Here is a 70540-nt window from a genome sequence, read left to right on the forward strand (position 1 = left end):
GCCTTGCACGCGGCACTGTAGCACGCAGAAATCACTGTAGCGCGAAGTCAAGCCAGTGAGTCTTGCACGGTGCGCATCACGCAGGAATTACTGTTCATCCGCAGAAAGTACTGTTCACCCGTAGAAAACACTGTTCACCCGAGCCTCACGTCATGAACCAGGAGGGCTTTATTACCTTTAAGCAAGCTAGTTAGCCGCTAACCTTACGATGCGTCGCTGTCGCGCCTTCGCGTCTCCTGTCTTTAAAAAGGATACGCCGAGCTGCCGAGCCGTTCCGCTCCGCTGTTCACTTGTTTCTCTCAACTCCAGTTCGTCTGTTCTTGTCCGAGAAAGCCGCGTCTATCGTTTTCTCCGCAAGCTGAAATCGACCGAGGTAGCTAGCCTCCAAGAATTCCTTCATTCTCCTTCTCCATTATTTTTGACCCAACGGTGCAGTGTTTGAAAGGAGACCAAGCGAACATTAATTTGTGCATGGCAGCCAGGCATACAGGCTTGACTGACTGAGCTACTTGTCTTGCCCCAAAATTTTGATGGCAGCGACTTGTCTTGGCCGAAACTTTTGACGAGAGGGCCAACAGAGAGTTAATACGAGAGATAAATGACGCAAGCATCCGTGCTAGTGCATTCAGCAGCCATGCAGAGGGAGAGGACAGTGGCATATGCAAATTGCTTCCTGTCGTGCACGGTGGAGTGCCCCGGTACTATGCGAAGGAGAGGAGACCAATTAGTCTTGGGTTCGTACATGAAAGCCAGCGCACTAGCAGCATTTTTATAGCACCAGCAGCCAAGCAACGCAAGCTGCATTAGGCCATTTCTTCTTCGTCTCCAACCACGCCCTGCACCACAGCACGTCGTGCTACTGCCACTGCACGCCGGCGCAACCACGCTCCGGTTGCCTCCGCACGCCCGCGGCATAGCGACGTCCACACGTGACTCCGTCTCTGCCGACCTGTTGCCCTGGCTAAGCTCCAACTTATCTCTTTCGTCTTTTAAATATCTTGTTTATGCATGTTTTCCTTAGACAAGCATATTGCAAAGATGTATACCATTTAGGAGCGATGGTGGATTAACTGGAATAACCAAAAGAAGGCATGATGGTGACCACACATCGACGGAGGAACGATGAGGGATCGTGGGATCAACTGGAGTAGCTGAAAGATGATGCTATGGTGATCATATCACGAAGATGGAATGCTAACTTTTGGTTATATTTTACCAAGGCAAGCCCCGGTGCATAACCCCTACTTTCTGCAGTTTAAATTATATTTGTGCATTAAGTTTCAAGGAGTTGAATGAAACCCACTTGCATATATATCTTTATTCCTATGAGTTTTACTAGTATGATAGGATCGTGTAGATTGCTATGCTACAGGACTCCGGTAGAAGTCGAGTGATTGTTTGTCACTCGCGAGAGATAGGAAATATATTACCAAATTATTATCACTTGGAAAATATAAAATGGTGGAAAGGAAAAATGGTGACCGGGCAGGGATATGGTTTGGGTATTGGTGGGTGTAAGAAGTTGTGTCGCCGCGGAGGCGGGTCATAGCTTGGTTACACCGTTTTTCCCTGTCTGGTCGGTTAAGGACCGATCGTTGCATATGACTCTAGGCAGGTCACAGACTTATTATCCCGAGCACATACTTGTGTATGGGCGCTTGGAAGACTTGTTGCTCTCTTGTCGCGGATCCGGCTCTTTCCGGACCGACTGTTAGGGTTTTATTTTGGTGGAGGAGGTCCTTGCACCGCACTGAGTCCGGGACTCAGGGGCGGGGGCTTGGAGTCCCAGTTTGGACGGGGACCTGGACACCCGGGACAGGAGAGTGATGGGTTGGTCCTGCTTGTGCCTTGGGTACAAGCGGGGCGTGTGTTTTCGGGGTACCCAGCTGGGGGCATTGATTCGCGAATCGCCGGGCTATCCGGTACGGCTTGTCTGCGGTTTAGCATCGTAGTAAGAACTGAAGATGAAAGATGAAAGATGGAAAAGGAAATCTGATTGCTTACCACCTGCTTGAAAATAGCACAGGTGCTTACATAGAATGGTTAGTTAATGAACCAATGCGGCTATTAATAAAAATCAAATATAAGGACGCACGCTTAGTAATGCTTCATGCAAATGCAATAAACCCACAAGCCAGATAGCCTTGCATATCCTTGGAGTCTTTTCTTTTTCCCCTGTCGGGTAAGTCTTGCTGAGTACAATTGAGTACTCAGGGTTTATTCCCCCTGTTGCAGGTGACAGGTGGATGTTTGAGCTGACTCTTGTGTGTGGATTCCTCCTGATGGGCTCAGCGAGGATTCCTTTACGCTGCGATAGTAGTCTTTATTTACAACTCTCACCAAATGCTTTTAGAAATGAAAGTTTCATAATATGTTGTCATAGTTTATATATCAATACTTTATCATATCGTGATTAGCTATTTATTTCCGCTGTAATTCTGATCACATGTTTATATTCCGCTGTTATATTAAATTGTTCATAACTCTGATAAGATAATTACATTCCGCTGTTATAATAATAAATGTTATACTTTGATGTACATGTAAAGTGATGTAAGAAATGGTTAAGAATGATGTAAGCTTTATTCTCTCATTTGTGATCCTGGTGGCAAAAATGTGGATTTTCAGGTTCTCCCTTGAGGTGTATCCGACGGAACCGAGTAATTTGGTGTTCTCCCTTGGGTGCTTAGTGTCTAATGGAAGACGAGCACTCCTGTGAGGCATTAGATTAGGCAGTTCTGCCACATCGAAGGTCGCCATCCACTCACCGAAGGCGCCTGTGGAAGGTGCAGGCTGCTGCGCAGGCAAGGGCGCCACAGTGGCTGTGGCGGTGGTGAACACAGGGCGGAGCTGCGGAGGATAGGGCCAGCGTAGCCCAAGGATGTGTGCCGAGCGGTGTGGAGATGGGCACGGCGGCGTAGGATCCAGCCGGCGGCGCTGCGGAGAACAGGGCCAGCGCAACCCAGGGATGTGCGCCGAGCGGTGTGGAGAAGGGCACGGCGGCGTAGGATCCGTCCGATGGCGCTGCGGAGAACAGGGCCGGCGCAAGCCTAGGGATGTGCGCCGAGCGGTGTGGAGAAGGACACAGCGGCGTAGGATCCAGCCATGGTCTCTGATACCAGATGTTATGTGGCTGTTAGGATTGAGAGGAGAGAGCCGAGGGTCGCGACGACGGCTGGCGCACTACAGTACCCGAGGCGCTACAGTACTATGGTTACTGTTCACGACGGCGGCGGCTAGGGCTACAAGGGCGCTGGGGGAGGCCGGCCGCGGGGCTTCTCCCACGGCCGGCAAGAGAGAAGGGATTTCCTTCTAATCTCTTGCTTGATTAGATTGATATATCTCCTCTCATTATATAGAGAGGTTTGACTTGGCCCCTAAGCAAGCGACTAATTAACCCTAATGGGCTAGGGCCCAAAAGGCCCTTGACTCCTCTAACACCCTTGACTCCTCTAACAGTCATAGAGAGATATAGAATTTTCCATATGCATAGATTTTTTGGTGGTTGTAGTAGAACCCAACCACACTAGTTAGTTTTTGCACCTTTGGTGGTTTTTTCCTATATAAGCATTTGTAGGGGTTCAATTTTCATTTTGATTTAATTTAGGCTTCCAATTTACTTTGGTTCTCATGTCTTTTTATTCACCATAATTGGGAGGAGAGGAGGGTGTGCTGATTAGAAACTATGCTGAAGTATAGTTGGTGAACAATTCTAGAGAGTTTAGATGCTTCACGCACATACTAGTGAAGATGGACAAGATCTCCATTATATTTTCATGTACTTGCTGTGATGAAATGTAGTATATTGACGCTATCCTATCATCTTCTCTCATCATAGGATTGAGAGAATTGATTTGTTTCTAAACTCTGAAGAACAATGTGTTGGCAAAACTAATTTAGTTATATGTTCATTATAAAAATGTTGAAATTGGAATATGAAGCTTCATATGTAAAAACACCTAGGCTCACACAAGTTATCACTGTCGCGGTGCATATGTAATGCACTGTAGGCATGTAGTTTTTATGTAAACATGCTAAATAGCTATCGAAGATCAGAAGTGATAATTAGTTTTGTGATATTGCGGCAGTGATATGCTAGGTCTATACGATGTTCAGAGAAAGCAGCTATTTGTGGTTGTAATATACTCCTACCTTGATAAGGTGAGTATCTTGGTTTTAAATGTGTGCCTAAATAGATGGAAATAGAGACAAAGAGATAACAAATAGGAACTAAACTCATGAGAGGCCAAACAAGGTCCTCCATGTAGTTTTGGGATTAATCAGCAAACTGAAGCATAAATGGTAACAAATAAGAGTTATAATGTTTTGTGCGTGCACCTAGTGAAGAAGAACAAGACGATCATTGTAGTTTCATACAGCCACACTGATGAAAGGTTGTAGCCTATCGTCTTCTCATCAAGTGATTGAACATATTGATTTCTTTCTGGTGCACTTTAACTATTCTGGTCTATGTGTTATGTTTTTATTTCAGAACTCTGATTAATTATAACACATCTTTTATAAAGCTAACAAAACACGGCCTTAACAGTCTAACTAAGAATGACTTCTATTTATAAAAAAAGTGCTGAATTATTTGCCTGGCCAGAGAAGCTATATGTGGTAAAACTGAATTGCCAAGTCTATATGGATGGATCCCACCCCATGTTGGGTTCCTCCCCTCTGCATTAAGCAAATCATTGAGCAGCTGAGCGTCCTGTCGGCACAGCGGGAGCAGTGGCAGTCTGACACTGCGAAACTGACGCAGGCCACGTTTAGATTGAAAGTTTTTTCAACACAGCGGGAGCAGTGGCAGTCTGACACTGCGAAACTGACGCAGGCCACGTTTAGATTGAAAGTTTTTTCAACATGATAAATAGTACCATTTTCGTCTTATTTGATAAATATTGTTCAATCATGGACCAATTAGGCTCAAAAGATTCATCTCGTGATTTTCAACTAAACTGTGTAATTAGTTATTTTTTTACCTACATTTAATACTCCATGCAAGCGGCTAAAAATTGATGTGATGGAGAGAGAGTGAAAAAACTTGGAATTTTGAAGGGAACTAAACAAGGCCGCAGTATGTGACCACCCACAAATTACCTGGCCACTGTTATGAAATCATTAAATGTGGGCAAATTATGATTAGCCAAAGGGAGAAGCACACACATGTGTGCATGCACATGGGGAGCAACCAAGAAAGTCAGCAAAGGAGGCTTGAAGGGTTCTCACCTCCCTGCCTCCCGTCTATAAAAGGGGACCCGAGGGAGAGCCCTTGGCCGCTGATATGACAATTGTACTCATACACGAGAATAATAAAGAGCTCCCAACCTTCTCCTATCTCTCTGTGTCCAGTCTTGTGCTTGTGTGCTTAATCGATAGAACGATTTCTTAACAGCCACAACCAACAATTGTCATGAGTGAGGGGTCACCTTACTACGCCCCTGTGTTTGTGATTTGTGAACGGCAAAGGCCGGCCTGATCTTGAACAAAAACATCGTGCTGTGGAAGTGTGGTTCTCTTCTCGTTGCCTGGGCATGCAACAGTTGACTGACTGATCAGACATTCAGACAACGAGGATCAAGTCAAGTCTAACCCAAACTAACCGAACTCTTTTAGCATCAGAGAAAATAGCGCCCGTGGTCTGTTGGTCCTAGATTATGGAAGGTTCTACTTGCATGGAAATTCTTGTTGGCTCTATCTACCTGATGAAAAGCCTCCATATCAAGCATCGAACTGTACTCTATACATGCGTATGCAGAGAAACTCGGCAGAACTCATTCTAGCAAGCCATTCGATGAACTTGCACTGAAACTCACCCGTAGCGGCCCATGCTCCGAAAAGAGCTTTGAGGCCCTGTTTGGGTCTCTTGAGAAAAATGAGAATAAGATAAGAAAATTAAAAATGAGATTGACACACTTGTATTTTAGATCTCATTTTATAATCCAACTATCTACTCAAACCTTGATATTTAAAAATTCTCACTGTAAAGGGCAGACCCAGTGCCGGACGCTCCCACATGAGTGGGGTCTGGGGAAGAGAAAAACCGAGGCAAAGAGGTGTTTAGATTCAGGATTATTCTTTGCACTATGCAAAGAATAATTCTGAATCTAAACACCTCTTTACTTCTGCTAGCTAAAGACTAGTAGACAGGTTGTGAGTTGTGAGTTGTGACTGCAACAGGCAGACCATGCAAAGTAACATCACCTGATGGGTGGTCAGGTGTACTGAACAAGAAAAGGCACAATCTTTGAATGAATGAACCACTATCTTTCTTTGTTCAGCAATCAGTACCAAACTAGCATCTCGTTCAACATACAAGCAGTACAAAGTGGGGAGTAATTTTGTCAAACAGGGAGAACACATATGTTTGATTACAGGAAGTCTGACAAAAGTGGCATTCGATCAACTGGTTGTCCCTGAACCGAAGGATTTCACGATGGTGCTTACTCTTGCACCAAAGCTTCTTGAAGCGATCTTCTTCCCTGGGACATGGAACGGGTTTGAGACGGCATCTACATATGCAGCATGGAACTTCCTGAAAAACTGAGAAAACAGAAATGAGCATTAACTGGTATTCTTTTGCACACATAGAAGATCAAGCATGAGCATCAAACCTCATGTAAAATAAAAATAGTTACACAATTTTGTTTCAGTGCATCCTCAGAAAGAAGAAACGGTTTGTCTAGAACTTCTCAGGGAACACTTGATTTAAATCTATATCTATATCTATATATCTTATAATCCAAAACCCCACTAGCCATTCTATCTCGACATGCAAGCAGTCCACCTCAGCAATCCACTATCACATGCATTTAATTGTCTTCTTTAGTATGCCACGCCATCCACTACCATTAATTTATAAGTATATTCTTTCATATAAGAAATTTAGTTTGATTTCATTTTAATTCATCCGCAATTCCCGCAGCAACGTGCGGGTATGCTTCTAGTATAATATATGTTGTATACATGTTCGATACATATATTAACATGTTTCATTAAAAAATGGTACAGTTAAACCACTGAGGAGCTTACATTTCGGGCATCTGCATCTTTGACTTCAAGATCAGTTGTGACCATGATAAATTTGACCTTTGTGTTTGTCAAATAGCCGTACCTGCACACAATATATCATAATAATTAATCGATTTTCTAGCAATTGGCAGACAGATCAGGAATGTCAGTGCTATCAGCAGGAATATTTAGTTGGCGACAAGGGAACACATATAAATATTTAGTTGATATTCATTATTTTAACTTCTTTGTGAATAATCCAAGTATAAGAATTTATGAAAACAGAAACAATAGATTTTTTAAACTTCAGTAACTAATGGAGGCAGATGCCATCAGGCAAATTAAGCAAATAACTAAAACCTGGAATAAACTTACACTTTGTAGTTCTCAGTTGGGTACAGAAGACCCAAAAATGTCTCGTTCAACGTAGGCGCACTCCTTTTAGGATTGTTAACTGTCAACAGAACGAATGTCAAGGCAAATAAGAAAACAACATAATGCGTCTCAAACAAAATACGATAGCCGAACAGCACTGAGAAAAAGGAGATTGATATTTCTATACGCAAGGAATCACTGAGTTAAAACTAGTCTGATAAGATGGAATCAACCATTGCATTTGTCCATTACAATCATCTAGAACCACTAAGCTTCTATGCATGTCCAAGTCCTCACAAAGCAGGTCTGCAAAATGGTAAGTGCATGCTTTTGTCCGCATATGCCACATGATTTAAGTTTGCCCCTCTTTTGTACAAGTTGGATCGATTGTCAAGTTCTAATGCTCACTCCGGTAACTAAGGGCCAGTTTGGTTGGAGGCCTTGCAGGCAAATGGCAGGCCCTAAATAACTGGAAGAGTAGATTTTTATTCCTCTAACCTGAAACTGGTGATGCCACTTCTAATTTCAGTTTTGAATTAGTAACTCCAGAGCAACAAGCACGCGATTTAATGAACATGATCTTCTCCACAAATGACTACAATCTACAGCATGCAACAAACACACTGAAAATTTCAACAGATAGAAACTAACTAGAACTCCCAGCTATTCACAGCCCGCTAAAAAGAAGGCCATCTAGATCTGGATCACGTGCCTCGACGGGGGGCGCACGCGGGTGAGAGACGCTTAGCTACCTCGCTCGTCGATGACGTCGAGGGAGCAGTGGACGATGTGATGGAGCTTGAGGGCGTCGTCCGCCTCCGTGAAGCTCTGCAGGTACAGCGGATTGTTCTGCAGCACCGACGGAAACGCAAAGGCGAAGTTCTTAATCAATAATTTCAGCAGCGCGCAGGACGAGATCGCATCAGGCCAGATCTGCACGATCGGACGCGAGGGTCGAGTGGGGCGGTGAAGGTCCTGACCTGGTGGCCGACGACGGCGACGCAGACGATCATGATTCCTCCGGGAAGAGGACTCGAGCCAGTCGCCGGAGAGGAACGGAGGAAACGGCCGCCAGCCGGTTGCCGCCTGCCGGTAGCGAGACCTCCGGTCCCGAGGACTCAGGCCGCGAAGTAACTCTGGGCTCTGGCTGGGCTCCCGGCCCACTCGTGTGGGCGAATGGGCGATGACGGCTTTACGTCAACAGGCACCATATGCCAAAGGACCGATCGGACGGTCAGGAGAAGTGGAGAACCCTTTCTCCGCGCACGAACCTTGATTCATGACCGGATCGAAAAAAGACTTCACGCGTGCATAATTAATCTACTAACGGTAATTCATGGAGTAAGACGTCCCGCCCCGGACGCCGCCGCTGGTGGGCCACGGTCAGCCCAAATGACGTCCTCTTATCTGCTCACCGTAGTTTCTAAAAACAAAAAAAAAAATCCGCATACAACCACGCTCCATCCATGCAGCTAGCGGCGGCGGCCGATCGGGGCGGAGCCGCGCGTGCTCATCCCGAGCTCGCCGCTGCTGTCCACGCACATCTCGGTGAGGACGGAGGCTTCCCAGCTTGTCGCAGGCGGCGTGTAGCTCACGGCAGCCCGAGCGGAGTCCCGTCCGTGCGCATCTCGCACTTCGCCTGCTTAGTTCGCCGTGGCGGGGGCGGAACTCGCCCGCAGCGCAGCTTCGTGACAGCGGAATGGAACTAGCCCACGTACCTGCACAATGTGGAGACATGCCGTGGCCTTCTCCACCAGAGTGACAAGCTCCGTGTTATCGGTGAACTTCACACGCCGATAAGTCTTCATTCTCTCAAGCAGCGAGGAGATGTTGCGTTGAAATCACATGTTACAAGCGTATATTTAAGTGTTTCAGATATTTCAAAGGTACGTTGTAAGAGTTTCGTATGGATGTTACAAAAGTAGATCGAGATGTTACACATGTTTCAACGATTGTACACATATGTTACAAGCGTATGTTCTGAATGTTTCATCTGTTTTTCGTACATATGTTAGAAGTGAGTTTATTTGGATGTTTTATATGTTTCACACTTATCTTGCAAGTGTTTTATTATTTCAATGTTGCATATGTTTTGTAATAGTTTTTTCCAAGTGTTTTCATATGTTTTTTGCAAATGTTTTAGACACGTGTTTCAAGCGTTTCATCTATCTCTAGACGCATGTTGCAAATGTTTCATCTCGATGTTTTAAAAATAGATTGGGTGTTACTGCTGGGGACCCGCTTACTATGACTACTGGGGCGCCGCCGCCCGGGCACAGACATCAGGGCACGGGAGGCGGATGGCACGCAAGCAGTCACTGCATGGGGTCAGGCGGCGTGGTCTTCGGGCGACGCAGGTCCCACGTGGGCACGCGAAACAGGGTACAGACATGAGCATCCGGGCGCTAGCACTACCGATAGTCAGCCTGTTTGGTTGGCTGGTTCGTATCGTTGCTGGTTCGTGAAGAAATACTACTGGCTAATTTGTGTGGGAGAAAAATACTGTTCCGGTTGAAAATTTACGATCGTTTACGACAAGCCACAGCCAAACAAACAGGCTGAGTCTAACGTCTGGAGGACAAAGATTATATTCAGCTCTTTGAGAATGTGTTATGATTTATAAATTCATTCATTCAGAAGTAAGAATAGTACATAGATTTCACAAAGATAAACAGGCCGCAAGTTCAGACAAACAGACAAAGTCACATAAAGCAAATGTAGACGTAGCTCTTGTGTCAATCGCAGTGCTTATTTTCCTCAACCATTGTGCTCATGTTACAAACTCAGCATGGAGTTCTGCCATGAGTTCACAGAATAACTGATGAATAAGGGGGGGTTCCACATGGGACTTTGTTCCAGGGCTTTCATCCGTGACCACAAATAACAAACGCACCTGTAGTGCGAAACGGCAATAAGAGTACTTCACAGAATTTTCGGTCTTCGACCCAAAGCAGGATTTCCTGGAAGATGGATCCTGGATGTGGATGCACCTACCTCCCAGAGCAGTTGTGATGAAAAAGAACACCTGAAGATCATGTACAGAAGTGAGGTTAGTATTGTAAGGAGCTTTCTATATCCTGTGGACATTGGTATTCAAGCTGAATAATCATATCAAAGAAATTTATAATCTGTAATTTAATGATTAACATGACATAGGTAAATGAAATTAGAGTTCTGGATCTGCTACTGCACTTGATAAGATATGCTAAGCAGCATATTAATTGACCAAAATATAGAGATCATATATGTACGCATAGTATTGCCATTTAAGTATGCCCAAAAAATTAATAGGGCAACAAAATTCATTGTTCAATTTTCTGCACACATAGTTTTCACAAGAAGTTTCACTCTTAAATAGTATTGCATGGTAATAGCAGCAACCCTATGTCCCACTAGAAAACTAAGAGCCTCTTTGGGAGGGCTCCTGCAGGGGCTTCAGCTCCGGCTCCTGCAGGAGCTGTGCCAAACGCCTGTTTTGGAAAGGGCTCCGCATGGGGAGCCGGTCAAGAGCCGGAGCCATTTTTTGCCTACGTAGGAGAAGCCTAAAAAACGAGCTTCGCGCGGCTCTTTGCTGTGGGTTCACGTCGTCTGGTGCGAAGGAGCCGTTTTGCCAAACGTTTTCCAGAACGACTTCAGCTCCTCCAGAGGAGCTGCTCCTTCAGAGGAGCCAGCCGGAGCCATTTTCAGAGGAGCCAGAGCCCTGCCAAACAGGCTCTAAGTTGTTGTATAGCAACAAGATTAAAGAAAGCTCAAACAACGACATGGATAAACAGGTTACAATCACTAACCCTATGGCCAATACAGAACTTGTTAACCCCACAACTTCAGCACGTTGGTCACTGGTCACACTTTGTGAAAAACTGATTTAGCCTCTGCATCCATAGAAGGGACAAAATTGGCTAGTAGAATGGTTTGTGAAAAAGGATATCAGCTAAATAGTTCCGAGATACTAAAAGTAAAATGAACAAAGAAACAACATCTAGACGTATGGAGCACATTGCTATCACCCAAAGATAATTGCAACTGGAATAAACTCAAATCTGGTGAATTTCAAGGGACTACAAATGATATGATTGCTAAAAGACCAAAACAACTGATTTTTCCTCTCCAATTTCATGATTCTCAGAGCGAATCCAGCTTCACATCTCATACATGATACACTGCAAAATTACAATGTCACACCATTTATTCAACAAAACTTCTCATAAATTATAAATAGACCCACATCATTCTACAGCAGATTGAAGTTGAAGGTTGCAACAAAGTTTGACTCTGATCCTAAATTTGCAGAGGGCAATCCGAAGCGGTGGACGGACTCACAAATCAGCTCTTGACGAGCCTCCAGCGGCTGAGGGCCCTGGCGACGGGCGGCGTGAGCGCGATGGTGATGGGGACCCTCACGGGGAACAGTGCCTTGTTGCAGAGGAGCGCGAGCCCGAGCGCGCCCCCACTCGACGCCACGAGCTCCATCGTCCTGTTGCGGGGCTGCCGCTCCCGCTCCGTCTCTTCTTGCAGGACCTCGCTGGGCCTGGGCGGCAGGGGGCCGTCGCGGGAGGCAGGGGCGGGCGAGGCCTCGCCGTCAACGGTGACGCCAGGGGACATGCCGAACCTCCGGAAGACGGCTTCGACGTCGACGTTGTTGTTGATGGCGACGTAGAGGCCGGCGATGGAGGCGCAGGAGACGGATAGGTGGACGCCCACGGCCACCTTGCCGTACTTCCTCACGAGCTCCTTGATCCTGCCGGAGAACGCCATGGCCGCCGGCGAGCTGGAGGTTTATGATTCGGGGGCGGCGCTGTGACGGCTAGGGTTTTGGTCTTTTGTGGCGGGTCGGTTGCGGGCTCACGGCTGAAGCGAAGGCGCAGGATGGATCCGCGTCGCGGCTACCCGCCCCACGTTCCTTTTCTTGCCCTTTTGTTTCTGGAAAAAAAGGGGTCTTTCCTTGCTTGGAAAATCAGGCAACCGGTCCACACCTCCACGGCAGTCGGCACAGAATTAGAGGTAACATGCTGTAAATGCTGAGGCAGAGAGGACAAGAAAGAGAGGAGAAACGGCTACAACCTTAGTTTAGATACAAAAATAAAAAAGAAATTGTGAGAGAACATATAGTCCATGTATTAATAGGGAAGAGCTAACTATTATATAGGTAGACTAAGAGAAAGCTGTAAAGAAACCTTACAGTCGATCGCTTGGCTGTATTATTAGTTTTACTCTTATGCTCCTATACTCCGACTCCATTTCACTCCTCAAATTTCAGTATTTCACTTTACTATTTTAGTGCATGCATAGTACTAGTAGTACTTTTGCAGTCAAATTTATGTATTATTGGGGCATGGTTAAAACTATAGAACTTAGGAGTCATCAGACTTGCATTGTAAAAAAAATGCACCGCACCACTTGTATTATTGGCTCAGCTTGCGTTATTTGGGCTGGTTGTGTCTCGTGGCTGTACGTGGCTAGCCCAAATAGCGCACCAGAGGAGGTTGATTATGTATGTCGCTAGAAGGGTCTGTTTGGTTTTGTTCTCACTAAAGCTATCTCAAGCGATCGATTTCAGCAGTTTTGAATGTTTGGCAGGTTGAGCCATCCAAACAATATACAATCTGTGGGCTCTAACAAGATCAATGAATTCACCAATTCGATGGGAATCCAAAAGGATGATGATGTAGAGACTTCATTTGAACGTTCTATGCTGTTTCGTCTCCAGACACGGAAGACATGAGAGGGGCACTTCGACATCGAAAAAGATCTACGCTAAATAAACTTTTGGGAGTTTTTTAGAATATGTTGTTTTTGTTATTGCTTGCCAGCGATATAGATCATCCAGGAAAAATCCAAACAAAAGTTCATAACCTTTTTAAGCAGCACAAAAAGAAAATTTGTACATAGCGAGCAGTGACCAAGCACATGGAATGGAAAGAGATTAGAACGAAGAAATAGAAAGAAAAAAAAAAGGAGCACTAGGAAAACTTATCCATCCACCCCACAGCCTTCGTGGGCCACCGTCCGGCTCCCCGATATACGGCCACCACCTCCACCTGTCCTTCCGCCCGTCCCCGTCGGCCGTCGTTTCCACGGCCCCTCTTGGTCTCTCATCTGTCCTCTCCAGTCTCCACGCCGTTCCAGAAGTCGCCAGCCTTTCCGAGCCGCCGCAGCCGCCTCCAAGGTTAGCCCAATCGAAACCGCCGCCCGACCGACCGCCATGGTCTTTGCCAGCTCGCTCCTCCCCGTGCCGGCCTCCCGTGTCTGCGCGAGCCCCGCGCCGGAGCTCGCCGCCTTCTCGCCGGCCAAGAAGAGCGTCTCGCTCGCCGCTGCGTGCCGGCGCCGAGGACCCCGCCACGGAGGTAGTCCCTGTTCTCCTTGCCCCAGTACTCTTAGCTTAAGCTCGGCACTTTCTTTCCGCTGCCGGTCCCGCTCGGTGCGCGTGCGCGAGACCTGCTTTAGTGTAGGATCTCTCTAGGCCTCGCCGCTCTTGATCGCCAGCTGTCTATGAAATGCCAGAACGTAGGACCATCTGGGGGTCATCCGAGTGCATTTGTCAGATTGGAAGTGGTGAAAGTTCAGAATAGTAGAACAGGCCCTCTCTTGCTTCGGGTCATGTTGAACTGTGAAACTGAAAGGCATGATTTGATTTGATTTCACAAAACTACAACTATTCGTGTTTAACTATCAAGGAACTGCAACTTTCTGAGATCTGTTTCACAATCCTAAAACTATTTGTGCCCTTAGTTTCACACAAACCTAAGTCCACATGCATGTGGGTCCACACTTAACTTGTGTGGTTGATACCTGATATACGGGTCCACACAAAATGTCATAGGTCTGTGAACCTGGTGGCACAAGCAATTGTAGTTCTGTGAAATTGATTACAGAAGTTGTAGCTCCCAGTTAGCTAAGCATATTAGTTTTAGTGTTTTAGTTCCGTGAAATTAATTATCTTTTAACTGTTCTTGTTTTGTCCAAGTTCAACTGAGCACTGATTTCATTGCTAGTTGTAGGATCATGCTCCTCTAGTCCCTGCAGCTGAATAGACAATTACGATTTTCATTTTTGCTTTTCTGCTTCATCATGTTCGATTCTTCAGTAAACCCGACCTAATTCGATAACAGAAGTTCCATAAGTCGATTTGGTTGTTGCATGAATGAGTGCTGCTGAGTTGCATTCGAGGAGACCATTGTACTTGTGGCTAAAAAAGGGCAGCAGTATAGTATGTAAAATTTACCACAATGATTTCCTTTCCTATTTCGAGATCAGTATGGCTTGAACAGAGTTTAAGAACTGAAAATTGAGTCTATTTCATTTGTGTTTTAGCTTCTAAATTAGAGCATTCCTTTATAATGATATTTTTCTTGCGAATGTGAATCATTCACTAAGCCAAAGATACTACTGCTTAGTACTTCTTTTCTGTTTGGATAATCAGTCAGGGCGGAAGTGAATGAATCTGGAAGTGGTTTGGCTGTTGATGCCCTCTCGCAAGTTAAACATGTTCTGCTTCCAGTCCTTGATCGCAACCCTTACCTTTCTGAGGGCACAAGACAGGTTCATCTTTATCTTCAAAATACTTAAAGTGGTGAATTGTGTTCTGAATAATTTCTAAGGAATTTGTAGAGAATATGTATGAGATACATAATTGCAACTTCTTAATGTAGACACTGCTTTAAGATACTTCCTATTGTTTCTTATAATCTTATTTGTATCCTTTAATACGGAACATCAGACAAGTTTGACTCTAGCCATTTCTGTTTAGACTAGCAGTCTTAGTAAGGAAGATATGTTGGCTGCTTGAACCTTTTTCCTTTAGGGAGGACCTTTTATATTGATTATGTCCTATATCCACAACTTACTCTTCCATCACTGGCATATAGTTGCTTTGCCCATAACGGTTTGTATGACACAACAGGCTGCAGCAACAACTGCTTCTCTAGCAAAGAAGTATGGAGCAGACATTACTGTAGTTGGTACGTTCTCAATCTGAAATGTTGCTTTATGTGATTCTGGTATTTCACATTTATTCTTCCTTAGAGATTAGAACTATTGTATGGTAGTATTCTATTTTCTAAATATGATAATTGCAGTTATTGATGATAAACCAAAGGAGTCCGTCCCAGAGCATGATACTCAAATGTCAAGCATTAGATGGCATCTCTCAGAAGGTTTTGTGGTGCCATTTGACTCATCAACACCACCTTTTGTGTTGTTTCTTACGGCAATGCTGATATTCATTGCTTCTGTGCAGGCGGATTTTCAGAGTTTAGATTGATGGAGCGTCTTGGGGAAGAGCAGAAACCAACAGCTATCATCGGGGAAGTCGCTGATGAGTGGAACTTAGACCTGGTTGTGCTAAGCATGGAGGCAATACACTCGAAGCATGTCGATGGGAATTTGCTTGCTGAATTCATCCCTTGTCCTGTTCTACTGCTCCCGCTCTGACATGGACATGGAGCTGATTTGCATGTCATGTTTTTTGAGGCAAATGGTTTGTTTCTCATTGAAGATGTAATTCCCGCATATTCCCTGGATATGAAGGGTTTGCGTCAGCTGATGATTCTATTATGTTGATGCACTTTTTTTGGAATTTGTGTGCCTATGAATATTGCTAAGAAAATGATATTAGTCTTTTCTTTATTTCTTGTTTCCAATGAGCAGTTTCAGGTATATGCTGCTGCTGTGGTTGAAATAAGATGCGTTTTTTTTAAGAACCAACATTGATTCCTTATTGGAAAGGACTAATGAGATAGATTGAATGTGGGAATATTTGGGTGTGTATGCGATGTGATATGGTCGGACTGGTGGGAATGCAGCTCCTCTTCGATCGCCCATACTATATGGATGATGGATCTATGCAACTTAAGGGCTCGTTCGTTTGACCTTGAACAGAGGCAGGAACTATTCCTGACCGGAGGAAACTTATACAAACTGGACACACAATCCTGGCTGGATTAGTTCCAGGCTATGGTTCCTCAGGAACCGAACAGCACTTGATGAAATCCTTTGAAGATTTTAAAAATTCGCTGTGTCTAAATTGAATTTCGTGATTGCACCATTACAATAAATCCTTCTAAACAAGATTCCACCTAAATATATTTAGATAAAAATTTAGTTGAAAAACATTTTTGTCATTAAGATAGATTTTTTTATATTTTTGTTATAAGCAGGCAATAGTCCAGATTTCAGAAATCAATGTTTTTTCTTTTAAAAAATCAGGAGAATAGTATTCCAGACTTAGAAGAATATAATTCTAAGTTCAAGTGGATGTTATTTTTAATAATATTCGTGTTCAGTACTAAAAGACAAGAATACATACAAAGAATGAACAACTATCTTCTTCGGACAAACAGGAGAGAGAAACAAATATACAAAAAGAAAAAGGTTCAAAAGAAACAAAAGAATTTGGAAATGAACTTTAGACAAGCATGAGAGAAAGAACCACTATCTTCTTCAGACAAACAGGAGAGACAAACAAATATATATAGAGTTTTGTTACCGTGCTTGGGAGCAACCGGTGGTTCCTCTCGTAGAAAATATGTACTGCAACTATTAAATAAGAAAATTAATTAATTATGTTTAAGGGCAGCTTAGTACTTTTCCTCTTCTCTACACAATCTGTAACTCCCTAGCCCAATTCCACAACCGGGACTCGCTAGGCCCTGTGGACAGCATCATCCGGTTCCGCAGCACCGGCGTGGTCGCCTACCATGTACAGCAACAGCCAGCAAAGGGCAACAGATATGTAAAGATGCATTAGACTACGAGTTCCAGATTCTTGTTTGCATTGGTGCTGAACAGTATATTATGTACATAGCCCAAAAACGTACTGGCAACTTGGCAAGTGGCAACAAGGGCAACAGGAGGCTCAAATTTCCTTGGATACAATCTGAGAAAAAAATGTAATGTACTTTCTATGCCATTTGAATTTTGAAGTGATAAAAAAATGTGGCAAAAAACACAAAAAGCTTTAAAATTTCAGCCCACTCTGCAACTAGAGTAGGAAAGCCAAGGTCCTAGCCAAACTTAAAATCAACTACACTAAGTCATCATCGTCCTCCACAGCCATGTGCTTTGCTGGTTCTTCCTCCTACTGGAGCCTCTCGCGCCTCTTCTCAACGCATTCCTTTTCCTTGTGAGAGTTTGGAGGGAATTTCAGAGCCTTAACCGCCTCATTGTGCATGTTCAAGCAAAATGCGAACCGGGAGTTAAAGCTATCTGTGGCTCATTTGTAGAGTAGACATCACCGGTCTTCTTCGACACCATCCGACTGTTGGCATGATCAAATGGTGACATCAACGGCCCCATCCCTAATGGCCTTGGTTACAATGCTTTCAGCATCAGCAACACTGCAACAGTGTTCTCGAGATGGTTGAATAAGAGAGCTATTAGAACTGATTTTTGCTATAAAAGTAAAAGTACTCTTGGGGGTGCTCAGAAAAAGAGCCGCAAAGTAGGCCTTATTCCTTTCAACTCTTCAACACATTAGAGAATTATCTTCTGATGAAGGACATGTTGGACAATTGGAAATTTGAGACTACGAGTTTATCATGCTATAAACTAACCGAAATGAACTATAGATTTCGCAGACGACACTTACATGGAGAGAAGAAAGGTCTTGTTCCGTCGTGTACAAAGGTCATTCACATTGCAACTGCCACAAACTTTTAAATCAAAGTCGCATTTCAAAAACAGCACATACAAAAGCGTGCACATTTCAACAGGGAACAAGACTTCGTTTTTGTATTTAAAAAATAGAAAGAATGCCTTGCTCTAAACCTTTACGAAACTACAATTAGTTTAAGACATCTACTGGGAAGGAGGAAGCATTGTAAAGAGGCTACCCTACAGACCTAGTCAAATATCAAAACCTGGCTGCATTCCGACACAGAATGTCAATCTTATACCAAGTATAACGTTAACTGACAACAACAGATGATACATCTTCATATTTGGAGCAGGGATCCAACAAACAACCAGTCCGGACTGGTAACAGCTTATGCACCGGCCGCAGCAGCATGCATCACGCCGTTTGCATTGCCCCCACGTCCTCTACCTCTGGATGGGCCTCTCCCACGACCCCGGCCTCGACCTGGTTACCAATTGCACTAGATTAGCAAGGGGCATTTGCATACAAGTTACTTCCTCCGTCTCAAATTATAGTATGTACCATAGATATACACTATTCACTAGTCTAGATACGTAATAAAAAACTATATATATATATATATCTAGAAAAGCCAAAAGGATCTACAATTTAGAATGGAGGGAGTATTAAACGATCAATGTGAGGTTACCCACCTCGGGCTGGAGCATGAACAGGTGCCTCCTCGTAATAGCCTCCATCCTGTTGGTAATCAGGCTGGTCATTGTAGCCGCCTCTCCTGCCACGGCCCCTGAAACCGCGACCTCTTCCACGGCGATATCCATTGCCCATATATGCAGGGGCGTGATCATCTTCCCAACCAACATCAGCATAGTCATTGTACCCATTTCCTGAAACTTAATATGTAAGGAACAATTGCACATGTGACGGATTGATGGTTTACTCAGCAGCACTCAGCCTTACCACGTCCACCTCTTCCCCTACCCCTGCCCCGCCCACGGCCTCGACCACCATGACCCCTTCCTCGGGCCACCAGGTACTGCATCTACAATCAGTTAAATGAATGAGGCCATACAGAATTATTAAAACGTTAAGAATAATTAACATAAGTGAATCTTGCACGATACCTTCATCATTATCATATTCAACCAAAGGCTTCACTTCATCAGCAGGCAAAGGAGATTGATATCTGCCCAAACAATTAATTCAACTGATGATAAGCCAGCAGGCATCCTGAACTACACCCGCCATTTCAAAATATAGGGCGTATTAGGATTCAGACAAGTACTTAGATTTTGACCAACAATTACTCAAATTATATGCAAGCATATATAAAAGTTGTATCAATAGAATCACATTCCACATATAATTTAATCCAAATTTATTTTGAAGTAACTGATGATATATTTTATGAGTAATTGATGATCAAAGAATGCTTCTAAAGATTTTTCAAATCCTACTATACCTTATAAAAAGAAACAGAGAGAGTACTGATTTCTTATTAGATTACTTGATGCAGCAAGATGTGAGTTCATGATGTATGCAACCATAGAAATTGGTTAAAACAAACTGGCAAAGAAAATCATTAAATGCAGTTGACAAAAGAGAGCAATTACGCATACCCGATAGACGATGTGTCCAGCTCCTTCATTGAAAGAGTTATAGTGATCATAGAGACATGTCTTGTTGTCTCAAGCCTGCAGAGAGATATAATCTTAAACTCCAAAATTAAGAGCCCATGTGCAGATATAGCTCTATCCTGAAATAGAAACAAGTCACTTACGGAAGTAGGCCTTCCTCCAATGGCTCCCACATATCAGTAATATCAGTAGATCCAGAGGTGGTATTCTGATGGAGACCAACAATCCTCCTCTTCACAGAATAACAGTAACAATTAGAATAAAGTCACAAGTAATATTAGCAAGCACCAGAACCATCAGGAGTACCTTGATCAATTCTGCAATCATGACAGTTTTATTGATAGCCCTTCCCATGGCCTTGAATACAACCTCATCAGAACCTTTGTCCTTCAAGTAAGAAATATAATACGGTGAAACATATCAGGCACACAACACAAAGTGTATTGCAGAAAGGCAGAAGTATCACATAAAATTATATTCTGGACACTCTTACACACCTTGCAATTTTAAAGCACAAAAAAAACTACTTGAACAAGAAGATATCATTTAAGAAAGCACCAAGAACAAATATAATAATCCAACAAATTTCTCAAACAAATTCAGAAACAGAAGTCTCTACAAGGCATTTAACTGTTCCAATTTGCCCCAAAATGGCAACTATACACAACTAAAGGAGACATGATTAATGGGCACTGGGGTCCTAATTTTCTAAAGGAGACACATGGACCATATGACAAAAATGGCAACTGTAGACAATAATAATATTGTCACATCAACTACATAACAAAAAACAGTATGCCAAGTACCAAAACTGTGACAGCTAAAGCAGGAAAGAAGAGCATCTTATATTTTGCCTTTTTCAGTGGTGCATCACATCACAGACATCGTGCGGTTTTATTTGTCACTATATATCTCAGCCAATATCTGGACTAAATCTGGTCTTCTTTAGCATAATAAGATGCTTTGGGTTTTCGTGGGCACATCAAAAGCTCTTGCCCTTGCCTTTAATGTTGCAAAAGTTGGCAGCAAAAATTACTAAATCAGACAAATACCCGACAAACCAATTGGCAATTACATTCTAATGGATGAGATTGCATGCCATAAGCAGGGCATGAAAAAATCAATGTGTTGTGTTTCTTAAAATGAAAACATAACTAACATAATAAACTTTAAAGTTAGCAAAAATTACTAAATCAGCCTGTTCGCTTGCTCGTATAGGATCGTGGATTATAAGCTAGAACAGTAACCCAGCCCGCCGTAAATAATACACGATCGTTTACGACGAAACGAACAGGCTTACTGCATGCCGCAACAACTCGTACAGGCCAATCATTCCGCTTACTTTTCAATCACTCCCCTAAACGACTTAGACATCTCTGACCACGCCGACAACGTACTACTAATGGTAACAAACCTTATGGCGCTAAGTAGACAATTCAAATTGCGCAATGACATTGAAATGTCCTCGGTGGAAAAGCGAGGGAGCTAATAGGGATACCTGGAGCAAGGCGGTGGCGTAGGTGATGTAGTTGCGCATCCTCCCCTGCGTGGTGACGCGGATCTCGTTTTCCTTGATGGGCGCCTCCTCCCTCGGCTTCTCCACTCTCTGGTACCGGTCCATCTTCCCCTCGCTTCCCTTTCGCTGCACACACAGCACAGCACAATGCGAGCGAGCCCACTCAGATCCGGCGGGACGCGAGAGCGCAGCGCGGCAACTGCTGTAGCGCGAGGCGCGAGCGCAAGTCGAAGGCGAGAAATATAATGGAGCGGATCAGCGGAGCCGGCGCGCGCGGTTGCTAGTCGTGAAGCGGGAGCGGTCTGTTACCTGCACGGCAGTTGGGGCTGGGCGCCGGCGGCTGTGTGTCCTTGGCTCGCTGGTGAAGATAACCGCCGGGAGAGGCGGGAGGAGAAGGCCTTTTATACGGCCGCCTCCGTTCAGACCGGGGACGCGAGCGACCGGGTCGGCTGCCTGCCGCGCGTCTAGGGTTTTGTTGGTTGTAGTTACGGAAATGCCCCTGAACGTTGCGTGTGTTGTTTGGGTACGGGATTCTATTTTGACGGACGGATTTTGAACATGTACGGCTGGGGTTGGAGTCGGGATGACTTTACGGAAGGGTATATGGGCTGTGTGGGCCACTTTGATGGAGTTCAATTTGAGCCCAATGGGTATCATTGGTTATTAATAGTTTGAACAATTGAGCGTTCTCTCATTTTGCAGTCTCTCCCTACCACGTCCACGTTCGATCCGGCATTGACGAATGGCTCGTGAGAGTTTGGTCTTTTCAGATCTATTGGTTCTCGTCAAATCTTGGTGATATTTTGTGTATTTATCAGGGAGAGCAGTCAAATGGCTTTTTCTTTATGGCGATTTCAACATCTTTTGGTTTATTCTATTACAAGGTCTGGCATCTCTAATACTCTGTTCTGATGGTGAAGGATTTCTAAGCCTGTGTTCCTTAGAGGGTTCCTCTAGTCGATGTTCTTTCAATGGGTACTAGATCTCGTTGCCAGCGGCGAGTGGATTTTTACGGTCTTCAAAGCCTTGTATGGTGAGGGTGTTTGCAAGTGTCATTTTCCTCTACTATCTTTTCAGTACGTTCTTCAACCTTTGACAAGCAATGGACGACCAAAGGAAGAAGATGACCATTTTGATCTTTAGTGTGCTCTTATTTTTTAGAGGTCATTTTGTGTCAAGTTGTCCTTTTTATACAAGCTATTGTTTTCCTTGATATATACTCTCTTGAGTGTCTTTCTCAAAAAAAAAGATATTTTTTTACAAGATCTCTCATTTTGGGGAAAACCATGGGCACTCAAGTTGTCAAGTTGTCAAGTTGTCCGTACAGAGCAACCATGGGCACTCACCGTAGATTCGACACATGGCCATGTGCATGCATCCAACGCAAGAGAGAAATGCAGTTTTTCTTTCCAATTATTCATCCTAAGACCTAAGTTTAAGCAACAGTTTCATTTGTTGGATGTGTACGTGTCACAATTTGTGGGTGCTCCATAGGGACCGTCTCCACCCAAATTTTTTTCCCTATTTTCCCATTAGCTGCTAGTGGATGAAATCCAAACATGGCCTAAATCCAAACGAAATCAACAAAAGATTGAAACGTGAAAAGTTATGACGTCATAGAATCAGTGGCGTCCCTGTGAATTTGGGGGCCTCAGCAAAACTTTAAATGAAAGTATGAAACAATGACAAAATGTCGGTGGATTCAGTGTTCTCGTCCTCACAAAAAATCTGCATCGAAGTAATATTTGGACGAGAGCATCATAGAGAACCAATATGAAGTATACCTCTATATGGGAGCATCATTATTCACTTATTCTATAAGGTCAATACATCCTGAAGTCATCTCTAATATGTACACACACCAGGGCCACCACCACACAAACTCTGGGTGGAGTAAATTATCACAAGGTACATTATGAACGTGTAAAAATGGAACAAAAATTGCCTATGAGGCTATGGACTCATCCCGTGTTCTATCCTAACTCCTTCTGCAACTGTGGACACAAGCCAAAAAGAATGTGATCCTATAGCACTATACGTAAATCAATACAGGGTGATCAAGTTTTAACTAAATCTATCATATCTGTCGATTTTGTTTTGAAAAGACTGCCATGGGGAGTTGAGGTGATCAAAGGATCACGGGGAATAGCAGAGCAGCGGCGACGAAGACGTTTCTGTTGCAATGCAGCTTCAGCGAAAAACTTGCTGAAGGCTGCAATACATTGACTTGGGTGCCATTCGGCGAGGCACCCGTGGTAGCTTCGGGAGTGTAACTGTTCGGTCCCAAGGCTGGTTTCGGGGGAACACCAGAAGGATTTGGGTTCACTGGAAGGTTGCTTGAGTTGTCCACGCTGTAACCTGGCATGACAGCCACAACATGTCAGGGCATTGCTCTAGTTTCAAGCTTTTGTAAATTTAATCTGTAAAAAACGTTTAGATGGATATGACGGAGCTTACAATTAAAATTTTTCCAACCCAAGACCTTCCTCTCTCGATCAAACACAACCTTCAGCCCAGACATAAAATTCTCTGCATAAAAAATGACTAGCCAAGGTAAGAACATTGAGGCAAGCTATTATCACTGCTTACGTCCAGATTGAGATCAAGATAAAAGAACAATCATGGATGTAGCTGGTGTGTGTGTGTGTGTGTGTGTTTTGCCCTGATCTCAAATATGACGTGATAACAGGGCACCATGCGAGGATTTGGAATAAATGAACAAAACATTAATAAGTTGGCAAGAAAAGCAAGCCTATTGATTAACAGTAGCATAGCGAATCCATTCAATGGATTTTCATAATAAAGCAGAGCAAGCGCCTTAAAGTTCAAACAGAAGGTTTAAGAGTTTGAACGCAGAAGCCCTTACCCCCTATTAAGTTCACACCTTCGCTCTTCATAACAGCCAAGCAATATGCCATCGGATTCTGAGAGAGAGAGAGAGAGGTATTGCAAATTAACAAACTCACTTACAGGGATACAGATAAACAAATAAACAAATAGAGTAGAGTGCCAGTTCTATCTTACAGATGCATCGTCCGTAATGGTAATTATTGGATCATTGACAGGAAATATGCTTCCACCTTTCGCCGTCAAACTTATGTTTGGAGGACTGACAGAACCCTTTGGACTGGAGTGTGCAGCAGCAAATCCATCAGGCATACATGGAGCAGTACGTGTAGATATAATTATGAGGGATTGTTACTAGATGAAAATACCTTATGGAGTAGCAAAATTCAAAGGGCAGAGAAGAGTCAAGTTGGGTTGCCTTATCTTGGACTTGTGAATTGAACTGATTAAGAACGAACATGTGTAAGAACAAAACACAGTGAAAGATGCAGGTAATGTTGATTTTGCCCTTCATTTCAAAAAAAAAATGTTGATTTTGCCCTTAGGGGCATATGCCCCTATGTGTATCATTTCTCTCTCCTTTTGCACACGCATCCCCATATATATCGAACAGTGGATGCACATGATGGCGTATGCCCCTAAAGGCAAGTTTTCCGCGTCCGAAAGCTGCAGTGCTGATTAGACATAATACTTACGCTGCTAGTGATTTCAGTGTACATCGGATCAGACAGAGCTGTGAAAGAGGTGCCAGAGTCAACAATAGCATTAAACTTGGTGTTAAACGATTTACTTCCCACCATAGCACCAGTGATGCTTATGTTGTAATATGGACTGCAGAAGAAGGTATACCAAGATGAGGTTGACGAACAGTTTCTTTTTTATATGAAATGTATATATGATGAGTCGGGACATACTTTTGTTTATAAATGTTTAACGGGGTTTCCTGCTGATCTGAGCTTCCAGTGTCCCCAAAATTGATTCTACCATGACCATCTTCTCCAAAGCACATGGAGAAGGAGTTGGCAGCAACTCCTTCACTTGCTAGTAAACTAGGGACTGATTTACTGTCCATACCAAGCCCAAGTAGACCATTGGGTGCAGCACTGCCTAGAAATGAACCCGTCTGAATCCGCCCACAACTGAACAATCGGCACAAGATTCAGCACACGGAAATAAGCACAAGCAATTTACAGTTTAGCATGGGGTGTATCATAGAGTGCATACCCAAACGTTATGGGGGCCGTAACAATTTTTGGTTGCCCATACTCCGTTATCAGGTACAAGACATCCTCAACTAGCACACCGGTGGACGACGTGTTATCAGACAAGTATTCGATGCTGTAAGGGCAGTTGCTACTTGCTGATCGGCATGCACTCTGCAGATCACACAAATTGCTACTGCACGGGACCTTCCGGCTAGTACTCGACTTCTGAGGGCTGTATGTATCGAACTTCAAATCCTGTTCAAATTACACGAGGCACAGACATGAGACGTGCACAATTTGGGGCCTGTTTAGTTCCCTTCCAAAACGCTAAATTTTTCAGATTCTCCGTCACATCGAATCTTTGGACGCATGCATAAAGCATTAAATATAAATAAAAAATAAAACTAATTACACAGTTTAGACGAAATCCACGAGACGAATCTTTTAAGCCTAATTAGATTATGATTGGACACTAATTGCTAAATAACAACGAAAATGCTATAGTGTCGTTTTGCCAAAATTTTCGGCATCCAAACGGTGCCTTGGTGATAGTACAGTCAATGGATTGGAAGCGCCAGGAAACTACAAAATTCTGTGATATTGACAGAAAATAAAAACTTCTCGTTTTCAAAAGAAGAAAAAAAAAGTACACATGTCCAGGACCAGGACCAATGAGGTGGATTTTTTTTTAAATCCCTAGAAGGTCCCAGCTGAAGCTGTCGTGCTCTGGAAGATTTGCACATGACACATGCCATGCTTCCATTTTTTTTCACGAAATATGTCCGCGTGATCATGCTGTAATCTCGGAAGAAGCTCGAGAATTAACTTTGTACTCTAATATTTTTACTACTAGTACTAGCATCTAGTAGAGCAAAAGATCCAACTCAGTCGCAATCATAACGAAGGGTGGAGTAGAAGCAAGAGGAAGGAGGAGGAGAAGCAGCAGTACTCCGTAGTTGGGGGAGACGAGGGGCGCGCAATTGATGCAGTCGCAGGGCACCCAGAAGAGGTCGCTGCCGGTGTCGAGCGCCACCAGGAACGTCACGTTCGGCGTCCCCAGCGCCACCACCGCGTAATGCAAGCTGCGCAACAACACCAACCACCACCTGCTTTAGACCAAAAAGAAGGCAAAAGTAACAACACCAGAGCTCCCTAAACAGCAACCCGATACACTAATGATTCCATTTCATTCAGTCCCTCTCCCCGATTCGAAGCTAAGCTAAGCCAACAAGCAAGATTAGATTGACGAGAAACGGTAAGCGAGCGAGCGAGGGCAGTGGTAGTAGCTCTCACAATCCCAGTTCGTTGAGCCGGTACGTATCGTTGCCGTCGGCGAAGGCCACCTCCCCTCCTCCTGAAGTGGGCGCAGGCCCGGCCGCGAGCGACCGCCGACGGAGGTCGTGCCGGGCCAGCACCGCGTAGTACTCCGCAGTCCCGGCTGGCGGCGCGCGGTGCCCCGCCCACTCACGCACGGTGGCCGAGTACCGGTGGTGGACGTCCAGGCTCAGCGCCTCCGCTGGCACCACCGCCGCCGCAGTATACGCGGCCACGGCGGCGGCCAGCAAAGCTGCCCGCACCCACGCCGCCATAGGCAGCGAAGCAGAGGCGAAGGTAAAGCGAAGCCTTGAAATTCTGGAAATAGAAAGGTCGCGCCTCTGTCCGCGGGCCGCTATTTATCCGGGATTCGGAGCCCGGGGAGGGGGGTCCGCGGGAAGGGTGGGTGTCGGGGCCCACGGCGCAGAGAGGGAAAGAGCGGGGTCAGACGTCACGGGTCAGTGCGCTGGAGGTTTCGCTTTGGACTCCTGCCGCGGCGTGGTCCGGACCAAGGCAGCTTGCAGCGAAGTGCCGAGCACGAAGCACGATCAGGTAGGCGGATTTTTCATTTGTTTAGCTCTTGTTTAGTTTGATGAAGTTGAATTTTGGGCTACTGTAGTACTTTCGTTTTTATTTGGTAATTAGTGTTCAATCATAGACTAATTAGGCTCAAAATGTTTGTCTCGCAATTTTTCACCAAACTGTACAATTAGTTTTTTTTCGTCTACATTTAATGCTCCATGCACAGGTCACAAACATTCGATGTGATAGGTACTGTGGCACTTTTTAGAAATTTAGGGTGAAACTAAACAATGCGTTATTTGTTCTTTTCAATTTTTCGCTGCATCATAGCTTACTGTTTGTTTGTTTGTTTTTGTCAGGTAGCACCAAGCACGAGCTTAATATTTTTCGTCACAGCTTTTGTACCATTTGTATAATTTGCTAATTGATTTAGAAATCTTGATTCAATTATTGTCTATATTGTTCACTTTCCGTATCTCAATTCCATCCTCTGTCACTTTTTTTTAGACGTACTTGCCTGTTATTAACCCAGTTGGTCGAAGCCTCAAACAGTACAAGATTATTTACATATGCCAAAGTTACAATGCCACATCTCTAACTATATGTGCATATGACCTGCTTCGCTAGAACATGAACAACCTTATTACATACTCTATTTGTATAAGAAAACAAAAACTCCAGAAAGACAAGTCTAATTTCGACGAACTCTTCACTATGTGTGGGCATATATACACGAAGGATCATTGTTTGTCCTTTTTTTATGGATCTATGGTTGTATTCTCCACCATAAAATTGTGATGTCCATATTGGTGCTCCACGCCTCATTTTTTTGGTTAGGAAAGCCACCAGAATTTGTCACCAAGCTCAGCGACGAAGTATGTATCAAATTTTTTTTATTTGCCTTTTATATTGAATGTTATTTGCTGGCTTTGCATCAGGTAAATGGTTTCATCAATCTTTCAATTTTCAAATTTTAATCATTATGGATTAAATTGAGCTTTTGCTTGCCCGGGCGTGTTGATTTCATTATTGGTACACGAGGATTTGTAACTTTATGCGTCTTACTTAAAAAAATATTTTTCTCCTATTTAGCATTATAGAATTATCTCTTTCGTAGTATTACAAAACTTTGGCAGCAACGCACAGGGGTGCTGCTACGTATTAGGAGGAAAAGCGTGGTGGCGCCCAGACGGGATGGGATTGGCCGCTTATGATGTTTTGGTTCAGACTGCGAGCACGGTAGTGCGGCACGGGTCCGTCCGTCTGATCACCCGAATTTTTTACTTTTGAGCCGTTTTTTTTTTAAAAAAAAATTTCTCTCAAATAGATTCCTAGAGAAAAAATTTTAGAATATGGATCTTTAACTCGGCGCCAGCATCTCTGGCGTCGAACTCCTGGACTCGAAGCGAACGTGAAAGATGACATGACAGGAAACTCGGCGCCAGTCACCCTGGCGCCGAGCTCGGCGCCAGAGTGACTGGCGCCAGAGTGACTAGACTGGATGAGCTCATTGCTCTAGGAGAGACGGGCTTGCTAGGCGCAGGAGGCTGAGGACGATACTGGTAGACTGAGCGAAGCTCATCGCTCTAGCAGAGACTGGGGTTACAGGCGAAGGAGGCTGAGGAAGACACTGGCAGACTGAGTGATCTCATCGGTCTAGCAGAGGCAGGCTTACAGGCGAAGGAGGATGACGACGCGTTCCTTCACTCAGGACCGCAGCGGCCACTAGATAAGCGGAGGCCGCTTACTACAGACGATAGATAGGTCAGAGCAACGCAGGTGAGCCTAGCCACAGCAACAGAGTTGTAGTAGAGGACTGGTACTCGGATGATGAGTTGCTTACTCAGTATGTTTCAGACTGAGAATTTGGAAATGTATTTACCCCTATGTCTACTATCAGCACGTACTTCTAGTATTATTATAGTATTTAATGTGGCATAGTATTGAACTTTTCATTATGTGGTTGTTTTCATTATTTATGGTTTCAATATTCCGCTTAATGTTACAGACATATTGAAATATAAACACGTGAAAGGTCCTTGTATGGTTTTAGTAATTGAGTGACAACCTAGGTGGACTAATTGTGTTTATGTGAGATACACAGGTAATTAGTTCACAGGTACATGTGTGTGAGCAACATATGTCATAAAGGTAAAAATGGCTTGGAGATGTTGCAAAGCTCACACATATGAAGATGAAGGAGCTCATTGTACATGAGACATGACATTGAGTCATGTGATTAAAGGTGGAGAAGATCAAGACAAGACTTGATTTGATGGACCGGTTGCAAGCGTGAAGGGCAAGTCAGGGGTTTTGAAGCAATGGACCGCGTAGCAGTGAAGCTTAAGCAAGACTTGGCGCCGATGGACGAAGGCAACGATGAAAAGTAAGTGAAGTCAAGATCGATAAACCAATATGATCACGTGATGATATGAAATGGATCATATCATTATTGATCGGGTTGGTGTATGTGTTGCATCGACATTGGAGGAGATGAAATAGAATACGCAAGGTAAAGGTATAACCTAGGGTATTTCATTTCACCGGTCATAGGTGTGTAGAGAAGTTTATGACCGGGTTTAGGATAGATGGCCGTACTATCAAGAAGGGCAAACTTATTTGCATATCGGTCATCTAGTGCCACTCGAGTGATCTAACTTTACATCGTCGCTAGGATCGAGTGGCGTGGCAAGTTGAGTGGCTAACACCCTTAAAAATATTTATAAAAATATGCTAACACATGTGCATAAGGTGATACACTTGGTGGTTGACACATTTGAGCAAGGGTGAAGAAGATAGAGTTGAAAACGAGTTAGTCGCGCTGGTTACAGAGTGACCGGACGTGTCCGGTATGGTGACTAAACACGTTCGGTATTTGGCGACGTACTCAGTGACAGAACGCGTCCGGTCACCACACCGAACACGTCCGGTGTGAATCAGCAAAATCGATGTTTGGTGGAACGGTTGATCGAATGCTGGCAGCGTCCGGTTCGGTGTGACCGGACGCGTTCGGTCATCCGTGGGTGCTTACTGTACTCGACCGGACGCTGAGGTTCAGTGTCCGGTCAGCTTCTAACAGACACGTCCGGTCGGCCCTAGAGGCTTACTGGACTCGACCGGACGTAGCGGCTGAGCGTCCGATCATTTCGGTGCTGAGCGTCCAGTCGTCTTGTCAGAGAGCCGTTGGAGGCAACAGTGGGACATGTGGCTGTCTAGCAGCTACTGGACATGTCCGGTATAGCTACCGGACATGTCCGGTATAGCGACCGGACACGTCCGGTATTCACAATCGATGCGTCCGGTGCTGCGTCCGGTCGACCTGAAAAACGTCCAGTGAAGGGGTAACGGCTAGTTTAGCCCATGGGGCTATAAATAGAAGTGGTGGTCGGCCTTTGGTCGAGAGCTTTGGAAAGTTGAGCACACTAGAGCCTTGGTGCTTGTGTAGTAGTGCTTGGGAGCCCTCCATCTCATATATACTTGATAGTGATCATTCAATTATGTGAGAGAGCGATTCTAGTGCGATTGTATCGTGAGGTTGCATCGAGTAGCACTAGGTGATCGAGTTGTAAGCCGGTAGTGCTTATTACTCTTGGAGGTTGCCACCTCCTAAACGGCTTGGTGGTGGTCTCCGTCGAAGCCCGCAATAAGGTTATGCGGTGCTCCAGAGAAGAGCTTTATGAGGGGCATAAGCTCGCTCCGCAGGAGCCGCGAAGAGCAACTCTAGTTGAGCGTGTCATTGAGCTACCCTCACTCTCGGGGTAGGTTCTTGCGGTGCCCGACGTGCGGGTTTGGCGGGTGATGCTAATTAGCCGCCGAACCACCAAGTGAGCGGTCGACACAACGGGGACTAGCGTGTTGGCAAGTACGTGAATCTCAGAAGAAAAATTACCATGTCAACCCTGTTCTTCCCGTTAGTTTGTATCCTCGTTACACAAGCTTATAATTACTTTCATATACATTGTGCTTGTGTAGTTGCTCTTGTAATTAGTTAGTTTGTGTAGCTTATTAGTCACCTTCTTGCTTGTGTAGCATAGAAGTAGCTCCCTTACGTGACTAATTTAGTTTGTGTAACCTTGTTAGTCACTTTGCTTAGTTTGTGTAGCTAAGTATTTACCCTCTCTAATTTGGCATTGGTTGCCTTGTTATTGAGCATTGCTAGTAAGCATTGGGTGGCTTTGTGCTTTTGCTTACTAGCATGTGTAGGAGCTTTCTTGTTGCTTAAAGTACTAGTGGCATAGGTTTGTGTGACCTTACTCCTAGAATTAGTTAGGTGAGCTCTAGCTAGACCGGCATATTTGTTGCTTGATTAATATCTTTGGAAGGTGCTAGAGAACATAGATAAAGGGGTGTAGTCTTGGCTAGACCGATTGTTTTAATTCCGCACTTATTTTGGTTAGTCGACGTGATTAATTTTAGAAAAAACTATTCACCCCCTCTAGCTCGCCATCTCAACCTTACAACACGTGCTGCAAATAAAACCTAATGACGTATAGCATTATATATTCAACACACAAAACACATGAAATAGCATATGAGAGCATGTACCGAACCTAGGTATAGATTTTACTTCGACTAAACCTAGCATGTCTTAGTTAATTAAACCAAACAACAAACACATAGATGTGACAAATGAATAAGATGAAGTCATCCTAGTAGTGTGGCCACATAACAAATTGTGTTATACCTTCTTCATAGTAGCCTCCCGTTGGTGGTGGTGATGGTGGCGGGGGTGACGGGAGAGGCCCATTGTTCTTGTGGTTAGAGCAGGTGTAATATGGATCATTACAGAGTACCTCTTGTGAATCGGCACCATTGTTATTGTCGTCCTGTCCATCGTCTTTGTAACCGCTGCTAGCTTCCTTTTCTAGATTGAAGATATGGTCCTGTTGATAGTAGATGTACTCCGCATGCGGATAAATAGGTCGAGGATCGACCCACCTAGTGAACCCATAGTTTTCTTCGGTCAAGTAAGACTACAATAAATATGTCATGTAAGTTATATAGAAGAGGAACATATTGAAGAAATAAATAGTAATAGCAATTACTCATGTTTGTGGGCATTTAAAGAAACAACGACCTCCATCTATTCCTTCGGTGAACATCTGCACTAGGCAGTCCTCACCATACGTATATTTTGGCCACTCTTCTTTTCTTTCATCGTATCTTCTCAGTGGTGCCTCTTTGATGAAATCATTTTTGCTCTCAACTGGGAACCTCTCATAAAGAGTTTCCTCAAAGAAATCAGGACCAAGAGGACCCTCCCATCTAATGATAGTTCCCTTCCCCTTTCCTCTCCCTCTAGACGACCCTCCAGACATTGATATTGCAACGAAATAAAATACGGAGGAGTGTTCTTCTTCCTTGTTGTGTGTGTGAATGAGAGGGAGTGAGTGGTTATTTATAGGTTGAGAGGAGGAATGAAGGCCTCTCAATGTGCCATGTCAGCGATCCGTGTGTCTCTTCACCTCAGCCCTTGGATCAAACAGTCATAAGATAGATGGTGGAGATAGAGTGGAGTTATGCTTCTTGCATGCCAGTACTATGTCAGTGAAGTAATAAATTGCTGCTGTCCTTGTATATGAAAAGTCTATTTTTATTATCTGAAAAGCATAGATTCGTTCACTGTTGCTTGGTAACCCTAGATTCATCTACAAAGCGTATGTACGATACGTTTGGATTATACACGTTATAATAAATTTACATTTAATCCGTGTACTATATTTATGCCTTTTTAGCAGTGTAATATGATTAATGATTCACGGAAAAAATTCATAAGAGTTTCCCTTGTTTTAGGAGCATCCACAGTATAAACAGAGACATCATTATATATTCCAAATATTTAATCATTCAAGGAGCAAAATGCAACCACACCGAACATCACAACCAACATAATATGTCTGCACAGTCCAAATAGTTCACAATGTCCATACAGTTCCAAATAGTTACAGAAAAGTAAATACAAAATCCATAATAGTGCATACTAACAACTACCACACCCCTTAGTGCCTCCTACTCTTGCCCTTACCCTTGTGACCGAGAGCGCTTGTACCTAGAGTGTATGGGTCATGCGGATGGCATCGCCTAGTGGCTGGAGGCAGTGTAGGATGAGACGAGGGAGCATCATGGAGCTGAGAGGGGGCAAGCTCCTTGTGCCTCTTGTCCATGTCGTCATTGTCGTCTTCCTCGTTCTCATCCCTGTTCCCTGTAGCTGCTTGGCTAGAGGAACCCAAGCCTCCTCTACCTGCGGAAGGAACGTATATGTCTAGCGTCGTGTCTGTCCTACAACCACAGCGACCAGCCGCACGGCGTAGACGATGTGACAGCCTCTGTTGTACAAAATTATGTTAACTGAAAGAATCTAACGTATTAATGATATATTTGAAAGAATATTTTTAATCTTACGTCCAGCAAGCTAAGCATGTAGTCGTCCCTGACTCTCGGCCGAATGCGCTCAATCTCTTCAACTAAGCATTTGAGTGTATTGTCCTACAACAAAGTTCCTAGTAATAATACTTCTGAACAGATAGCAATAGGTTTTGCTTTCTTTTGTACAAGAATCTAACGTATTATAAGGGTGATACGGCTCGAAGGTGGCACTAACTAAAATAGATAACTCCTAATGCCGGTCCAAGAACGCCTAATATACTATTGTGCAACTTAACGTAGAAAAAATAAGGCAATTGGCTTATCACTCTGTCCAAGATCAGTCCTGTCTCCACCTGCCTTTCTGCACAAGTCGATTGGTTGTATGACGTGTCTTCATCGTAGGAGGACTCGATGTCGACATAGTCATCTTTTGTCCACTATACCCTTAGCCTGTAACGTGTCGCACGCTGGTACCAAGCTTGGTACCACCTAAACTCACGGTTCGTGTGCAACTCGTTGTTGTCGTCCACGTTGTCGTGCATCTCCTCCCAATGCTCAATGAAGGATTGGTGGTGCTTCTCCCAGTCAAAAATCTTCTTATTCTTTTGACGATCCAACCTACACGTATGTCATTGTTACTTGAATCTATGTACACGTCACCATATTAATAGAAATAGACCATCATGAGACATTTAAAATATCAAAACACTTACTTGTGAAACTCTATCTGACAGGTGAAACTCGACAGCATAGAAGCAGATTAGAGGGCACCTCATCCTATAGAAGTCGTCGTTGAACCCACAAACATTGCTCAACTAAAAAGGAAGTGCGTCCTCTCCACCGTACGGCTCCCACTCCACCTGCAACATGTCCAAACAAGATGTTAGATGGTATACATATCCTTTTCAATCCAGCATGGAAAATAAAATTTACTTACACTAGACGCCGTCAGCGTGTCTAGCTCGTTCATGAACTCAATGTACGCTCGGTCTAACCTCGCGTACGGAACCTTGACCTGGTCCCAAAGGTTCGCCCACATTGGCTGCCGACTTGGAGGCTGGCCTTGGAATCACTCACAACAAGCCAGAATCTCTAGACGGCCAACTAGAAGATGAGCCCACATCCATAGCTATAATAGGTACACGCATCCACCAAGTGACGTATTAGACGAAGACCAACGACACCCCTCGTACAACTGCCGGTATAGAAAACATAAGACTGTAGAGCTCCAGCTGTAGTGACCCGCCTAGTCCTAGTCACTAAGGCAGTGGACCCACATCCAGGACGCACTGTCACCCATGGCATTGGGGAAGAGAACGCAGGCAAACAGGTATAGGATCCACACCCTGTAGTAGTATCCAACTGTCTCCTCATCTGCCTCCTCGGGGCACTATGCGAACTCTTCCCGTAGCCAGGAGATGAGAACTCCAGAAGTGCGAACCCCTTGCTCGCCAAGTTCACGTCCAAGGAAGACCTTCACTCGTGCTCTCTAGTCCTCTGATCTGCACTACCCGGTGACTGGATTGCCGTGAATCCTTAGTCCTAGCATCTTCTAATAGTACTGGAGCATGACACTTATCTCCCTAAAAGGTAGGTGGAAGCTATGAGTCTCCGGCCGCCACCTATATTTAAGACAAAGCAAGATTACTTGTCAAAAAGTCAATCGCATGAACAAATGGCCATGAATGGAGGCAATGATTCAATTTAATACCTGTCAACCAACGTAGTTATGTCCGTTGAGTTGAACTTGGGCAACCCATGATAAACCTAAAAAAAGATGACATCTAGGCCAGCTCTTTGCAGGAAATGAGTGTACCTATCGTTGTACCGCATGTCCAAGAACCCACTATGGGTTCTAGGACAAAGGAGCGGAAGGACCTGCATCAAATAAAACATAGTTGAAAGCTCTAATTTGGTTTTGGTTAATTGATGAAACCCTAAGTGCTAACCTAGTTTATTAAGATGATTATGAGATAGGTAGCACTACTCCAAGTGATGAAGCAATGGCGAAGATCATGACAATGGTGATGGCATGGTGATGATCAAATGCTTAAACTTGGAAAAGAAGAAAGAGAAAAACAAAAGGCTCAAGACAAAGGTATAAAATATAGGAGCCATTTTGTTTTAGTGATCAAGACACTTAATGAATATGATCACATTTAGGATATATAGCCGTACTATTAAGAGGAGTGAAACTCGTATCAGAATGCGATTATCAAAGTGCCACTAGATGCTCTAACTCATTGCATATGCATTTAAAATCTAGTGGAGTGCTAACACCCTTGAAAATGTTTGTGAAAATATGCTAACACTTGTGCACAAGGTGATACACTTAGTGGTGTTGGCACATCTACAAAGGAGGTGGTGTTTGCAGGGTTGAGATAGGTTTAGGTCCCTCTCTCCCTCCCGCCTTGCAAGCTCAGCGGGATTCGGCGCTTTCGGGAAAATGGAATGCCTATTTTCTAGTGCGTCGGATGCAAATTCTTGTGGTTGGCACATTGGAGCAAGGGTGAAGAAGTTAGAAGTGAAAACGAGTTGATCGCGAAGACGCTGGTGTCGGTCAACTAACCGGACGCTGGGTCTGAAAGCACCGGACCCTGGCAGCGTGCGTCCGGTCAAACTGACAGGTCTGCACAGTACCAAGGGTATTGCATCGGACGCTAGTCTGTGTCCGGTCAAGGTGGATCGGACGCATTCAGTCGAAGAAATACGCCTCGAGGAGCTTACTGGAAATGACCGGATGCTGAGGCTTCTGCGTCTGGTCAGTTTTGCTAGAGCGTCCGGTCAGCTTCGTAGCCGTTGAAATCTGATGAACAACGTTTGAAGCCGATGACACGTGGCGCACATCGCACGACCGGACACTGAGGTCTAGTGTCCAGTCAATATGACCGGAGCGTCTGGTCGGCCCATGTTCAGTGCAGTGAAGGGGTACAACGGCTCTATTTCATGGGGGCTTCTATTTAAGCCCCATGGCCAGCTCAAGCTCACTCTCTTGCACATTTTCATTGACATAGCAACCTTGTGAGCTTAGCAAAAGACCTCCCACTCATCTCCATCATTGATTCATCATCTTTGTGAGATTGGGAGAGAATCCAAGTGCATTGCTTGAGTGATTACATCTAGAGGCACTTGGTATTGGTGTTGCACTGTGGATTTCGCTTGTTACTCTTGGTGGTTGCCACCACCTAGATGGCTCGGTGCAGCGGTGGAGGATCGGCACGAGTTAGTGATTATTCATGACCGTCTCCGGTGATTGCGAGGGGAGTTGTACCTTCCCCGGCGGAGTGCCAAAAGGTAACTCTAGTAAATTACTCATGTCATTGAGTTACCTCACTTGTGGGTCAGTTCTTGCGGTATCTAATTATGTGGACGAGGTTTGTGAAACACCTCTTAGCCGCCGAACCACCAAGTGTTGGTCGACATAACGGAGACGTAGCGTGTTGGCAAGCATGTGAACCTCAGGAGAAAATCGATTGTCTCTTGTCTTTGTCATTCTCCCGGTGATTGGCTATATATTCATCTTGTGATTGGTTCATCCCCTACACGTCGGTATAATCACCCTACTCACTTATTTACATTCTTGCAAACTAGTTGATACAAGCTCTTTAGTGTAATTAGAATTGAGAGCTTGCTTTATTATTTATATTCATCTAGTTGAGCTCTTTAGAGTAGCAAGATTGAGAGCTCTTAGTGGGTAATTACATAGCAAGTTTGTGTGCCTAAGTAATCATTGCAACTAGAATTGTTGGATAGGTGCCTTGCAACCCTTGTAGAGCTAGAGCAAGTTTGCATTACGCTATTTGTCATACTAATCAAATTGCTCTAGTTGATTTGTAGATTTTTAAATAGGCTATTCACCCCTCCTCTAGCCATATTAGGACCTTTTCAATAGTCTCCTATTACTTCACGAACACATGTACGCTCACTAAATTTTGAACAAAACTTATAGATTATTACCTACCCCATCGCTATGAGACGTCCTCAGTGGGTCGTCTCGTACGTCGGGTCAAGCAGGTGGAATTACGCCATCCTACAAAAAAAGTGAACGAATTAGAATTTCAATATACAATGAAACATGAACTTAGAAATATATAAGTAATTGACACATACAAGCATAAATTGAGACATGCATAATTAATTAAATAAATACGACAAATATAAAATAATAAAATCAACCAATAGTCGCACCTCACTAATCTGCCAATGGCAACTTCGTGAATTGTGGCCAAGTCTACCGCACTTGCCGTACTTGTACTGCTCGGGGTCAGTAACAAATGGAGTTCCTCTCCCATGCCTTGTTCTTCCGGGTATCTGATCTATAACCATCTTGTGCCTTGTCCTGTGCCTTGATCCATATTTGTTCCAACGGTAAGCTGGATCTGCAATGTACTTCGGCCCATCATATGGAGGCCACTCTCTAGGGGCCCGAAAAGGCACGAAGCCAGGGCTCTATGTGTGCACAAGTGTGTCGACACTGAACTCATGAGATATCCTTCTCTCGATATTATAGTTGCGATGTCTAGCTGCTGCCACCAAATGAGAACATAGAAAGTGGTACTGCCTTGGTTTACCACAAGTGCATTTGAAATCTTGAAGGACAACCACATAGATCCTCGACTCTCGGACCTCATCGGCGGACGTTGTACCGCCCCTATGCTCGACCTGATAAGTCCCTGTGGCGTGGTCAAAGCATGTAACCTCATGTGTGCTAGCCCTTTCTTTTGCCTTCTCTAGGTGTGCCTTTGGTTTTAGAGCCTATATCTCTCCATCACTCTGTAACTACAATGCATGGGCATGTTTATCGTTGAACCAGTCAACAAGCTTATAGAAGGTGAATTGAATGATTGCATTCACAGACATACCGCGTATCCCCAATAGCAACTTATTAAATGACTCCACCATGTTGCTGCACTGAAACTCGTACCTCCATCCATCGACATCGTGAGCTCTCATCTATTTCTTCAAATCCCTCATCAAACCTGTCAGCCATTGTCTACCTTCTGCATTTGATATGGTTCTGACCTGCTCTAACTTTTCCTAAAAGTACTTGTCTTTAAGCTGTCGAGCAGCCTCCTAGAATAGATCAAAGTTACCCTTCACACCATTCTTCTAGAGTAGATTCTTGGCAAGGTGCCGAGTACACCAACGATGGTGCAAAGGTGCATACCCCTCTATTTGCTCTCGTATGACATTAAGTATGCCCTGGTGCCTATCAGATATGACGCCAACCTCCCTGCCAGACCCAACCACATGTATTCAGACTAGCCTCAAGAACCATCCCCAACTGTCGTTGTTCTCCTTCTCAACCAAAGCAAATGCCAAAGGAACCAACTTATTATTCACGTCACAGGATATGGCTATAAGAAGTGTGCCCTAGTATTTACCAATCAAGAACGTACCATCAATGGAGAAGATGGGACGACAGTACCTAAAGGCCTCAACACACTGAGGGAAGCACCAGAAAGCACGGAAGAATATCTACCTCCCATCCTTTCATGCATTTGGTTTTGGGATGTACTCATAATGCATGCCTGGATTCACCGCTTTGATTGCATTGAAAAGAACTGGTAGTTGCTCATACCCATCCTCCCAGTCCCCATATATCATCTTTCACGTTCGCTGCTTAGCCCTCCATGCTTTACCATAAGTTATCATATAACCTCCATACAATGCCTCAACGGTCCTAATAATTATCCTCACCTTTATATTGGGTTCTTCCTATAAAATTCCCATCAACCGCTTGGCAATGAGGGTAGATGTCAACCGCCGATGTCTCAGTGTCAGCTCATGGTCAGCATAATTATGTGGCCCAACAATTTTTGTGATCTTCTATTTTTCGGTGACCTCTTGCTTTCTTGCACAAAACCTCCATGGGCAACGTTCCTTGTCACACGCAATGTGTAACGGCGCTCCGCATATGAATGCAATACCTTGTAAGGTCTCTTTCGTATCACTGTAAAAGCCTACAACCACCTCTTCAATGCAGGGAGGTCATTGAACACCTTTCCATTCTCAATTACCATGTTAGAACCGATCTTAGGAGCTTCTAGGAGCTCATCATCACGTCCTTCTACAAATGCCTGATCAGAATGAGCAAGATCGCTGAACTCGTAAACTCTAGGATCACGACGGTCGGGAAAGATATGCCTCAGCATCTCAACATCACTCTCTGTCAGCTCTTTAATAGGGCGATCATTATCAAAATCAAGAGCCCTAGCCATCTCATATGACTCCGAATCATGCATAATTTTAACACTAGTGGAGCCACAGAATCTATCTCCAAAGTGCACTTGCGCAGCAATAGAGGGCACGTCCACGTTCTCAGGAATGTCTCCTGCAACATAAGTAGAGAAATGAGAAAAGAATAAAAGAAATAGATGTAAGGAATGGGGTAAGCTCCCAACAACCATGCGGTTAAGACACTTACTCGGATGATTCTGTGTCAAAGGGGTCTCATGAGGAGGATCTGCCACGGAAACATGAGTCTAACAACCATCTCCAACTACCGCATTGGGGATAGATTGAGCATCGAGAACCGTAGGTGCAATCTCCACATGCATATAAGGTTCCAGAACAGGAGGGTCAATATGTGCCTGCTGATCATTCGCCTGAGGATGTTGGAAGGAGAACCTAGGTGCAGTACACCATCAACTGCAATGCCATCATCTCCAAGGCAATGCAGCTTCTTTCGAGCCCTTGCAACCATCTCACTAAATGAAGGCCTATCATTAAATAGCACAGGCACGCTTTGCATGTCAACAAACTCACACATATCCATAGTAATCGTTTTTCACGGTACCTCCATGATATATGGTCACTAGGTTGTCCATCTAGTTCAAACACGTAACGAAACACATGTCCTTTAATCTAAATTAGACGATAATAGTACCTAACAAGTACTTTCTAACTACAAACTAAGTAAATAAGATAATAACTACGTATATATATACTCACTAAATAGCTAGATCATATTTAGTTAACTAAATATGTAACTATATATCTAAGTAGCTATCTAACTACATCTATATACCTATGTATCTATGTTTCTATCTATCTATCTATATATATCTCACTAGATCACTAACTAAATCAACTACCTGAGTCATCACATTAACTAGTAAATAACAAAATACCAACTAAGTAGGTACATTGCATATTCATAATTTTTACCTTTTCAACGACTGATCTGCGGACGTCGACGGAGTCGCAGCGGACGACGAGCGTGGGTCAGGCCGACGATTCGGGCCGGCGGTGGCATGGCCGGCCGCTGTAGGTGGCGGGGCCGGCGGTGGCGCGACCGACGACAGCGGTGGCACGCGGCGGGCGCGGGATGCCCTGGGCTCCGCGCGGCGAGTCCGGCTCGACGGGCGCAGGAGGCACGGTGGCCGTGGCCGAGGCCGGCGGTGGAGGACGGCAAGGCGGGGCGATGCCAAGGCGAGGAGAGGGCACGGCGCGGGCGCAGGAACCGGCGAGGGGACCGGGGCGGGGGCGGGCAGCCGCTGGCCGCGGCACGGCGCGGCCGTGGGGCGTGATGCTCCTGCACGGCCTTGGGGCGCGGGCCGTCCGCTGTGGCACGGCGTGGGGTGGCCTCGCGGCGGTGGCGCGGCCCGGGCGAGGGCGGCCGGTGGAGGCGCGTGCGCGGGCGGCGGCGAAGCTCGGCTCTGCTCTGCTCTGCTAGGGCGAGAGAGGGAGAGGAAGAGAGAAAGAGAGGGGCGGGGCCCATAGGTAATAAAGGCTCGGCATCAGTCACCCTCACGCCAAGATCTACGGCGCTGAGCTCGGCGCCGTGGTGACTGGCGCCGAGCTTCCTGCCATGTCACCTTCCACGTTCGCTTCGAGCCCAGGAGCTCGGCGCCAGGGACGATGGCACTGAGACGTGTTAACTTGGCGTCAGCATTAATAACGCCGAGTTAAAGATATATATTCTGAAATCTTTCCTCTAGGCGTCTATTTGTAAGAAACTTAAAAAAAAACTAAAAATTAAAAAATTCGGTCCGATCACACCAGATGACGCGTGCAAGTTCAGTACTCTAAACTGGGTTGGCAGCGCGTCTTTTTCGCTGTGATTACTGTTGGAAAACGGACCGAGGAAAGTGTAGTGTGGGCGTGCCCACCTGCCCGCCACCATGAGACCCCGTGCCTGAATGAATGAACGAACGGGCGGGCGCGTGGGTGATCGATGACCGTGATGTCTTTCAGATAGGAGATGGATAGGCAACGGATGGTTGAGCACCGTACCGGTCAGGGATCCGGCCCCTGCTGAAACATTTCTTCTTCTTTTCTCTCAAACAAAGTAAAATTTCTAGCTCTCCAGGTTTATATTACCAGGGCTTCACGGCAGTCGAACTGTTGAAGGTTCAAATAGGATAGCAGAGCTTTGAGGTCCTGAGTTCGACGACCGACGTCGGGGAGGAACATCCAGGGGTCAAAATCTTCTTGCACCTGCAACGTGACAAGTGACTTCCCGGTCGTCGCTGCCCGGGGCCGGCTAAGGATTTCTCCTCCTAAATTTTAGTCGTTGTTTACTCGGATATTTGGCATATGAATGAAGCATTAAATATAGACTAATTACGAAACTAATTGTACAGTTTGCGACTAATTTATGAGACGAATCTTTTAAGCCTAATTAGTTCATGATTTGACATTGTGATGCTACAGTAAACATTTACTAATGATGGATTATTTATGCTTAATAAATTCGTCTAGTGGATTATTGATGGATTCTGTAATTTATTTTTTTATTAATATCCGAACACCACATATGACATTCTCATACGACACCTTCTTAAATTTTAGTCGCCGAAAACAGCCCAAGAGACCGGCTGCTAGCGTGATCCGCGGCCTGCGGTGGACACTGCTCAGGTTGGAAGGCGGCTGCCGCCTGCGTTTGACTCTTGTTCAATCAGGCTTCTATAGTCGTCGTTAGTTCGGTCAGGAGTCAAGACCCAGGACAGGACGGCATGCGTGATAAGCTGGCCTGGCCCAAGAAGTTACTCCGGATTGGAATCGGCGTCGACGATTTCCAGAAGCATGGACGTTGGCTCAGCATCAAATACCGTATGATTTGTTCGGACGATCGAGTGGTCTACTACAAGCCATAGCAACTGATGAATTTTTTCTCTCGAATACACAAAATATTTACATATAATTGTAATTAAAAAGAAAAGTTTAACCATACACACGACACGTTTTTAATGAACGTTCTAAGAGGTCTTACAGTTATAATTGGACCTTTCTAGCATACTGTTTCGAACTTCAATATTACATAAAAGTAAACCACCGAACTAAGAGCAGCGCAGAGACCTACGGTCTCCGCTTTGCATTCTAGTATTCTTGTAGGACGGCAGCTTAGCTTACAATGGCCTCTTTCATGGTTCACAGATTTTGAAAAGAGTTTTGGGACTTGGAGCGGGTCATGCACATCCATGATCCACCGGACTTTGTTTATTTTGTCATCGTTATATATGGACGACAATCCCGCAAAGGCATCGTCCATTTAAAGAAAAGGAATTGCTAATACATTATTATGGAACTGATTTTTCTGTTTCTCTCAGACGAGGTGAACCAGAGTGTGGTTGGATTTTCATCGAATGGCTAGCAGATCATCTTCAACCTTGCGTCGTCTTCTTCGATGCATGTGGCTGCCCCTACTCAATCCAACTACCACCGTCCTCCTCGACCCACAGCCAGGCGCCTCATTGCTTCAACCTCACGTTTGCCTCCACCACCTAGCCGACTTACCGCCTCGAGTCCTTTTCTAAGACCACAGATCACAAATACTGACACATGTGCTATAGGAAATACTTTTCATTTCTAAATTATAAGACATTTAATATTTTTAGATGCATAGCTTTTGCTATGTATTTAGATGTACATCATGTCTAGACATATAGTGAAAACAACGTATTAAAAAAAATAAAACATCTTTTTTACGAGGAAGCCAAAATATAATTTGGAATGGAGAAAATGTATATGTAAAAGATATTTATCATTTTAGGGTACACCATTATAGTGCAGTCAGCACGTGATGGGTGAAATGAGAGTCGTAGTCACACACACGCCGACGGGATTTGATCTGAGAACCACCTAATCGGCTCTAGTCACACACACGCCGCCGCCGATGGACGGCAGGCCGGCAGGTGTACAACGCCCACACGACACGTAAAAACACATCAGCAACGTTTGATGGGTGCCCCAAAAAATAGAGGGAAAAAATACTCTGAAGGTAAGGCAAGCTGACAATGCAATTATGCAAAGGGAATCTCTCGTCATCCATGTCGTCAGTCAGGGTCCTAGCCCGACCCTTAGTTAGATACTGTACGTTTTATTTTATGTTTGGCGGCCTAGCTGTTCGGCTGCCGCGCACAAACGGCATCAGATGGAGTCCAAGTCAAGGCGGCTGCCGTCCGGTCGACGTCGACGTCCGTAGCGGCAGCACGATGAGTCGAGCCGTCCGGTCGACGTCGAAGTCGAGTACCAGGACGTGTTTAAAGTTTCCCCGCGGTTGCCTCTGCTTCGCTCGTTGGTTAGGGTCCAGTCAATCAAACCAATCCGCTCAGCCAGCAGAAGATGACCGGCTCGAGCGTTCACCTGGCAGGCTGGCACTGGCACATCATGCCGCCCGGCGAGGCCGAGGTCCGTACGCAGTGTGATCACGTCTCACACGCCCAGCTCCCGGATCGGACAAGCGAGCATCGAACACGTGCGCCGGCACTTGCAGGAGTAGTGATGAGCTAATGACAGAGCCGCCAACCGCGGACCCAGATCACCCTTGCCGGAGGAGGTGGCAAGGGTTCAGCCGTTCAGGCCCAGTCACGCGATCCAAGCACGATCTGCTGAACCAGCCAGGGCGAGCCAGAGCTCGTGTCCGAGAACGGATAGACACGGGAAGCGATATCCGACGAAATCCGACCCACCTGCTCAGATGGCGGATTAGGGCTTCGGGTCAGGCATGGGGGCTCTGCACCTGATCTATTTCGGTTCTGGGCAGGGATGATGGTGATCGTCTACCAAACGAAGGCCCAGAGTCCCAGCGATCTGGACACTCGTCTACAGATATGCAACGCGCCAGCGCAGAAGACCAATGTGTCCATGTAGCAGCACACTGAGAGACCCGACAGGCCCACAACATAGTCCCGTCAGTCAACGAAATAACCAGGGAGTCAGGGAGAGGGAGAGGAGTGTTAATATTAAGAAAAAACAGGAAGAAGAGCGAATGTACGGGATTATGTGAAGTTTAACATATTGCAGGCTCCTATAGTCCTATGCAAGGGCTTCACATACTTATCCATTAGTTTAGCCAGTCTCACACAATTGCTAGCTTATAACAGTACAACGGGCAAAGTGGTATGCTATTCATCAGTGCAGAGTTTACACACAACTGGCATAAGAGCTGTTTGCTTGTCAGACGTTCAGCACTAGCCAAACATCTGTACGACTGTATCCTTCATAAGGCCACTTCAAGCACCTACATTACATCGAAGTAAACATCTCCATTCGTTCTCCATTCTGGGAAATAAGGGGGTCCAGGATGCTGATCCATGTACTGTAGTCGATAGGCGAGCCACCCCCAGGCTGAAGGAAACCATTCACAAAGAAGAATGGTGCGCCATAAACTCCCCTCGTGCACCCATACTGAAGCAGAACAAAGCATCGTTCAGGATAATTTCATCAGAGGTGAGCAAACTCAGGGTAGATATTTAGAATTCCCAATGCATCACTTGGTGCAACAGGGAAAGCTAACCTTGAAAGAAACTCTCGCTGCCGAATCTGTCTTCGTGTCGCTGAAGCCTGACAGGAACTCAGATACTGAATTACCAACAGTCTGCGCAGCCATCTTCGACATTTCTACAGCTACAGAAGGGCTTGAGAGCGATGATGTGGCAGAATTGTAGAACTTTTCCTGTTTGTGTTTTATCAATAAGGCAATTAAACATTTCAGAGAAACTGTAACATGGTAAGCTGTAAGAAAGAGGACAGTATGCGTATGGCAAAGAAAGCTGTGTCAGTACAAATTGCTTTAGCAGCAATAATTTCTGCTGTCATAACTTTGATAAAGGGCGTACCCAGTGCAGAGAGCTCCCGCACTGTGCAGGGTCTGGGGAAGGGTGTTAGTGGCAAGCCTTACCCTCGCCTGTGCAATGCGAGGAGACCGCGACTCGAACCTGGGACCTTAACTTTGATGAAAGCAAAAATGTTCTATGTTGCTCCCTAAGGTCCAGTTTGGAAAAAGGGGAATTGGGATCCAAATCCTTAGGATCTGTTAGAACTTAACGCTATAATTGCCTGGAGCAACCCCCTTCCCCTAAAAAAGGGCTAAAGAAATTTTGCTTTCTAAAAAAAAGCAGGAATCTCTTTATAAAAAAAATGGGGTAGATATTATAGTAACACATTTCACTGAACATAACTGAGATTTAGTAAAAAAAAAGTCCATCCCCTACTAGAATAGAATTCAGAACTCACTGATAATAAAAGAGAGCTCAATTGGCACATAAAAAGGATAATCAAGCAACGATATATTGTAATGGGGAATGTGGTGGACCTGGTTCTTGAAGAACAGCTCCAGCAATGGATATGTTGATGATGAATTCAACTTGTTAGCTATGTAAAGCGCACGGCAGGCATGGAAGGCATATGTGTGGTATCTGTAGTTGAACAGAGGAAGAAAATGTATGAATCAGTAGTCAGGAACTTACTAATAGAAAAGTCAAGAGCGAACAGTTTTATAGTTGAAAAGTCCATAACATGAAGCACTTTCAGTATACAAATTGTACTGCCAACGAAAAAAGAAAGTCTGCAACCGAGCATAGAGAAGCAACTGTAACACCTGGCACCTGGAAGAATTCACGGGACCATGTATGGGCCCGATTTAGTAAAGAAAAACAATTGACATGAGAGAGCGTGAGATGCAATCATTGGCTCTAAATAGCACCATCCCATTATAAAAGTGGAACACCCACTTGATTCTGCAATTGCAAGGTTCTGTTTTAGCAAATAGCAAGCTTAACTATTGATCTCGCGTGCCCTTAAACCCGTCTTGATCCACTTCTTTTTTCATCCGGAACAGATTCCTCTAGATTCCTCAAAAATTCCTCCAAGCGAACGGGGCCATTGTTTAGTTAACCAATTAGTGGGAACTGGGAATAGTTTTAAGCAACTGAGTCCAGGGGCCAACCAATTGCAGAAAAGGCGCTACCACAATACTTTGTTATGTGTAACTAATTACATAGCGCCTACTAAAATGCTTTACTTTCTTGCGAGCCAATGAAACAGTACATCTCCAAATACAGTATATAGCATTAACAGTATGAATCACACCCAACCAAACGGGAATATATGGAAACAAACAACACGAATGAGAAACAGACTGGTTTGCTGTCATAATTTTCCACCCTAAGGCCTTGTTTGGATGTAGTCGGATTCCCATCCACATGTGTTGGGGTGGATTGGAGTGGAACTTAACCTAAATTCCACCTCAATACACCCCAACACATGTGGATTGAGGTGAATCGGATAACATCCAAACAAGGCCTAAAGCGGCATCATAGTGACACCAGCACCAAATCAGGGACATCCAGCCTGAACCAGAGGATCCTCACGAACTTGCCCTTTTTGAGAACTGCTAAGTTAATTACCCCAATTTCGTAGTGAGAAATCTCAGATTCGCCAGTTTAATCAGTGCAACGGGCTTTAGTGAGACTACTCAGCTACTTCAGCTAATCAATGTGACTATGAGATTGTCCACTGATCAAAACCCACTAAAATTTCATCGCTGTGGAAAAGTTTCTCCCGATAGGCCCTGAAAGACAGATACCATGTTAGAGTAAGCGCCCGTGCTTACGGTAGCGGGAAGGGGTGGACGATGAGTGAGACCCGCGGCGCGTATCGCTCGACGGCGAGCTTGAGCGGCTGCCAGGAGTCGCGGCTGTCGGGGCAGAGCGGGTCGAGGAAGGCCTCGACGAGGACGGCGTCCTTCCAGGCCGTCGCGGCGCCGCCGCCGTAGGCGAAGCCGTCGTACCGCGGCGGGACGGAGGCCTGCGCCTGCAGGAAGAGGAGGTAGTAGGAGCAGGAGGCCGCAACGGCCGCGAGGAGGAGCAGGCGCCTGAGCAGCGGCGCGCGCGGGGGCCTCGCCATCTGCGTGTGCCTCTCGATCGATCCTGGAACTGGGAGCAAGGAAGTCGCCGCTGGGTCTGGCACTCTGGCTGGTCCCGGAAATGGGGAGAGGAGGAAGAGCGACGCCGATAGTGATCGTGGAATCCGAGATCTTTTTCTTGTCTTCACCCTTTGCTTGCGTTCCGATTAGGGCCCATATACAGTCGAGGTGTAGTGGATATGAAGTTTAGGCCCAACCCACCAGATACGAGTGCGATGGCCGGGCCTTTTTCTTGGACCACGTCGTCTGTATTCCGTGTGCAGCCGAGAAAGCAACGCCGCCCAGCCTCCTGTGTGTGTGATCACAGCTTTGGCGTGAGCCGTGAGAGAAACAAACGGATGTGGGAAGAGTGCGGCGGAGCAGCACTACTCATTAGCTGGAGCAGCAGCCAGCAGCCGGCTGGAGTACAAAACTGTGCGCGCGCGACGCGACCGATCGGAGTAGGGGGCAGCTCTCCTGCCGGCGTGCACTGGCGCGGCGTAGGGGTGCGCGCAGCGAGGCCTGACCGCGCCTGCATCCCTCTTCCCCGTTTCACGAATCAGCACCAGGCAGGCAGGCAGCAGCTGCCTGCTGGCGCTGGAGACGCACGGTGCCGTGCGGCAGGCAGGTAGACCGCGCGGCGCGCGCGTGGGCCACGGCAGGCGGCGACAGCGGTCACGGCCTCGTTCGTGCTCACGCACGCACCAGAAGTCCAGAAGAGAGGACACGAGCAGGAGCAGCCGTAGCCCGTCGGCATACTGGCAGGCGACGCGACTACAGTCGAGGAGTAGGCATACGTACTGGTAAACAAGTGCAGGAAAAGTGGCGACGAGCAGTGTGGCTTGAAACGTTGGTCTGCTCTCGGGATGTGGCAATGGCAGGCAGGCCTTTGCGTGGAGGGGACGCCGGAGCCGGAGTGGACGACTCCCTTCGCCCCGTGCGCCCTTTCCTTTCGCCGCTTCGCGTTGTTTCGCCATACGGAGGCAGGCCGGACCGCCGGAAGGCAAACAGAGACTGCTGAGTTAAAAAACGGTGGTCCGTAGATACGTGCTCTGCATCTGCTCCCGTCCAGCTGCAGTAAATAACGAATCAACGGATCAGAGATTTGCTCTTGAATCGAACCAAACGGAAAGGCACGCAGGTGGCGTACCGTACAGACTACAGACAGACACACGCAACAGTAGCAAACATTGACACTCGTCAGTGCAGATAATAGTGGAGTACTTAACAATAAAGCACGTGGCTTCCGTCGTGCACCTGACGGGCGAGTAATAAAAAACTTTCTTCGTACGCGTACGCCCAGCGCAGCAGGGGTTGTGGAGCAGAACAGAGCAGCGCTATCCAAGGTCAAAGTTTCGCTTTGGAACGTCGCGTGTCACTAGGGGCACGCAGTGAGGTGGACTATCCTCGCTGACGCATGAATATCAGGAGTACCACAGTGCAGCATTTTTTTTTCTGGCTACTAGTATTGCTCCGGTAACCCCTTGTGCAGCTAGCAAAATTCATGACCACTGGATGTGGATGACGAGAACCGAGAACGAGTTGCAAAGACACACAGACGATTTTCGGGCTCGCGGCTCCACAAAACCCGGGCCTGCGCCCCCGCGCACGTTGCCAACCATCCGCTGCCCTGCCGGCTGCCGCGGATAAAAAACAGGGAAGAGACACCCGTCGCCCTTGTAACTTGGGCTCGCCGGACTAAACAACTCCGCCACAAGCACCAGGCCCAGCTGTTAACGCTCCCGAGACACGGCTAACAAGGCGGGCTACCGCAAACAAACCGAAGCCATGAGCAAATTGAGCAAGGTCCGGGACCCCGCGGAGAACACAATAAGGGTGCGTTTAGATCAAAAAATTTTGGATTTTGGCTCACTGTAGCATTTCGTTTGTATTTGATAATTAGTATCTAATTATGGACTAATTAGGTTCAAAAGTTTCGTCTCGCGATTTCTCGACCAACTGTGTAATTAGTTTTTTTTTCGTCTATATTTAGTACTCCATGCATGTGCCGCAAGATTCGATGTGACAATTACTATGCAAAATTTTTTGGCAGCTAAACGGGGCCTAATTGGCCAGAAATGGGCTGCCGCCGTGCCGCGCCCGCTCGATCTCTGCTCTTTGCCCGCCCCCGTGACGCGCACTGCTGCTGCACCCTCCTGCCGCAGCGTATCAAAAGGATGAAACGAACCGCAGCGCAATGATGGGGGGTGGGGTGGGGGGCCGCAGGAAGCCGCGGCCGGCCGGCGAGCGAGCTGAGGCAGAAGCTCCATACAGTATTTTTCTGCCGCTGTGGCAGCGCAATGATCCACGGCCACTGTGCTACCTGAAACGATGAAACCATTGCGATCTTTCCTGCCGTCAATCGGTTGATGGGTTCAACGTGGGCGGAAGTGTGGGAGCCGGCGCCGGCTCTGTACTTCGTCCTGTGCGAAATTCGTCCGTGGCGTCCAAAAACCATCGAGAGCCTGTTTCGGAAATTTTTTCCTTTTCCAACGTTTTTTTTTCCGTGAAATTGAACTGATTCTTATAAAATTTCTGTGGAATTTCTATAAAATTACTACGTTCCAAATAGACCTCATGATTATTTCTCGTCAGATGGGGCAGAGGAACTCGGAATAGTATCATGTGCCGAGAGTTGGTTCAAATCAATCGGCTTCCTTGTGCTACCTACATTAATAGACAGTTAGTCATGCATCCACACAATTATCGAACATATTTGGCATGACTTAAGCTAAATTTCATCGGTCGTAACCACTCCCTCCGTCCATAAGGTCTCAGAGGCTTGCTAGAGTAGCTCGCCGTGGATCTGAGCTCCACCTCAGAGGCTTGCTAGAGTAGCTCGCCGTGGATCTGAGCTTCACCGAAGTTTCTGGTAGAGCTCATGTCGGTATTTCGAGTAAACACCAATGAATAAATTTGTATTATTGTGCGTCTGACTCGGATGGTGTGCTAAGAGAACACGAGGATTATACTGCTTCGGGTAGAATGTCCCTACGTCCAGTTCGTTGCTGCTGCTCGTGTTACTAGCACTAAAAAGTTTATAGTAGGGTTACAAACGGGCGAGAGAGGGACATGTCCTAAGTCTTTGATGGAAAGAACGAATGGGTGCCCAGAGCTTCGTCGCTAGTCGGCTGTGTGTTCGAGGTTCGATACTAGTGGTTCTGATCTGATCTGATGCGGTACGATCAGTTCTTGTGCGATGCGATGCGATGCCCCCTTAGTGGGGTGCCCTGCTTTTTCTTTTATAGGCCAAGGGAAAGCACGGGTTACAACGGGAGAAAAGAGAAAAACGAGAGAGAGAGGAAGTCCTTCAGGGTCGCCAGACCTTTCCTTTCCTTTGTGCGGGCCCCGTTGACATGGCCGGTGGTGACAGGGACAGCCCCACGTCGGACGCCTATCCGCCTGATGATGCCATGCCCTGGCATTGTCAGCGGATCGTGACGTCCCATCCCGCCATGCCGGGCGGCGCGGTGACCCAGCATGCTGATCAGCGACCATACAGGGAGTAGGCAGCACAATGACCACGCGTCCGTCACTGTGGGTGATGTGAGTCCCCTGAAATGACATGTTGTAGGGATGGGTCGTGTTGAGACGTGGCCGCTCCCTGCACGATGATAGAAGTTTGACCTTGGATCAGGAGCCGTGCCGGAGGGATCGGGTGAGGCGGAGCCAGCCCTCAGACATCGGGCGAGGCGGAGCCAGTCCTCAAATGTCGGACGAGGCGAAGCTCGCCCTTAGATGTCGGGCGAGGTAGAGCCCGCCCTCAAACGTCGGGCGAGACAGAGCCCTCCCTCGGGGATCGAGCGAGGCGGAGCCTGCCCTCCGATGTTGGGCGAGGTGGAGCCCACCCTTGGGAGTCGGGCGAGGCGGAGCCTGCCCTCAGACGTTGAGCAAGATGGAGCCCGTCCTCAGACATCAGGCGAGGCGGAGCCCGCCCTCGGGGGTCGAGCGAGGAGGAGCTCGTCCTCACGCGTCGGGCGAGGCGGAGCTAGCGGCCTCGGTATCGGTTGGAGCTATAGTCACATCCTTGATTGTCTGGATGGATTAGCATATGACGACCATTAGCCCCTCCTCTTAGGGTACCCTAGTATTGGTCCCCGACAGCTCCATCACGAATCTAGACTAGTATACAATTGTAAAAGCATATTCAATAGGCACAATACAAAATAAAAAATGAACAAAGAAAAGGAAAGCATGGTTTCTTCTTCCTTCCGATAGGGAGGCTGGGCCCGACTCTCCCGCATGCATCCAACGCAGGAGAGAGTTATAATTTAAACAACAGCTCTATGCTTTTAGATGCATGTGTGTGGACACATGTCAGTGCATTAATGGTGGATACCCACGGTTGCTCCATGGCACTGGCTCCATTATTTTTTTCATACTAGAACGCCTCTAAGCTCAACTAAAGAGAGGCTAGAGGATTGCTATGCTTTGTAATTGAGTGAATGAATTAGAAAGATCACAGTTCTGACCATATTCATGCACAGTTAAGAAAACAAATCTAAAGCTTTTGCTATTTCTTCTCTAAATGTTGTGTGTGGATTAGGAGCCTACAATTTATCAAATACCAGCATAACACATGCCGGTATATTATAATGAAACATACAGTTTGCATCGTCTGTTCTAATACATCTTGAAATTAGACTATGTGCCATGACTGGATATATGTTGATTTAACCTATACAAGGTATTGATCGTGAAATCGTGAATCCAGGTAACAGATGGGATAGTAAAATAACTAGAACTCATATCTGTAATTCATCATACACTATATTACTTCTAGTAAAATTGGTTCGGACTCTGCTCAGTGGAATGAATGGATAAGTGGACCTAGGGGATTGAAGAACGAAAAGTTGGAGTAGAGAAATTTTAGCACTTAGGCATAGATGTTGATAAACCGGACGTATTTCTCGTATCTTTAGGACTGTTGACGGTCATAATTGCAAAACATAAACCATCAATTTAACCTGCATTTATCCTTAATCTTAATCACCAACATAGGATGGAGGTTTCAACTAATGGATTCCACAAGTTTTGATGAACATTTGTGTACAGGTTTATTTATTTAGAAAACATGACATAAGGACCCATTGTCATACACATCAAGTATATAAACCGACGTCAACAAATGTGCAAGCACGTATATTTGTGACCCTGGGGAATGGACCCACCTGTCTACAAGAAAGGTCCAAATGGCTAGAGGGGGTGAATAGCCTATAGAAATTTCTACAATAACACTATGCAAAGCGGTTAGACAAATATGAGGCGAAGCGAATGTTGCGCTAGCCTACTAAGAATGCAAGCCACCTACCACAATTCTAGTTGATATTGTCTATAAGCACTCAAAGGCTATGTCACTATACTAAATTAGTGAGCTCTCAAAGACTAACTAAAGAGGCTCACTAACCACTAGACACGACTCTTGCTTGCCCTCAAAACTAGCTACACTAAAGGGCCAAGCTACATTAAAAAATGTAAATACGCAGGAAGGATGGAGTGTTATATCGCCATGTAGATGAATGAGCCAATCACCAAAGGAACCAATTAATCGCAAGAATGAATACCAATGAAGACCAATCACCTTAGAATCAAATGATGATATAATGATTTTTTACCGAGGTTCACTTGCTTGCTGGCAAGCTAGTCTTCGTTGTGGTGATTCACTCACTTAGAGGTTCACGCGCTAATTGGCATCACACGCCAAACCCTCAATAGGGTGCCGCACAACTAACATAAGATGAGGATCACACAAGCCATGCACAATCCACTAGATTTGCCTTCGTGATCTCCCACGGAGAAGGCGTAAGAACACCTCACAAATGTCGATGATCGAAGCCGGCAATAATCATCAATAGCCACTCAACGATCCCCCAATCACCGGGCCATCTAGGTGTTGGCAAACACTAAGAGTAATAAGAAATCCACCAGCCCAAATTGCCCAACTAGTGCCACAAGATGCTAGAACACTAAGCAATGCACTAGTGGCTCTCCAATCTCACTCAAGATGATGAAATCAAGTGTGCAAGTGAGTGGAGTGGTGTGCTCAGCTCTCAAAGGGTGTATGCAGCTGTTAGAAGTGCCGAGAGAGTGGCCAAGGCCGGCCACTAGCTCTATTTATAAACCCACAAGCAAATAGAGCCGTTACCCCCTTTGAGTAAGCTTTTGCGGGGTCACCGGACATGTCAGTGTGGCACTGGACATGGGGTGGCAGTGCCCCTCCAACGGTCATCCAATGGCTAGTTCGATGATCACAGCAGTGCCCAATTATAGAACCCCCACTCTCTGTTGAAAAGGGACGGTGCCACCGAACAGGGGTGGTGATGCCCCCGGCGGTGCACCGTCGCACCTAGGGCAGTGTACACCATCGCTGGTGGTGCCAGTCCTAGCTCCAGCCCTTCTCAGTCACATCTAGGTGGGCACTGCCCTAGGGGTGGTGGTGCCACTAGACAAGGGGTGGTGGTGCCCCCCTAGAACACCTCCCTCTTAGCTCCTCTGTCGGTCACCGCCATAGGGGTGGCGGTGCACCATCACAAGGGTGGCAGTGCCCTCGAGGCAGCAACACAAGCCTGGCTACACCTCCTTTTCTTCACCTTTTCACCACCTTTACAAATGTGCTAACACTCCAAGTGTTTCACCATCACGTGCAAGTGTGTTCGCATTTTCACAAACAATTTTTCAAAGGTTAATCACTTCTCACCGAATGTGCGCTAGGCCTAAAATGCAATGTAAGTATTTCAACACCTAGTGGCACTAGATGATCGAGTTGTCCGATAAGAGCTCCCCCCTTAATAGTATGACATCTATCCTAAATTTGATCACACATGCTAAGTGTCTCGACCACCAAACCAAAAAGCTCCTATTAAGTTTCACCTTTGCCTTGAGCTTTTTGTTTTTCTCTTTCTTCTTTTCTAAGTTTAAGCACTTGATCATCATGGTCACCACACCATCATCATGATCTTCACCATTGCTCCATCACTTGAAATGGTTCTACCTATCTAATGATCACTTTGATAAACTAGGTTAGCACTTAGGGTTTTATCAATTCACCAAAACCAAACTAGAGCTCTCATGGGGTCAAACGGTGTCGGAAGCGGTGAAAGCTCTAGTTTGGTTTTGGTGAATTGATGAAACCCTAAATGCTAACCTTTGCTCTAAGTGATCATAAGATAGGTTAGTACACATTCTAAGTGAAGGAGCAAATGGTTGAAGATCATGTTGGTGGCAATGGGCATGGTGATGATCAAGTACTTAGGCTTGGAAAAAAAGAATAAGAAAAACAAAAGGCTCAAGGCAAAGGTATAATTGATAGGAGCTCTTTATTTTAGTGATCAAGACACCTAGTGGGTGTGATCACATGTAGGATAGATAGTCATACTATTAAGAGGGGTGAAATTCATCATGAAATGCGGTTATCAAAGTGCCACTAGATGTTCTAACTCATTGCATATGCACTTAGATTCTAGTGAGTGCTAACACCCTTGAAAATATTTGTGAAAAGTTGCCAACACACGTGCATATGGTGATACACTTGGTGGTTGGCACACTTGAGCAAGGGTGGTTGAAAGGTCCTTGTTTGATTTTGGTAATTGAGTGATAACCTAGTTGGACTAATTGTGTTTAAAGTGAGATACACATATGATTAGTCCACATGTACATGTGTGTGAGCAACATATGCCATGGAGGTGAAAATGGCTCGGAGATGTTGCAAAGTTCACACATGTGATAAAGGAGCTCATTGCATATGGGACATGACATGGAGTCATGTGACCTAAGTGGAGAAGATCAAGACAAGGCTTGGCTCAATGGACCGGTTGCAAGTGTGAAGGGCAAGTTGAGTGATGACTTGGCGCCGATGGACTGAGGCAACGGTGAAGAGCAAGTGAAGTCAAGATCGATGAACCAATATGGTCATGTGATAATATGAAGTGGATCATATCATTTGGTGATTGGTTGGTGCATGTGTTGCATCGACATTAGAGGAGATGGAATGGAATGCGTAAGGCAAAGGTATAACCTAGGACATTTCATTTCATCAGTCATATGTGTTTAGAGAAGTGTATGACCGGGTTTTAGATAAATGGCCGTACTATCAAGAGGACCAAACTTGTTTGCATATCAATCATCTAGTGCCACTTGAGTGATCTAAGTTTACATACATGTTAGGATCAAGTGGTGTTAAAAAAGAGTGCTAATCCTTTGAAAAATGGTTGTGAAAAGCTAACACATGTGCATAAGGTGGTGTTCACTTGGTGGTGTTAGCACTTTTGCAAAGGAGAAGTCGAAAGATGAAAGGAGGCGAAGCTAGGCTCAGGGTGCTGCCCTGGGGGCACCGCCACCCCATGTCCAGTGCACCGCCACTCCTATGGTGGTGATCGGCTGGAGGAGGCCGAGAGGGAGGTGTTGCCCTGGGGGCACCGCCACCCCTAGGGCGGTGCCCACCTGGACTTGGCCGAGAGCAGCTAAGAGTGGGCGGTCACCACCCTTACCGGTGTGCACCGCCATGGGGAGGGTGGTGGCACCGTTAGTGGGTGTCCGATGCACCATCGAGGGGGCACTGCCCCTTTTTACCTGACGGTTGCCAAAGTGGGTTGGTCGCCGCCTTGGTCACCGCTGTGGTGATGGCGGTGCATCGCCACTTTAATCTAGAGAGAGGGTGTTTCAAGTGGCTGGCTAGGTGGTCACCGCCACCCCTAGGGTGGTGCCATCACCACCTTGTCCTATGACCAATGACTAGTTGAAATAGCCATTGGAATTCAACCATTGGGTGGGCATCGCCGTGTCCGGTGCCAGGCACCGCAGTGTCTGTTGCCCTTGTAGAAACCAGCAGCTTTGCTCTAATGGCTCTATTTGGCTTGGGGGCTATAAATAGAGATGGAGGTCAGGCTTGGGCTGATTGCTGAGCAAACTAGAGCCTTGGTGGCTTGTGTGGTGGTGTTTGGGAGCCCTCTAACTCACTTGTGCTTGATAGTGTTCATCCGATCGAGTAAGTGAGTGATTCTAGTGTGATTGCATCATAAGGTTGCATCGAGTGGCACTAGGTAATTGAGTTGCAAGCCGGTGGTGGTTGTTACTCTTGGAGGTTGCCACCTTCTAGATGGCTTGGTGGCTTATGACTTCGTTGAAGCATGTTAGAAGATTATACGGTGCTCTAGAGGAGGATTTGTGTGGAGGATTGTGCTCACCCCACCGGGATTGTGAAGAGCAACTCTAGTAGAGTGTATCATTGAGCTACCCTCACTTTTAGGGTAGGTTCTTGCGGTGCCCGATGTGCGGTCTTGGCGGGTGATGCCAATTAGCCGCCGAACCACCAAGTAAGCAATCGACACAATAGGGACTATCCTATTGGCAAGCACATGAACCTCAAGATAAAATCATAGTGTCATCCTTGTCTTCATGTTGATTTGTATCCTTGTCACACAAGCTTGTATTTACTTTTCATACATTGTGCTTGTGTAGTTGCTCTTATAATTAGTTTGTTTGTGTAACTTGCTAGTTACCTTCTTGGTTGTATAGCATAGAAGTAGCTCCTTGCGTGGCTAATTTGGTTTAAGTAACCATGTTAGTCACTTTGCTTAGTTTGTGTAGCTAAGTAATTTGCGTTGTCTAATTTGGCATTAGTTGCCTTGGTATTGAGCATTGCTAGTGAGCTTAGAGCTTTGTGCTTTTGCTACTAGTTTATGTAGGCGCTCCCCCGTTGCTTAAAGTACTAGTGCATATGTTTGTATGACCTTGCTCTAGAATTGGTTAGGTGAGCTCTAGCTAGCTCGATGTCACAGAACCGACCAATTGATAAGAGCACAAGTACAAAAACAATCGCCGAAACGATCAAATTCTTGAACTTGAGCCCATATAAACCCGGTAGTCAACCAAAATCTCGAAGGATTTCAAACCAACTTGCATACAACCAAGATCACAGTAATTCAACATAACATATCGTACGTTACAACATTTCCTGGACGTTCACAAATAGATTACATCATCATAGAGTCATTGTTATTACAAAACAAGTCTTGTAAACATGCAGAAGCAAATAGTTTAACTCACACACCAAGTTCAAATACACATACTGGTTTGCTGATCACAGACCACAAAAGCATTCAGATAAGAGAAAAGAGATCATGCCCATGATCTAGTCTTCATCACCCGCCGGGTGGAGACAATACTTGCAGAATCCCTGATATAGAAGGTCATCTACAACAAGAGGGAATGAACCCTGAGTACGGGAATGTACTCAGCTAGACTTACCCATCGAAAACCAAACAAATGACACCAAGGATTATGCATAGCTTAATGTAGTGGAGCTGGCTGACACTTTCTTTTTGCAGAAAAGCATAAGTAATAATGATCAACTCTTAACCTGAACTAGCAGTGACTTTTTAGCCATTAACCTGCCATCTATATTAGCACCTGTACTAAGCAATCATTTTATTAGGGTGCAAACATTAATAACCATATCAGGTATTCATTGTGGCAACCTTATCATCATCCATTTAACCATATCGTTAAATTAATTGAATCTACGTTGCCGCTGCTCAGTCAAGTTCTCACTATCTGGGAGAGACGGCGATTCGAATCGATTCCTATCTAGCTGGAGGGGTATTCCTAAACACAAACCCTGCTTCCCCCGTCAGGGTCGCAACAAGTCACCTTTGGTACGATTCAGGAGTCACGAGTCCGAACAGATCGACATTCTCAGAGAACCACTCTGCCAAGGTTGTTCGGGACTCTAACCCGCCTTGGACTTATGCCAATGGCTCTCCGCACATCCTTACTACCTCCAGAATGTCACCACTGCTCGTGTCCCCGGCCTGAGTCAAGCTACTAGGCTTCACGGTTGGAACGACTTATCTGGCCAGCTAAGTGTTAGGCTGCGTTCAACATGACATGAGGACTTACAGCGTATCGGTCCTTAAACGACTCAGACGGAGTCATTATGTTCAAACTTACACAAGACCCCGCCCGGTCTTAATTCATTATTCACATGGTTCTTTTCCACGATAGCAAATATAGCCAACCGTGATCCACCTCATCCTAAAGCTTGCAGGTGACAGTAAATCACCTGACTTCTACCGCACTAAGCATGGCTAAGCATTTAACCTATTCCTGAACTTAAATAGGATTCCAGTGCGATATCTGGACAAGGAAGGATATATAATGCAGCAATTGGTTCCAACCAATTCCTATACTTAATGCATCATCAACAATAAAAGATACTCAATGTATTTGTAAAAACATGGGAGGCTTAATATGCTCTGGGCTTGCCTTTCAGGAACGAGGAAGGCTGGTGGTCAGGGCACTCGGGCAATTCCTCCTGCGGCGACTGCTTCGTCGGCTTCCTGCACCTCGGGTTCCTCCTCCTGGTTGGCTCCCTCGAACTCCAGCAACATCACTCCCTCCGGCACACCTATTGCATGAATGCGCAAGATAAATATCATGGATGCACATGAACGAATGTCGGGGATGCTCGGGGAATGCACATGTTCGCTGTAGTTTGCATATTCCAACTTAAGCCCTATTCAAATCACTTTCACTTACCAAGTTTATACAACCTAAGGTATAATTGCTCATCTTTCGTTAATGACCTAGCACCTGCACCTAAGCATATTCTCAAGTTAGGCTAACCCCTAAACAATCAATGAGAACATTGCACAAGCATACACTCAAGAATTTGTATTACAACCAAATGGAGACTATGTAGCGGTACAGTAAACTAGCCATAAACTAGAGATTTATAAACCCAAATGATATGCAACAAGACAATCTGGAAAGCTTATAAATTGTCTACAATACATTTTCAGACCTCAGAGCATGATTCAAACCTTTTACTAGGTCGAACTCATAAATCATCAGAACTCTGTCCTCACAAGGCAGAGAACAAGCAAAGACTGGAACCTAACTTTAACAGCTGTAGTTTCTAAACTACTGGGCCAAAAGCCCTCAAATTTTGACAGGAGCTAGATACATAGATTATCTACAACTCTTGTATTCATTACAATCACAGAAAACCAAAATATCATGGGGAGCTTTCTAAAGTCCCCATATCTGTCTAGAGGGACATAATGCAAACGAAATACTTAGTAACTCATGAGGTAAACATATAATTGGACGACACTAAATCTACTCACATGTCACACATATCACAAGAACACCAGAAAGTAGGGTGTTCATTCCCAAAACATTTCCTCTAATACCTTTCTTAATTTATTTAATTAATTAGAGGAAATAGTAAACATATATGAAAGCTACACCATTAAATCTACAAAAATTACAGTAGACCCTACATGCCCTAAGTAGACTACCATAAAAATTTCACACCATTTTAGTAAGTACAACAGCCTACACAAAAATGGTAAGGCAGAATGGCTTAAAATGGCATAATTAGGAAACCTTAGTGAAAAAGTGTCAAGCAATAGATTTATATTTTTCCTAGCATCTATAAGGTACCAAGATACTACCTACCAAGTTTCATGGCCATAGGATTCATAGATAATTTACAAAAATTCACACCAAGTATCTACCAATGATAAAAGGAAATCTATAACTCAAAAAACTACACATGCAATGTCTCTCAAATTTTAACCAGAGCTTCTACTAAGCAATACTAGCTTTACCCCACAAAATTCACAATTTTTGGATCAAGGAAACTCAAGATATGATTTAAACAAGTTTGCATGCATTCAAAAACACTTTTCAAAGTTCCTATTTAATTCATCCAAAATTTCTACATAAAGTGCTCAAGACATATTTTTCTTAATACTAGACCTAACTGTGAGTCTAACAAAATTGGAAGTACTCAATTTGGATCTACCACTTTGGAGTTACAAAAATCACAAATCAGCATTCAAACTGCATTTTTGAGCTATCCCTAAGAAATGCACAGCCACTGACGTGCGGGTCCCGGTGTCAGCCGACCCCACCCGTCAGCGAGATGAAAACAGAGGAGGCACGATGACGGCGTGGTCACACGGCGAGGCTCGCCGACGGCTGGCTCCTCCGGCGAATTCAACGGCAACCGGCGTGCTCCCCAAGTTCCCCCACGTGGATCGACCCCCTAAGCCTAGACTCTAGCGGTCCCTAAGCATGCTGACCATGGCACATGGCGGCTCTGCCATGGCGCAAGCGGTGCGCGGCCGCATTCCGGCATGACCGGACCGGCTTGGTTGGTAATGTCTTCACAAGAGTTGCTACACGAGATGGGGAAGACGAGACGAGGGCTAGGGAAGGAGAATGGTGCGGTGGTGTGCTGGCCATCGATGAGCGCCATCTCCGACGAGCTCAGCCATGGCGTGCGATGGTGGAAAACGGTCACAGCGACCTTTACCAAGCTCGAGTGGATCGGCTAAACGGTGGAGGACGGAGAGGCGAACACGGCGAAGCTCCAGACGAGCTGGCCGACGTGTTTTTGCGGTGGTGCGAGGAGCTAGGCGATGGCAAAGTAGGAGCGGCAATGTGCAGAGCGGCTGCTTGCTTGGCGCTAGCGTGCGGTGGAGGCGAAGAAATGCGAACTAGAGCAGGTGAGGTGTCAGGTAGGCGCGCGGGGTGCTCAAGACTGGCTGGCCGTGCTAGGGGCGTCCACGGTGCGTGGCCAGCGTGCTCAGGCGAGCGGGACGCGCGGCACACACGCATCGGCGTTTTCTGAAACGGAGGTCACTGTAGCTTGACTTGAAACGCTGATTCAGTTAACCGTATCGAGCCTGACAGCGTTACTTGATGGCCCTCATCCTCCTAATCCGTTGGTCATTAGCGAAAACCTTCTAAATGAAAATTGTAGCCCTTTGTATAGTCTACAATTCTTATTAAAAGACCAAGACCTAATTCCCAAAGAATCAAGAATAAAATCATCCCCAAAGTCGGGCCAAAGAAACTGAAAACTGGTTTTTGACTTAGAAATTTTCTGAGTTTCCAAATAGCCCTCAAAACTGACTTGTGGGCCATTTTTGAGCATGTTGTGCACATTTTCATGAGATGGCCATAAAATAACTTTGTTCCTTACATAATTCTCTACATCTTTGCTTTAGGTTGCTCAGACATGCAAACATCCTAAGCCACACTTTTTAAATAGTCAAACAAAAGGGTTCAGGGGTCAAATTTGGTCAACCATGACTTGGGAACCTAATTCGCCAAAGTGATCAACATGAACAATGTCCCAAATGACATTCTAGGTGTAACTAAGTTTCTTAAAAGAGTTTTTAGCCACACCATACATTGGTCACACAATAATCAAGCAAGGTATGTACTGAAACAATGAAAAACACAAGAAATGTTGCAAATGTTTCATAGTCATGTTTCACATGTTTCATGATCTTGTTGCATAGTATTAACTAATCTTGTTTCACTAAGTGAGTGGCACATGTTGCACTTAGTGTTGCACACTTTACATTTCATAAAAGAGACAACACACATGAAATATACAACATGTTGCAATGTTTCGAAATCATGTTTCATGTGATAAAGTTCACGAAGGGATGCATGATGCTCTATGTTCATGAAATGCAGTGCAATGTGGAAGCTAAACACCAGGGGTGTTACAGCCCTCCCCCCTTATAAAATCTCGTCCCGAGATTTGAAAAGCGTACCATTGTTGATAGAATTCCTTATAACCATCCCTCAATAGTCTTCCCTTTCCACGCTTGCATCGCGTTCACTACCCTGATTGCTCCACATGACTTTATAGAACTTGACTTACCCGACTCTGAGTCACTCGCTCATGAGTGTCAATCACTCGAACCGGCTTTCTTCAAAGGTCAAATCAGATTTTAACTCGATATCCCCCAATGGAACTCTCTCTTCAGGACGCGAAGACATTTCTTCAATTGGGATACATGAAAGACATTGAAGATAGCACTCATCTAGGAGGTAATTGAATCTTGTACGCCACTTTACCACTTTGTCCAATGATTTCAAATGGACCAACGTATCTCGGCGCAAGCTTTTCGCTTCACACCAAGCGTTGGACACTTTTCATAGGTGAGACTTTCAGATAAACGAAGTCTCCAACCTCAAATTCAATAGGTTTTCTACGTCGATCAGCATAACTTTTCTGCCTAGCTTGAGCTGCGGCCATGTGGGTTTGGATAGTACGGACTTGTTCTTCGGCTTCTTGAACGAAAATCAATTCCATAATATCTCCTTTCACTGACTTCTACCCAGTTCAACTGGGTTCTACACTTCCGGCCATACAAAGCTTCAAACTGGTGCCATCTTTATGCTCTCTTGATAACTATTATTGTACGAGAATTCAGCTAGGGGTAACCATTTTTCCCATGAGCCCTTAGCCGAGATGACACAAGCTCTCAACATATCTTCTAAGATTTGATTCACCCGTTCAGTTTGCCCATTGGTTTGCGGATGATAGGCAGAACTTCTTACGAGCTTAGTCCCTAATAATCCGTGTAAGTGCTCCCAAAAGCGAGCAGTGAACTGTGGTCCTCTATCTGAGACAATAGTACGAGGGGATCCCATGAAGTCGGACTATCTGGTTGAAGTACAACTCCGCATAGTCGGTTGGATGAAAGTCTATGCGGACCGGAATGAAGTGTGCCGACTTGGTCAGTCGGTCCACAATTACCCAAATTGAGTTAAAATTCCTCTGAGTGGTAGGGAGTCCAACTATAAAATCCATACTTATCTCTTCCCATTTCCAACCTGGAATAGAGAGTGGCTGAAAGTAATCCAGCTTTCATGTGTACCCGCCTTTGACCCGACAACAAGTGTCACACCTAGCCACATAAGCGGCTATCTCCTTCTTCATTTTGGTCCACCAAAATCGAGGCTTTAAATCATGATACATTTTACTACTACCAGGATGAATAGATAGTTTAGAGGAATGAGCTTCGGATATGATTTGTTTCTAAGCTCTCTATCCTTCGGAAACTACCAACCTATCCTTGAACCATAACACACCTTCCTCATCTACTTCGAAAATGTTTGGTTTCTTGCTCTTTCACTCTTGCGCTGATGTAAACACACCTGCATCTGTCTTCTTGTAGCTCGATAATTCGACTCTGTAGAGTACAACTGACAGTGATGTTGTGCAGGACTGCAGGATGAAGGAGCTTTGACAAATGGACATCACTCTCAATCAACGAGTGGCAATGAGACTTTCTGCTTAAGGCATCCGCGACGACGTTTGCCTTGCCAGGGTGATAGTGCACTTGAAGGTTATAATCTTTGATCAACTCGAGCCATCTTCTCTGACGCATATTTAACTCTGGTTGAGTGAAGATGTACTTGAGACTTTATGATCAGTGTAGATGTTGCACACATTGCCAAGTAGATAATGTCTCCAGGCCTTCAAAGCATGAACAACTGCAGCGAGTTCCAAGTCATGCGTTGGATAATTCACTTCATGCTTCCGAAGTTGGCGAGAGGTATAAGCGATGACTCTACCCTCTTGCATAAGAACACCTCCTAACCCAATACCTGATGCATCACAGAACACATCAAAAGGTTTCTCGATATCCGGTTGCGCCAAAACCGGAGCCGATGTTAGAAGAGTTCGCAGGGTATGGAAAGCCGCATCACACTCAGGGAGTCCAGACAAACTTCATGTCTTTTTGCAGCAATCGAGTCATAGGCTTGGCTATTTTAGAGAAATCCAGGATGAAGCGACGATAATAGCCAGCCAACCCCAGAAAACTCCGAACCTCTGTGCACCGAGATGGGAGCCTTCCAGTTCAATACTTCTTGCACCTTGGTGGGATCAACCATAATTCCACCATCGGACAACACGTGTCCAAGAAAAGGTACCTCACGAAGCCACAATTCACATTTGCTGACTTTGCATACAGCTGGTGTTCTCGAATCTAGTAAGAACCACCGCAAATGTTCAACATGATCTCTTCATTTCTCAGAATAGACCAAGATATCATCTATAAATACCACCACAATTTGTCCAACTCAGGCTATAAACACTGAATTCATCAGATACATAAAATGTGCAGGGGGCATTGGTCAATCCAAAAGACATAACCAGGGTACTCATATAGACCATATCTTGTAGAGAATGCGGTTTTTGGGACATCCTCAGGCCGAATTTTGATTTTGATGATACCCAGATCTCAAATCAATCTTGGAAAGACTTTTGCCTTAGACAACTGATCAAATAAGATATCTATGCGTGGCAGGAGGGTACTTATTCTTGATGTAACTGCATTCAAGGGTCTATAATCTACACACATGCATAGAGATTGATCCTTCTTCTTCACAAAGATGGCTGGGAACCCCCACGGAGATGAACTTAGGGCGGATAAGGCCTTTCTTTAGCAGTTCATTCAACTGGGTCTGTAGTTCGGCTATTTCATTGGGAGGCATTCTATATGCCTTCTAGAGATGGGAGCTGTACCAGAAGCAACTCTATCTTGAATTCTACTTCTCGATCCTGGGGGCAATCTAGGCAAATCATCGGGGAAAACATCCGAAAGTCACACAACGAATAGGGATAATCTGCCAAAGACTTTGCTTGCACCGCATTGGTCGTGCAGAAAGATGGATGTCCCTGGGTAACTATACTAGAAAACCTCCTGATTGCTAGGATCTCTGAGCATAACTACCCTAGTCGAATGTATCGATAAGCACTCCATGACGGCTCATCCAGTTCATTCCCAATATCACATCGATACCTAGCCCCGGTAAAATTACCAGATCAACCTGATAACTTCCCCTCTATCACAAATTGTACATCCCCAACTACCAGCTTGGTTGGGATAATACCACTGGCAGCCCTTATACAATAACCCTCACCCTCAATAGTATATGTTTTTGCATAAACTTGGATGCAAATGATGGACTAATGAAGGAATGCGAAGCACCTGAATCAAATAGTACAACTACGGGTGTTGGTCAATCAGAAACTTACCGGCAGTCACTACCTCTCCTGAAGGAATCTCAGTAATATTAGTGTGGTTCACTTGTCCCTGACGGCCACCCTGGTAATTATTCTTCTTAGGGTAAGGGCATTCCCTTGCCCAGTGGCCTATCTTGTTGCAGTTCCAGCATGGCATGTTGCTTGGTGGAGCCCTGGAACTGCCCTGACTGGTAGTGCCCTTGGGAAGAGCAACTGTAAATGCCTTGCGAAACCCAGTCTTGGTGGGATTCTTCTTCTGCGGTGGGCAAACTTGGCGGCTGACGCTGGAGGACGGAATGGAGTCCTTTGTGCGATGGGAGCCTTAGATTGTGAGGCACCCGCCTCATAGGCCCTCTTACGACTTTTGAAGCCGCATATACAGCATTGTTGTTCTCTTGCGATAAAGCATCACTCACAAACTCATTAAAATGAGCGCACTTGCAATTTCCCATGGTCTTCATCAGTTTGGGGCTAAGTCCCCGCTTGAAGCTAGCAATCTTCTTAGCCTCGGTGTCCACAAACTCGGTGGCGTACCTTGCAAGGTTGTTGAAAGCTTGTAGGTATTCGTTCAGGCTCTTGTTTCCCTGAGTCAGCTTCATGAACTCTGTATGTTTGATCGCCATAAGACCAGGAGGAATGTAATTTCCCCTGAAAGCAGACTTGAACTGATCCCAAGTGATTTGGGCATTAGCAGGCATAGTGGACCGATGATGACTCCACCAGATGCCAGCAGGCCCATGAAGTTGGTGCGATGCGTACTCAGTTTTTAGCACCTCAGTCAAGCGGAGCAGACGGAACTTCTGCTCGAGAGTATTCAACCACTCATCAGCTTGTAGAGGCTCCTCAGCCTCCTTGAAGATTGGGGGTTTCGTGTCAAGGAAATCCTTGAAATCACTGTATTGATTTGGATCCGGTCCTTGGCGTGGACCACGGCCATCACGATTCGCAATCGTATGGAGGGCCTCGGCCATAGTGCGCTGTCCTTCCGCAAGCATTGCTATTAGTTCCGTTGGTGTGGTGGTGGTGGCGGAAGATCATCATCATCACTCGCACCGTCCACAGTCATCGCATCCAAAGAGCTCGCCACCCTCAAGGAGGAGGTCACTGAAGGGACACTCGACGCAAAGAAGTCATCCAGATTGTTCGAATCGGCAGAAGGCTCCAGGGACGTCCTCTTGGATCCCAGTAGCTCCGAGGGCAAAAAAGTCCGTATCGGGACCGCGCTCTCCTCCGAATAGGAAAGTGCGCTTGTCGACTTCCTCCGTGCCAACAAGGACATCTTTGCGTGGAAACCCTCGGATATGCCAGGCATCCCGAGGGAGGTCGCCGAGCATACTCTCCAAATCCTCCCAGGCTCCAAGCCGGTGAAACAACGCCTACGCCGCTTCGACAAAGAGAAACGTAGGGCCATCGGTGAGGAGATAGCCAAACTACTGGCCGCAAGATTCATTAAGGAAGTATACCACCCAGAGTGGTTAGCAAATCCTGTTACTATCCGAAAAAGAGCGGGAAATGGATAATGTGTGTCGATTATACTGGCCACAACAAAGCGTGTCCAAAGGATCCGTTTCCTTTGCCATGAATAGACCAGATAGTCGATTCCACCTCGGGGTGCGAAACCCTCTGCTTCCTTGACGCATACTCCGGCTACCATCAAATTGCGATGAAAGAGTCCGACCAGCTTGCGACATCTTTTATGACTCCCTTCGGATCGTTTTGCTACATTTCAATACTGTTTGGTCTGAAGAATGCTAGGGCAACGTACCAGTGCTGTATGCTTAATTGCTTCGGAGACCTCATCGGGCGAACCATTGAGGCCTACGTTGATGACATCGTAGTCAAATCCAAGCGAGCTGACCACCTTGTCGCCGACCTTGAACGAACCTTTATGAAACTCTAGGCAAATGGCATCAAACTCAATCCCGAAAATGTGTTTTCGGGGTCCTGAGGGGCATGCTTCTCGGCTTCATCATCTCTGAGCGTGGCATCGAAGCCAACCCGGAGAAAATATCAACCATCACAAGGATGGGCCCGATCCAAAACATAAAGGGGGTTCAGCGGATCACAGGGTGCCTTGCCGCCCTCAGCCGATTCATTTCACGCCTCGGCGAACGAGGACTCCCCCTTTATCGACTCCTAAAGAAAACTGACCGCTTTGAGTGGACAGCCGAGGCTCAGGAGGCACTTGACATGGTTAAACGATTTTTAACTAAGCCACCGGTCCTAGTTCCTCCATGCGACGGAGAATCTCTCCTACTGTATATATCGGCCACCACCTAAGTGGTTAGCTCTGCCTTAATAGTAGAGCGAGAGGAAGAGGGGCACGCCTTCAGGGTGCAGCGCCCTGTATATTTCATCAGCGAGGTGTTATCTGACTCCAAAACCCACTACTCCCAAATCTAGAAACTCCTCTACACCGTCCTCATCACCAAAAGGAAGCTACGCCACTACTTCGAGTCGCACCCCGTGACAGTAGTGACGTCGTTCCCCCTCGGCGAGGTCATTCGTAGCCATGATGCTATGGGAAGAACCATAAAGTGGGCACTCGAGCTGATAGATCAGGGCATTTCTTGTGCCCCCCGAACGGCGATCAAATCTCAGACACTAGCTGACTTCATCGCAGAGTGGACCAAGGTCCAGATGCCACCAGCAGCCATCGATCAGGAGTACTGGATAATGTACTTCGATGAATCACTGATGAAGAAGGGCGTCGGAGCAGGACTAGTCTTTGTATCCCCCCTCGGGGTCCACATGAGGTACATGGTTTGGCTTCATTTTCCCTCATCAAACAATACTGCAGAATACGAAGCGCTCATCAACGGCCTATGAATCGCCATCGAGCTGGGCATCCGATGCCTCGACGTCAGGGGTGACTTTCAGCTGGTCGTCAACCAGGTCATGAAAGAGTCATGCTACCATGACGCCAAGATGGAGGCATACTATCAAGAGGTCCAACGTCTGGAGGACAAATTCGACGGCCTCGAACTCAATCACATCCCAGGTGCCTCAACGAAGCGGCCGACACGCTCGCAAAAGCAGCATCCGGCCGAGAGCCAGTCCCAACAGGCATCTTTGCCAGTGACCAACACAAACCCTCGGTACGCTATGCGGGGCCAGAACAAGCCAACAATAGCCCTTCTAGTCTGACCCCCAGGGCCAATCCGCCAACTGCTCCGCCCGACCCCGAGGTCATGGAGCTTGGAGAGGACCCAGCAGTGGAGTTCGACCCTCCCGATGACTGGAGAACGCTTTACCTCGACTACCTCCTCCATGACATACTACCGGTAGACAAGACGAAAGCTCGACAGCTCACACGAAGCGCCAAGTCCTTCGTTCTTGTAGAGGGCGAACTCTACAAACAAAGTCACATCGGAATTCTGCAACTCTGTATCCCTGGTGAACAGGGAAAACTCCTGCTAGGCGACATCCACGGTGGAGTATGCGGTCATCATGCCGCACCAAGAACCTTGGTTGGGAATGCATTCCGACAAGGTTTCTACTGGCCCACCGCGGTAGCCGATGCTGAGCAAATTGTACGCACCTGCGGAGGGTGCCAGTACTACGCTCGGTAAACACACCTCCCAGCCTAGGCTCTCCAGATGATCCTGATCACGTGGCCCTTCGCGGTCTAGGGGCTTGACCTGGTTGGGCCACTCAAAAAGGCTCCCGGGGGCTTTACCCACCTGCTTGTCACCATAGATAAGTTTACAAAATGGATTGAAGCTCGACCAATATCCATGATCAAATCCGAGCAAGCTGTGCTGTTCTTCCTCGACATCATCCATCGCTTTGGAGTACCAAACTCCATCATCACAGACAATGGCACGTAGTTCACCGGTAGGAAATTCGTTCGATTCTATGATGAACAACATGTCCGGATCGATTGGGTAGCCGTCGTGCACCCCCGGACGAATAGGCAGGTCGAGCATGCAAACGGCATGCTTCTTCAAGGCCTCAAACCTAGAATTTTCAACCGGTTGAACAAGTTCGGCGTGCGCTGGCTCGCTGAGCTCCCGGCTGTGCTCTGGAGCCTAAGGATAACTCCTAGCTGGGCCACCGGCTACACACCTTTCTTCATGGTCTACGGTTTCGAGGCCATTCTCCCAACAGACCTCGACTATGGAGCACCAAGAATCAGAGCATACGACGAATAGGGAGCCGAGGCATCTCGCCAAGACGCCATAGACTAGCTGGATGAAGCCCGCGACATCGCCCTCCTCCATTCAGCTAAGTATCAGCAAGCGTTGCGGCGGTACCATAGCCGATGGGTGCGGGGTCGAGCCTTCACCGTCGGAGACCTCGTCCTCCATCTTGTGCAGAGCAGCAAGGACCGCCACAAACTCTCCCCGCCCTAGGAAGGACCCTACATCGTCGCAGAAGTACTTCACCCAGGCGCCTACCGGTTGAAAACCATCAACGGCGAGGTCTTCACCAATGCCTGGAACATTGAGCAGCTACATCATTTTTATCCTTAAAATAAGCATACACTCTTCCTTACCAGTTTTTATCATAATAAAACCCTGATCCTTAGTGACTTCCGACCCCTGTGAATTGTGAGGGGTTAGACCTCACCCGGGGGCTGGCATGTGGACATAACATGTGGCATATGTAATACAACTATTACGCTTGCAAAAACCTCCTGTGTTATATTTGCAAACATTCGCTAAGCTTTCCATTCTTCTCATAAATAAATCCTAAGGGCTAAGATTTTGGGAACAAATTCTGAATATAACTAGTAGGACTGTGGGAGACCCACGCCCCAGTGGCTGCAACCTCTTTGCTCACTAGCTCATGTCAGAATTGGTTCGCCCACGTTCTTAGTTTCTTACGACTTAGATTGTGAGAAGGGTCGGAGGACACTAAGGCCGTTTCTACAAAAAGAGAGAAAGTTATTGAACTACCTGCCATAGGCAATAGATGAAGATTTGTTCATTTTTCGCACAAATTCACTACTTACAAAGTGATTTCATCACAAAAAGGACTAATATACTTGTAAATTCAAGACTGTTTACTCGGGGGCTTCCCCCATAAAATAATTCAATTACAGTCTCTGCTTAGCTTATTACAAGTACTACTGTGGCCACCGCACCACGCTCTCCATCGGTGACGTCTGGGGCATGTACATGGGCCAGCTCGTCTACTGCGGCCGCCGCGCCACGCTCTCCATCGGTAAC

The 70540-nt window shown here is 45.8% G+C and overlaps 6 protein-coding genes and 1 pseudogene across 7 annotated transcripts; 2 read left to right on the top strand and 5 right to left on the bottom strand.

The window, feature by feature from the left end:
- Positions 1 to 6249: 6249 nt before the first annotated feature.
- Positions 6250 to 8555, bottom strand: LOC136552222 (uncharacterized). The gene is made up of 5 exons (XM_066543756.1): positions 8370 to 8555; positions 8142 to 8238; positions 7390 to 7468; positions 7036 to 7117; positions 6250 to 6546 (listed from the first exon to the last, which is right to left on the bottom strand). The coding sequence occupies exons 1-5, from the start codon at positions 8400 to 8402 to the stop codon at positions 6406 to 6408; spliced, it is 432 nt and encodes a 143-aa protein (XP_066399853.1). The 5' UTR covers positions 8403 to 8555; the 3' UTR covers positions 6250 to 6405.
- A 1522-nt stretch (positions 8556 to 10077) lies between these two features.
- LOC136552223 (uncharacterized) lies at positions 10078 to 12354 on the bottom strand. 2 transcript variants are annotated; one of them, XR_010782773.1, is made up of 2 exons: positions 11178 to 12353; positions 10078 to 10414 (listed from the first exon to the last, which is right to left on the bottom strand). XR_010782773.1 is itself a non-coding variant. In XM_066543757.1 (2 exons), the coding sequence occupies exon 1, from the start codon at positions 12142 to 12144 to the stop codon at positions 11713 to 11715; it is 432 nt and encodes a 143-aa protein (XP_066399854.1). In that variant the 5' UTR covers positions 12145 to 12354; the 3' UTR covers positions 10088 to 10414; positions 11710 to 11712. The 2 variants fall into 2 exon arrangements, 1 of the variants encoding a protein (XP_066399854.1); XM_066543757.1 differs by having other exon boundaries at positions 10088 to 10414; positions 11710 to 12354.
- Positions 12355 to 13424: 1070 nt separating this feature from the next.
- Positions 13425 to 16014, top strand: LOC136552225 (uncharacterized). The gene is made up of 5 exons (XM_066543758.1): positions 13425 to 13733; positions 14810 to 14928; positions 15290 to 15347; positions 15465 to 15542; positions 15626 to 16014. The coding sequence occupies exons 1-5, from the start codon at positions 13592 to 13594 to the stop codon at positions 15817 to 15819; spliced, it is 591 nt and encodes a 196-aa protein (XP_066399855.1). The 5' UTR covers positions 13425 to 13591; the 3' UTR covers positions 15820 to 16014.
- A 2025-nt stretch (positions 16015 to 18039) lies between these two features.
- LOC136552226 (uncharacterized) lies at positions 18040 to 21597 on the bottom strand (annotated as a pseudogene).
- A 1428-nt stretch (positions 21598 to 23025) lies between these two features.
- LOC136550078 (aspartyl protease family protein 1-like) lies at positions 23026 to 26842 on the bottom strand. The gene is made up of 10 exons (XM_066541531.1): positions 26482 to 26842; positions 26138 to 26270; positions 25208 to 25443; positions 24898 to 25122; positions 24679 to 24814; positions 24352 to 24425; positions 24161 to 24263; positions 24003 to 24060; positions 23594 to 23665; positions 23026 to 23494 (listed from the first exon to the last, which is right to left on the bottom strand). Exons 1-10 carry the CDS (start codon positions 26775 to 26777, stop codon positions 23265 to 23267), a joined length of 1563 nt encoding a protein of 520 aa, XP_066397628.1. The 5' UTR covers positions 26778 to 26842; the 3' UTR covers positions 23026 to 23264.
- Positions 26843 to 40720: 13878 nt separating this feature from the next.
- Positions 40721 to 41068, top strand: LOC136548860 (uncharacterized). The gene has a single exon (XM_066540235.1). It carries the CDS (start codon positions 40721 to 40723, stop codon positions 41066 to 41068), a length of 348 nt encoding a protein of 115 aa, XP_066396332.1.
- A 3490-nt stretch (positions 41069 to 44558) lies between these two features.
- LOC136550079 (uncharacterized) lies at positions 44559 to 47641 on the bottom strand. Its single transcript, XM_066541532.1, has 4 exons — positions 47231 to 47641; positions 45932 to 46034; positions 45134 to 45292; positions 44559 to 45024 (listed from the first exon to the last, which is right to left on the bottom strand). The coding sequence occupies exons 1-4, from the start codon at positions 47521 to 47523 to the stop codon at positions 44863 to 44865; spliced, it is 717 nt and encodes a 238-aa protein (XP_066397629.1). The 5' UTR covers positions 47524 to 47641; the 3' UTR covers positions 44559 to 44862.
- Between the last annotated feature and the right edge of the window lie 22899 nt (positions 47642 to 70540).

The sequence above is a fragment of the Miscanthus floridulus genome, chromosome 4 (assembly GCF_019320115.1).
Source record: "Miscanthus floridulus cultivar M001 chromosome 4, ASM1932011v1, whole genome shotgun sequence".
Classification (NCBI taxonomy): domain Eukaryota; kingdom Viridiplantae; phylum Streptophyta; class Magnoliopsida; order Poales; family Poaceae; genus Miscanthus; species Miscanthus floridulus.

Coding starts and splice junctions, on each gene's coding strand:
- LOC136550078 (XM_066541531.1), bottom strand. CDS start 26,777: ATGGCGGCGTGGGTGCGGGCAGCTTTGCTGGCCGCCGCCGTGGCCGCG. Junction 25,444..26,137: donor TCGTCTCCCCCAACTACGGA/GTACTGCTGCTT, acceptor TAATTTGAACAG/GATTTGAAGTTCGATACATA. Junction 25,123..25,207: donor ACGGCCCCCATAACGTTTGG/GTATGCACTCTA, acceptor CCGATTGTTCAG/TTGTGGGCGGATTCAGACGG.
- LOC136552225 (XM_066543758.1), top strand. CDS start 13,592: ATGGTCTTTGCCAGCTCGCTCCTCCCCGTGCCGGCCTCCCGTGTCTGC. Junction 15,348..15,464: donor AGCAGACATTACTGTAGTTG/GTACGTTCTCAA, acceptor TGATAATTGCAG/TTATTGATGATAAACCAAAG. Junction 15,543..15,625: donor TAGATGGCATCTCTCAGAAG/GTTTTGTGGTGC, acceptor GCTTCTGTGCAG/GCGGATTTTCAGAGTTTAGA.
- LOC136552222 (XM_066543756.1), bottom strand. CDS start 8,402: ATGATCGTCTGCGTCGCCGTCGTCGGCCACCAG. Junction 8,239..8,369: donor TCGCCGTCGTCGGCCACCAG/GTCAGGACCTTC, acceptor TCGGTGCTGCAG/AACAATCCGCTGTACCTGCA. Junction 7,118..7,389: donor CCAACTGAGAACTACAAAGT/GTAAGTTTATTC, acceptor TATTGTGTGCAG/GTACGGCTATTTGACAAACA.
- LOC136550079 (XM_066541532.1), bottom strand. CDS start 47,523: ATGGCGAGGCCCCCGCGCGCGCCGCTGCTCAGGCGCCTGCTCCTCCTC. Junction 45,293..45,931: donor AGCTGTTCTTCAAGAACCAG/GTCCACCACATT, acceptor AAACACAAACAG/GAAAAGTTCTACAATTCTGC. Junction 45,025..45,133: donor CAGCGAGAGTTTCTTTCAAG/GTTAGCTTTCCC, acceptor GTTCTGCTTCAG/TATGGGTGCACGAGGGGAGT.
- LOC136548860 (XM_066540235.1), top strand. CDS start 40,721: ATGCCCTGGGCTCCGCGCGGCGAGTCCGGCTCGACGGGCGCAGGAGGC.
- LOC136552223 (XM_066543757.1), bottom strand. CDS start 12,144: ATGGCGTTCTCCGGCAGGATCAAGGAGCTCGTGAGGAAGTACGGCAAG.